Source organism: Anomaloglossus baeobatrachus, chromosome 1 (genome assembly GCF_048569485.1).
Source record: "Anomaloglossus baeobatrachus isolate aAnoBae1 chromosome 1, aAnoBae1.hap1, whole genome shotgun sequence".
NCBI classification, from domain to species: domain Eukaryota; kingdom Metazoa; phylum Chordata; class Amphibia; order Anura; family Aromobatidae; genus Anomaloglossus; species Anomaloglossus baeobatrachus.
Window position 1 is genome coordinate 949457681 of NC_134353.1, and position 72089 is coordinate 949529769.

Consider the following 72089-nt stretch of genomic DNA (forward strand, 5'->3'; position numbering starts at 1 on the left):
CCCAAACTGGGAGGTTATCTGCCCCAAATCTGTCCCAAGTAGCACATTTGCAGGGATCCGATCAGTTACCCCCACCTCTCTCACCCCTCGCACTGCGCCCCAGTCCACATAAATGCCAGCAACAGGCAGCGCCGGGTCAATGCCTCCAATCCCGGAGACAGCGAGGGTTTTTCCAGGGATCAAGTCTTGGGGGGACACCATCTCAGGCCGCACCAGAGTCACCTCCGAGGCGCTGTCTCGCAGTCCTATGGTCACAGACCGGCCGACGGTGACAGGTTGGAAGCTGTCCAGGGACCTACCACCACCCCCACCCACACAATACACCTTGGGCGGCCCTTGGGACGGGGACGGAGCCGGGGCCTTGGGACGCTGAGGGCACATGGCCTTGAAGTGTCCAGGTAGGTTGCACTGGTGGCACCGTCTTGGCTCTGCCACGGGCCTGGAGAGGGGAGTTGAGGGGGACACCCCCTGCAGTCTTGGGGCAGGTGGGGCAGTCGTAGAATTCATCTTACCCCCTCTCCAGGTGCTGCTGGTGGCTGCTCTCCTGGCCTCAGGAGCCCGATTGTTGGTGTAGTCATCGGCCAGGGCAGCTGTAGCCGTGGACCCCTTTGGCTTCTGGTCTCGGATGAACTGGCGGAGATCCTCAGGGCAGTTCCACAAGAGTTGCTCCGTGATGAACAAGTCCAGGATCTCCGGTCCGGTGGAAAGCTGCAGGCCTTGGGTCCAGTGGTCGGCAGCTCGGGCAAGTGCCCGCCGGTGGTCAGCCCAGGAGTCCTTTGGTCCCTTTTGCAGGGTCCGGAACTTCTTGCGGTAGGACTCCGGAGTGAGGTTGTACTGTTGGATCAGGGCCCGCTTGATGGTGCCGTAGCCCTGATCTGCCTCAGCAGGCAAGTCCCCAAGGATATCCAGGGCCTTACCCCTTAGACGGGGGGTCAGATATTTGGCCCACTGATCCTTGTCCAGATGGTGCTGCAGGCAAGTCCGTTCAAAAGCAGTCAGGAAAGAGTCCAAGTCTCCATCCTTCTCCAGCACTGGGAAGTCCTCAACACGGACCTTTGGAAGTTTGGTGTCTTGAAGGTCACGTGTGGCTGATGAGGGCTGGAGCTTGGCTAGATGCAGCTGGTGGTCACGGTCTGCCTGTCACTCTCGCTCTCGCTCTTCACGCGCTGCCTGCCGCTCCGCAGCCTCACGCGCTGCTTGCCGCTCCGCAGCCTCAGCGTCACGCGCTGCCTGTCGCTCACGCTCGGCCATGAGTATCTCGTAGGTATCCCGGTCTCCAGCCATAAGCCTGGCCAAGGCAGCTTGAAGGAGGGCCTCTGCACCTCTCAGGCCGGAGGGATTGGCAAGTGGTGATCTGCGGCACGCTGCAGAGCCAGGTGATTCACTGTCCATTTCAGAGCGGAGGACTGGCATCTGGCTCGTTGAGGACCCTTGGGCGAGCTCCTCCTCATTTTGTCCAGCAGTGCCAGGTTGTGCGATGTCCTCTGCAGAGCTGTTCTCTGGCGTCGGGCTCCTGGAGGACTCGTGGACAACCTCCTCATCGTCTCTGGCCTGAGCATCGGCCATTCCTTTGGCTTTGCTCCTGGTGCTCTCAGCCATTGTTGCAGACTTTGGTCACTGACACAGAACTGACACCTGATGTGCCCACACACCTTACAGTATCTGCACTCTGACACTCTAGTGTTGAGCTAGTCTGAAGACCCCAGCAGCCACAGCTGCTGCAGGCAGTCTTTAGTGTCTGGGAGTATGGGTCTCACACTCACACACACCATTATCTCGATCCCACCGCTATGCCACCAATATGTCACGAACCACCGGGGGGGTCACTCAGAAATCCCCCGCGCTGGCTACCAGTACGTCACAATCGGGGGGTAACAAGTGGGGGTCACCCCTCCTTTATACCTCCCGACCGACAGACAGAGCACGTGACGCGCTCTCTAGCGCCCCTCTTATAGTCAGGCCAATTATGGAATTGCCCGACAATAAGCAAGGAGGCCGCTATACTACTTATGCCGATTATTGAAGGGTCCCCGGTGAGAGTAGGGTATATATTCCCCCGACCTCCGCGGGCGGAATATATAAAACCTCCCCGAATCTCACTGGCCTCCCCACAATAATCCTTGGCACAACTCGCTGCCACCAACCGCTTCACGGTAACTATTAGCCGAACACACAGACGTGGGATTCAAGATCGAGATAACAGAACAGCCCAAGATTAATTATATAATTTAATCAGCCTAAAGCACACTAGAAACTACAATATATACAATAGGGGATCTACAGAATATACATAGGTCAGAGTACAGTTACAGATAAAGCATGGTTTACAAACAGGCATACACAGTTCCAGCAGTTACCTTGTGCGTCTGGCCACAGGGGGGCGCTGTAGACCAGGTTTCCAGGATCTTTCCCACAGATGTTTCCTACACGTGACCCCCAGCGAAAGAACACTGGAAAATGGCCGAAGTAGGGTTATCAACCTGGGCAAATCCAGGTCCCCTCCTACCTTGGTGACCTCAGAGGGAGCACTGCTCCACCCCTGGCTGGAGTTATGGACAATATCCACAACATGGAATATGGGACATAACTTTGCCTGGGAGCGTCGTAGGCGGACGCCAACGCTCTCATTGTGACAGTTATGAATTTAGCTACAGAACGAGAGGACTCATGACTTGTCTACTAGTTCCCCATTGGCTGATATCACGCCTGGGGTACTTCCCAAGCTCCCGCTCCCATAAAAAAGGTGTGCCAGCATCGTCCGCATGCAGAGACACCATTTTTATGGTTGCCATATTTATCGGAAATATGGCTTGCGAGATATGAACCATATTTTACTGGAGTCGTTCTGTCTGGATACTTCCAAGCTTGCTAATTAGATAGCAGCCCCTACCACAGGGTCACGGCAGGGAGTCATCCTGTGTCCATTGTTCCCACATCATCTAATCTCCATATCACAGGAGATGGCCATGGGATGTGTTGCTAGGATGTGACACCTTATAAGATGTTGGACATTGAGAACAAGAAGGGAGGGGGCACGGCCATGGAGTGATGAGAGCGATTATGACTGGAAATCATAATTCCTCTTCATATCCCAGGATTTGCCTCACAGAAGGTTTGAACAAAAGTATCTGATAGAAATTGTAGGAATTGTCACATTTCTTTACAAACACTCCACATTTTAGGAGGTCAAAAGTAATTGGACAAATAAACCAAACCCAAACAAAATATTTTTATTTTCAATATTTTGTTGCGAATCCTTTGGAGGCAATCACTGCCTTAAGTCTGGAACCCATGGACATCACCAAACGCTGGGTTTCCTCCTTCTTAATGCTTTGCCAGGCCTTTACAGCCGCAGCCTTCAGGTCTTGCTTGTTTGTGGGTCTTTCCATCTTAAGTCTGGATTTGAGCAAGTGAAATGCATGCTCAATTGGGTTAAGATCTGGTGATTGACTTGGCCATTGCAGAATGTTCCACTTTTTTTCACTCATGAACTCCTGGGTAGCTTTGGCTGTATGCTTGGGGACATTGAACATCTGTACTATGAAGCGCCGTCCGATCAACTTTGCGGCATTTGGCTGAATCTGGGCTGAAAGTATATCCCGGTACACTTCAGAATTCATCCGGCTACTCTTGTCTGCTGTTATGTCATCAATAAACACAAGTGACCCAGTGCCATTGAAAGCCATGCATGCCCATGCCATCACGTTGCCTCCACCATGTTTTACAGAGGATGTGGTGTGCCTTGGATCATGTGCCATTCCCTTTCTTCTCCAAACTTTTTTCTTCCCATCATTCTGGTACAGGTTGATCTTTGTCTCATCTGTCCATAGAATACTTTTCCAGAACTGAGCTGGCTTCATGAGGTGTTTTTCAGCAAATTTAACTCTGGCCTGTCTATTTTTGGAATTGATGAATGGTTTGCATCTAGATGTGAACCCTTTGTATTTACTTTCATGGAGTCTTCCCTTTACTGTTGACTTAGAGACAGATACACCTACTTCACTGAGAGTGTTCTGGACTTCAGTTGATGTTGTGAACGGGTTCTTCTTCACCAAAGAAAGTATGCGGCGATCATCCACCACTGTTGTCATCCGTGGACGCCCAGGCCTTTTTGAGTTCCCAAGCTCACCAGTCAATTCCTTTTTTCTCAGAATGTACCCGACTGTTGATTTTGCTACTCCAAGCATGTCTGCTATCTCTCTGATGGATTTTTTCTTTTTTTTCAGCCTCAGGATGTTCTGCTTCACCTCAATTGAGAGTTCCTTAGACCGCATGTTGTCTGGTCACAGCAACAGCTTCCAAATGCAAAACCACACACCTGTAATCAACCCCAGACCTTTTAACTACTTCATTGATTACAGGTTAACGAGGGAGACGCCTTCAGAGTTAATTGCAGCCCTTAGAGTCCCTTGTCCAATTACTTTTGGTCCCTTGAAAAAGAGGAGGCTATGCATTACAGAGCTATGATTCCTAAACCCTTTCTCCGATTTGGATGTGAAAACTCTCATATTGCAGCTGGGAGTGTGCACTTTCAGCCCATATTATATATATAATTGTATTTCTGAACATGTTTTTGTAAACAGCTAAAATAACAAAACTTGTGTCACTGTCCAAATATTTCTGGACCTAACTGTATACCATGTTTACATACACTCTGCAGTCAGACTCTCTTCCGGGCCCGCTTATTAAGGTTCATGAATATTCACTGCTTCCCCTGCCCACCCTCTGTGTATAGTAGACTGTGATTGGTTACAGACTGTTATACATGCCCCAAGTCTGTGTCCGCGTCTGTGATCAGTTGCAGACACAAATGTCCTGGAGACTGCAGACAGGTAGCAGAGGTACTTGAAACTGTAGGCAGCCAGGAGATGTCCTGGGGACTGCAGACAGGTAGCAGAGATACTGGAAACCGTAAGCAGCTAGGAGATGTCCTGGAGAACGCAGATAGGTAGCAGTGGTATTGGAAACCATAGGAAGAGAAGAGACGTCCTCAAGACTTAAGCTGCATGAAAAGCCCGACATGGAATACCACAGAATTTAGATCTGATCTAGAATAACTCCATTCTGGGGACGGCTGCTCTTCAGTGTCTTCCAGAGGCCAGCCTCTATCATCCCCCGGGGAAAGAGACCCATTCCTTCTGCTCACTGCCTCACCTTAATGGAGATACACATGGGCCAATTCCATCCCCGCTGGCAGAGAGATTTCCCAGGGACCCACATTAACAGCTCACAGAGGAACTTGCCTGTGGTGGACTACCGCCAGGGACGGGGCCATAATTACGTCTTGATGAACTTTTCCTGCATTTATCGGCTCCACAAGCACTTCTATCCCTTCTACATTTCAGTGGGTACCAATTGGCAGATAGACCACATTCTCCTCCCCATGGGACAACACCACAGGTTCTTTTGTGGGACGTCATATGACTCCTACTGTCCAGTGCACTTGTACACTTTTTTTGAATTCCGCAGACCCGGATCAGGTGTTGGAAGGCGAATTAGGTAGCCTTGTGCGGCGTCATGTGTTTCCAGTAACCAGGGCCTCTTTTAGTAATTAGTATCTGATCTAGTTTCCACAAGATATTCATGCTCAGGACCACAGGCACATCCTCTCTGATAGGCTCCGGGACCAACACAATTTCTTTGATCCCCAATTCTTGACCGCAGATCCGTCAGAACCTTCATTCACATAACCTCCCTAATTGGCATCGCCTGGTGATTGGCAGCAGTTGCATGAATCAGAGTCTTCCATTCAGCCCTGGCCAGGGCCTGGAAGTATTGATTGAAATAAATCTTCCATAGTTGTCATTTGGGACCCAGTGTCAATCAAACAGTCTATGGGGACACCTTCAAAATCAGCAAGCAGGATGGGACTACCTGCTACAAGATGTTCGTTCTCATAAGAGGCGGCCTCTCTTCGGGCTTCCCCCACAGAGCGCTGCACTACTTTGGGGGTTGGCAGTTTAATGGTGGCTATTGTTCAGCTGAGGGTCCCTTCCGGCATTGTTGGGCTCAGTGACCCCATCCTCCACACCTCCGACAGACGTAGTCTTCATTGCTCTAGGCCCTGTTTTGGTTGTGGGTTGTGGTTTCCACAGGTGGTTGCTAAGATCTATAGGACCACAGGGGGCTTGATTGGTATGGCCCCATGGCTAGAGGTGGTGGGTAGGTCTGATAGGGGATAGTGTGGAATCAGGTAAGGGACTTAATGCGCAGAGTGATTCTTCTTTTCCAGTTTCATCCGAGTCAATTTCGCTTGCATGTTATTCAGGGAATTCTGCAGATTTTCTCTGCTTGAGCAAGAACCGTCTCTGGCACAGCGCCCACCACTAGGACTCACTGTCCGGATGCATAGGTTTCCTCTTTACTGCGAGTCACCTCCTCTGCCAGGATCTTCCATTACGAGAGGGTCAGATCCACCAACACACGCTCCAACGAAGCCCTTTGTAATGAGGTATTGTACAGCCCAAAGATATCCTGTTCCTAGAGTAGTATCCGGTTATCAATTATTAATATCAGCCAGCAGCCGCCCGGAATTGCCGCATCCATTAGATGCGACAGTCCCGGGACTCTACCCGGCTCATCCCGAATTGCCCTGGTGCAGTGGCAATCGGGGTAATAAGGAGTTAATGGCAGCAACCCATAGCTAACAGTCAACAGAAGAAACTTCCGCACCAACCTCCTCACGTTTGCAGGCATATAACGCTGCTTCAGGATAGGGACAGGGATCTGCCACGGAGCTGGTTGTGGGGTGCTCGTCCTAGCAGTTTAAAGTTCAATAGTTGAATCCATAGAAGAAAGAGGGCGGCACTCACCAGGATCCAGTGAAATCTTTTATTAAAAAGGTGCATTAAAAGTGGCAGGAGTAGAGCTCTCAGCAGGCCCCCTCACGGACGACGGCCGTTTCGCTTATGGATACGCTTCCTCGGGTTTTTCTCTTGCGTCAATTGACGTGGAGAGTTTGTACACCCAGATTCCGCAGACCATGGGGATTGAGGCTGTGGGGAAGGTTGACTGTTTGATACGAACTTTTTTCTTCACCTGCCTTGCACACCTGTGTATCTCACCTGATGTGGAATTTGCAGCTGCAGCTTCAGTGATACTATGGACACGTTGGACAGCATGGATGAAACCACACCATCTATTTCTGGTGTATTGGCTGATACAGCGGACGCAGGCTCCTTTTTTGAAGAATGCAATACAAAAAAGGACACAGAGGTATTGGGGGTAAAGACCCTAGAATTTAAGATTCACTACTTATCAGAAAGAGAAATTCGTCTATTCTGGATAATAAAATCCTTGCACTCATATGTGGACTGCAACAGAGTTCCCAGGGGGCTACGGATCATAAAAACATTTTCAGGATGATGCCTCTTTTATTCAGCAATGGGAGCAAATCCAATTGGACTGTTATATGCGATTATTACAACTTGTCCTAAAGAAAAATGAGGAGGACTATAAAGTGTTAAGTGCTGAATTGGATGCTTTAAAAACGGAGACCCGGTCCAGGTTTACTGTTGATTGTTGGCTCTCCTTTGTCCAGAAATTAGACAAAAAATTGATCGAGGTACAGACCGAGATTAAAAATAAAAAAAGGGAGACATTCCTGCGTGACAAAAGGGATTATGATACACAACAAGTTTTCTGCTGGACAAAGGAGAGATCTAATAATAAGGCTATGTGCGCACTTTGCGTCGTCCTACTTGCGTTTCAAAACGTAAGTTTTAGAACAATAATGTTTTTGCCTTTTTGGCTTTTTGCCACAACATGCATCCTAAACGCATCAGTTTGCCTAACGTTTCCGAAGCTCAGAACTTACGTTTACCAAGCGTTTATATATGTACTATCCTGCGTTTCCGAACCTAAAATCTTGCTGCGTTTGTCACATCTTAACTATTGGCAATAAAGTTGATTGTTGTTTTGGGTCTATTTAGAATAAAAAAAAGCCAAAATAGAGATCTACTGATGTCATTTCCGACTTTGATCATAAAGTCTGCTTCTCTGCTATTTTACTTCGTTTGGAATATGCCAAATACTTTACAGAATTTTCGTTTAAGGAGGTCGCAAAGGCATCGCTTATTACTAATTTTGATGCTATTAAATCGTAGACGAAGCCTACAGGTATTTGTTTTAATTTATTAAAATAATTTTTACCTAAATTCTAAAATATAACCCATAATATATTTATTTTAGTACCAACAGCAGCAGACGACAAGAGGAATGTGGGTACATCCCCTGTTACAGGATCGTGATGTCAAAGGGCATTTTGCTCTCTTATATGCGGATTTACGAAAGTATATTTTCATTTTTTTTTTTTTTTTTTTTAATATTTTTTTTTTTTTTTACTCTTAAATTTTTAACATAATTAGAACAGTAAAATTAATTAATATTTCATATACCTTATTATACTCAGATTTGATGACAAATTCATAGCATTTTGCCGGCTCCCTCAACAAGGTTTTGATGAATTACTGACATTATTAAGACCGAAAATTACCCACGCTGACACATATATGCGTCAAGCAATATCTGCAGAACAGAGACTTCTTGTTACTTTGAGGTATATATTTTTGCTAAAAATTTGATTTGATAACAATATTAAATCACATATTTATCTCGCAAAAAATAAAATATTATTATTTGACATTACAGATTCCTGGCTACAGGTGAAAATTTCTCTTCACTACATTTACAATTCCGACTTGGCAAAAGCACAATTTCTGGAATAATTAAAGAAACATGTCAAGCAATATGGGAAACCCTACAACCTATTGTAATGCCTACCCCTACAGAAGAAAGTTTAATCCAGATTGCTGATGATTTTTCTAATATAGCAAATTTTCCAAATTGTATTGGAGCAATTGATGGCAAGCACATCAGAATCCAGCAGCCTCCACGTTCTGGCTCTAATTTTTTTAATTATAAAAAATTTTTTTCGATAAATTTAATGGCAGTTGCTGATTCAAAATATAATTTTATAGCAATTGATGTGGGTGCCCATGGAAGTACAGGTGATTCACGTGTACTGCGAAATTCGCAAATCGGAATACAATTAATTTATAACTCTGAAATCATACCTGCCCCTGCACCAATACCAGGCTCAGAAATTACTTTCCCTTATGTTTTTGTGGCAGATGAAGCTTTTCCACTTTTACCAAATCTCCTACGTCCATTTCCAAGACGAGGATTAGATGTTCCCCGCCGCATATTCAATTACAGATTGAGCCGGGCAAGGAGATATGTAGAATGCACATTTGGAATAATGAGTAGCCAATGGCGAATTCTACATACCCCAATCCAATTAAATGTATCAACAGTTGATTTTGTTATTAAAAGTTGTTGTGTTCTACATAATTTTTTGCGAAAATACAGATTTGAAATTAACGAGGAAGAAATACCATTAAACTTTCATCCTTGTCCTTCAATATCTGGTCGATTAAATAATTTAGGAGTATCAGTGAGAGATCAATTCACAGATTATTTCATGAGTGATGTTGGTGCCTTAACTTGGCAATACCGTGCAGTTGGTGCTGAACCGCAAAATAACAATTAAATGTTTCAAAAGTTTTTTGGTTTAAAGGGATGACATTTATTTTTTCAATATCATCAAACAAATGCACGAAAAAGCAAAGCCAACAAAGAGTATACTTTTTTTCCATTGTTGTATTAATAATAAGTATGGTTTATGTATTTTTGTTTGCAAAATACTAAACCAAAATCATCCTATCTTTAATTCAAATGAAAATGCTTTAACATCATAATTAAATTTACATTTTGCACATGCAATTTTTTTTTTTTAATTTTTGTTTTGAGAAAAAAACCTTTTTGCAAAAAAATAAAAACAAAAATGACTAAATCATGGCTGTGAAAATAATTCATTTGTGTAAAAACCAGACATTTGTTCGTTTGGTCTATTTCTCACAATATTAGTTGTGTGATAATTCTCACTAATAGATTGAGAATATTCTTTGCTTTGTTTCATAGGGTTATAAGGTTGTATATTTTGGGCAGAATATGTATCCGGACATTCAGAATACAAACCAACTCTTTGTTTGTTTGTTTGGAAATGTGGTTGTGACTGAGTTAGAACTAATGGGTTGTTTTTCTGTTCAAATGTTTTTTCACAAAGATGAACTATTTCACCACCTGTTGGAAATTTACCTTCATCCTCAAAACAGGCCAATAAACCACAGATAGCAGTCATACATGCAGAGGTTTTTTTTTTTTCAGGTAATTTTCTTAAACGAAAAGCGACACTAATGGCAAAATTGTCAAACTCATCATCTTGGGTTGCTGATTTTAATATTTCAATAGTTTGATTTGTTAATTGATCTTGGTTTATTTCTTTATTGCTTGGAATATTTTTTTTTTTTCCTTTTGCTTTCTGATAACTCACAGGTTGGGGATCTTGATTTGTATTGGAAACAGATGGTTCCAATGATCTGGTTTCAACATCAGACTCCAGATGTGTTTGTTCGGTATTAATTTCTTCCTCAATGGCTGGTTGTATTTGTGCAGGATTGATATTATCTTGTGATCTATCCATGTTCTTTTTCGGAGCGATATTTCCGTCGGTCCTTTATTTTGTATTAAAAAATAAAAATAATATTTTTTTTAAATTAGTGCATTTTACTAAAAAATGTATTTTCATAATTTTTGTTTTTGTTCTTCATTTAATATATATAAAATTTTGAAAAAAATTAACACTTACGGTCTTAAAACGCGGCCAGAACTTAAGAATTTCAAATCATTATAATAAATAAAATTTGGTTTAACTGGCGAGGATCCACTTTTACCAGGTTCAAATCTGATTTTATTGAATCTGTCACGGACTGATCTCCATCGCTTCCGTACATCATTTTCTATGTATTTAAAGAAAATTTAATTTAAAACTTTTTTTCTAAAATGTAACATATTTAATGAAGATTAGGATTCAAATTGCAATTAAACACATACCAATCTTAGTTTGGAGGCTTTTATTTGCCTCATGCCATTGGGGATATAATTCTTGACAGATCAATAACCAGCTTTCGTCACGTTTGTTTTTTTGCATGTACTCAGGCGACGTGGGATCCCATAAACATGGCATTGATTCAACCTTAAGTTAGCGAAAAAATTTAAAAATAAATATAATATTATTCTATTTGATATTTTAAAAATAAATATAATATCGTGTATATTATCAAAATCTTCCAATTTTAGGAGATTACACATTTAATATCATAAATAAATAAAACAACTTACCAGACTAATAAGTTTGGAGACATCCAATCTCAAGCGCTTATACCAAGTCATGTTGTATATTATAGTCTGCTTTGATGGAGCAACCACACAATGTTTCTGATCTGTGCAGCAAACTTGTTTGCACATGGATCAATTTATTGTTAAGCGGATGTGACGCAAAATTAACTATTTGGGTGGTCATTGGTGAATTTACATAGTTGTGTTCATGATTTTCAAAACGCAATTCATATGACTATGAAACGCATATGAGACGGATGAAATTTTGACAAAAGTTCATTTAGTACGTTTCTCATTGACTTCAATGTGATGAAAACGTAACTAAAAAGGCAAAAACAATTGACAGGGTCCTTTTCTGAACGCATGGTTTTTGACCAAACTTATGCAAATTTTGACATGCGTTTGTAAACGCAAAGTGTGTACAAGAATTCAAGATTTCTCATTGACTTTAATGGAAAATCAAAACGCATGCATTTGGGCACAAAAACGCTGCAGTTCAAAACTGACTCTAAAAGCAGCGGAAACGCAGGTGAAAACGCAAAGTGTGAACATAGCCTTACAAACAAAAACCGTATATGAAAAACAGACGCCCGGGGGGAGCTGGGAGAGGGTACTGGACTACAGCCTCGGAATCCAGCGGGTCGGAGGACGTGTCCATGCCCTCTACCAGTTCTACTCACCCACCACCGGCCCCTTTAGGAAACATATCAGACGGGGCGGTCGGAAGAGGAAGAAAAATGGGGGGCGCAAAAGAAAGTTTGTTTCATGGAAGAATAAAGCCTGCTTTACACGTTACGATTAAGCATACGATATCGTATGCGATCGTAACCACCCCCATCGTATGTGCGGCACGTTCAATTTGTTGAACGTGTCACACAAATGATTATTTACTGTCACACGTACTTACCCTTCCATACGACCTCGATGTGGGCGGCGAACATCCACTTCCTGGAGTGGGAGGGACTTTCGGCGTCACATCGACGTCACGCGGCAGCCGGCCAATAGAAGCGGAGGAGCGGAGATGAGTGGGACATAAACATCCCGCCCACCTCCTTCCTTCCGCATTGTCGGCGGGAGCCGCGGGACGCAGGTAAGCTGCTGTTCATCGTTCCAGGGGTGTCACACACTGCGATGTCTGCTACCTCGGGAACATTGAACAACCTCACGTTCAATTTTTAGCAATTGAACGACGTGCATGCGATGAACGTTTTAACGTTCAATCGCAATCACACGTAGCTGTCACACGTTACAATATAACTTACGAAGCTGGATGTGCGTCACTTACGACGTGACCCCGCCGACACATCGCAAGATATATTGTAGTGTGTAAAGCCCGCTTTAGATTCTTCTGCGGTCCTTGAAGGTAATGCATGCACTGTGATTAATTTGACCAATCATGTACTAACGCCTGATATGAATGTGGTACTTTCCAAGGGGTTAAAATTTTGTTTTCCAGAAAAATTCGACTTTACAATCTTCAGGGTTGACCTGTATTGACCATTCGAAAAATACATTTGTACAAGCACTTTAAAACGAAATCTGTCTCTTCTGGTTCTGTCCCTGAGGGTCTTGTACCTGCAGGTACGGACTGTGATATTGTTGATTGTACGGAAGCTTTTGGAATGGATACGGTCAGTGACGGTAAGCTTTTACTAAGTTTAACAGATCAAGATCCTGTTGCAAGTGATCTAGCAACTCCCTTGAGGTGCTTCCTTTTTCTAAGGGGTTGAAGTTCAACTTTTGCCCCCCCACTGCTCATGGCAATTTAATAGATGTCTTCCAGGACGCTGTTCTGAAAGACATCCATGCCCTAATTTATCCGTAGCTTCCCCATAATTTGAGCCATACTGAATGGGCTGCTGTTTGCACCATGAAACTATGGGAAGATACTGTTTTCCGTGAAGCGGATAAGGGGGGCAACGTTGTCCTTTTAACACGTGCGTATTACATTGAGGAGGCCCACCGGCACGGACACCGCTACGTATGCCCCCCTTGTCTCTGACCCCACTACAAGTTATAAGAAACAACTCAAACGTTTGTTAGACAAATACTTATGTCGCGGGCGGAGGAGGGGATGCCGCGCTCTCCCACTGCTGCTCGGGTCCGGCTGCCACGGCTGCTGCGGCCTGCTGCTGCTCGGTGGCTCGAGCGATGGGCCGGATCCCAGGGACTCTAGCGGCGCTCCTCGCCCGTGAGTGAAAGGGGGTTTTTGGGTGTGGGGATTGGTGATTGTCTGTGACGCCACCCACGGTTGTGGTGATTTGTTGATACCACCGCTGCTCTGTATGGGGATCCCGGGAAGGATGGTATGGAGCAGCCAGTTGTTGTGTTGCCCCTCCGTGGGTAGGGGTTGGTGATCCCGGGGCCCAGTGATGAGGTGGGTGATGCAGGGCTTGGTGGGGTGCGGGGACGCGGGGGCAGCGCTGTGCCTTGCGGCACTGTGGTACTCACTCAGCCTGAGACGTTGACACAGTTTTCGGTAAAACACACGGCTGGAAAGACGGTTCCCACGGACGGCTGCACTTGCTTTCCCCAGTAGGTGACGGTGATGTCCCTTTTCCTGCACCTAATGTTTCTGTGTTGGTAGTGATGGGTTCCCACTGGTAACCCATCTTGGATATGGGCCGGAGGAGCCCTACTTTGCCCGCAGGCGCTGGCCCTGAGAAACTGGTGCCCTGGCGGTGGCGATGTCTCTCCTCAATGGTTGGACTGTTGCCTTCAATCGGGACTTGGTTGTTTGGAGACAGACGTCCCCTTCACTGACGGATTTGGCAAATTCACGGCGACTCCTAGCCTTGCCAGGGTCCGAGAGGCCCCTGCCCTGGTGCTGACTGTTCTTCGTATACTGCTCCAGACCGCCGGGCCACTACCCGTCCGCGGTCCTTCCAGCAACCTGCGAGCAGTCACCCCTGCGGACTGTCACCGCCGTCTGCTGACCTTGCTGACACTGTCCTGGCACACAGCCGGACCAACTTCAGGCTTTACTACTCTCACTTTTACTCCTTTTCTGTTACTTTAGCTTTTCTCTTTAGCTCCACTACTACTTCCTTCTACTTCACTCCCCTAAACTGACTCTGTTCTCAAGCTCTTCCCTGAGCTGACTGCCTGGTTCCTCCTGCCTCCAGGGCTGTGAACTCCTCGGTGGGCGGAGCCAACCGCCTGGCCCACCCCCTGGTGTGAACATCAGCTCCTGGAGGAAGGCAACAAGGATTTTGGTAGCCTTGGTGTTCCTAACTGGGGTGTAGGGTGTGGTGGTGTAATGACCTGTGACCCCTGGCTTGCCCAGGGCATCACACTTACAAGCTGTTTTTTTTGACTCCCAATTTGGCAGAAAACTTTTTCCAATCTTCCCCACCAAGCCTCATTGGTATTTCATCCCAAGGTCCATAAGAATAAGGAGAGACCTCCTGGCCGTCCCATAGTGGCTGGCATAGGCTCACTCACTGAGCCTTTGTCCCACTATGTGGATTGGTTGTTACGGCCAGTTCTGGGTACTATTCCATCTTATGTAAAAGATACAGGGGAATTAATTTCCCTATTAAAAGATATCACTTGGCAAAAAAGTTTTTCTCTTGCGTCAATTGACGTGGAGAATTTGTACACCCGAATCCCGCAGACCATTGGGATTGAGGTTGTGGGGAAGGTTTTGAGGAAGTGCGTTAAGAGCGATTTGTTCTGCCAATTTGTGGAGGAAGCTTTAGGCTTTATCCTCAGCAAGAACACTTTTATGTTCCTTGATAAGTGGTATGTACAATGCGGGGGCACTGCGATGGGTACTCCCGTCGCATGTGCCCTCGCAAACATTTTTCTGGGGATTTTTGAGAGTCAATACATTTTTTCGACATCCAAACCTTTTTTGCGCTATGTAAAGTATTTTTTAAGATACGTGGATGACATTTTCATCGTGTGGGATGGGTCCTCTACACAGCTCTCTGAGTTTGTGGCCCATCTGAACACACAAAATAGGATGAATATGTTGTTCGCGCATGTATTTGGGGATCAGTCCTTAGATTTTTTGGATGTGACAGTAACAATTGTAGAGGGGAGTATACATACCAAAGTGTTCCGAAAACCAACTGCATCAAACACCCTATTGCACTTTGACAGTGCCCACCCGATTCACACTAGAAATGCACTGCCATATGTTCAATTTTTGCGACTTAGACGCATTAACAGTGATGACAGGGTGTTTTTTCAACAAGCCGAAGATTTAAAATTTAGATTGAAAAAGAGGGGGCACCCTGATCAGGTGATAGAATCCTCTTTTGAAAAATGTATGGATAAATATACCCAGGAGGGGAACCGGAGTCACTAGCCGTCCCAAAAAAAGGATACAACCCCGAAGGTTTATTTTTAGTTTTAAGTTTGGCCCCTTGGAAGCAAAAATTAAAAATATTTTGAATAACAATTGGCACATCTTAGAACAAGATGATGACCTTAAGGAGATCACCGCTTCCAAACCGCTAGTTACCTACCGGAGGTGCAATAATTTGAAGGATGTTTTAGTTAAAAACAGAATTGTTCATCCCAGTACTTGGTTAGAAAAAAGCAGTCCGGTTGGTAACTTTAGATGTGGAAGCTGCCGATTTTGCAATCTACACTTCACAGGCAATCCTATAAAAATTGGTCCCTTTTCACACTGTGTGAGACATTTTGTGTCCTGCAGAACCAAATTTGTCGTGTACATAGTGTTCTGCGGTTGTGGTCATTTTTATATTGGCAAGACCATTTGTCCGCTGTACGCAAGGTTTAAAGAGCACTATAATTCAGTCACATCAGGAAAAGGGTCTCCCCGTCTAATCGATCATGTTTGTAATGTTCACGGTGGTGATCCGAATGCTTTGCGTTTTGCAGGATTGGAGAGGGTATCCCTGCCTCCACAAGGGGGGGATTTACACAAATTGCTCCTCCAAACCGAAGTCAGGCTAATTATCAAGTATAAAGCCCAGGGAGCTCTAGGATTAAATGATAAGTTGGACATGTCAGTGTTTCTATAAAAAATATACATATTATATACCTCTGTATACCCTATTGGTTTTTATGTAAAACATTTGTTATGCATGATGGAATTTTAATCTGGATATCACACATTTACGGTAGTATTCTATGTTTTTTTAAAATTTGCGTTCTTCACCTGTTTTTAATTCGACAGTGACGTAGACCCCACACAGCCCTCTCATAAAGCGACGGTCTATGCCTGGATGGACCCGAGGAAACGGCCGTCGTCCATGAGGGGGCCTGCTGAGAGCTCTACTCCTGCCGCTTTTAATGCACCTTTAAAATAAAAGATTTCACTGGATCCTGGTGAGTGCCGCCCTCTTTCTTCTATGGATTGCAGCCCATAGCTGCCACTAAATCCTAGGTTAATCATGGCAGGCGTCTATGAGATACCCACAATGAATAACCTGTAAGTAAAAGTAAAGAAACACATACACCGGAAAAAATACTTTATTAGGAATAAAAGATAAAAGAAACACCCTCTTTCACCACTTTATTAATCCCCAAATACCCCTCCAGGTCCGGCGTATTACACACGAGGTCCCGCGACTCTTTCAGCTCTACTACCTGAAGCTGACAAGCGCGGCCATAAAACACCACCGCTCATGTGAGCTCCATGCAGCAACTGAAGTGAGTCGCGCTGTCAGCAGAGACGTCACTGAGGTAGTGTGTGCAGTGATGATGGGAGCGGTAGTGTCGGGGTGTGTGCGGTGATGAGTGCGGTAGTGTCTGCATGTGTGCGGTGATGATGGTGGGGGCGGTAGTGCCTGCGTGTGTGCGGTGATAATGGGGTCGGTAATGCCGGGGTGTGTGCAGTGAAGATGGGGGCGGTTGTGCTGGGGTGTGCGGTGATGACGATGAGTGCGGTAGTGCCAGGGTGTGCGGTGATGATGGGGGCTCTCTCTTTCGGCTTAATGCAACGCGTTATTTCACAGGAATCCGTTGCCTTTATATCACACTATTTACAATGCCTCCGTCACATGCGTCACACAATGCATTGTGACGGATACCGTTCAACGCAAGTGTGAAAGTAACCTAATACTTCTCTGCTCACTCCTCCCTCGTGGTCTCCGCTTCCCTGGTTACCACTTAACTACTTGCACCTGTTCCTGCTTTATCCTAGCAAACTCACTACTACTGACACCCCACTTCTGCACACTTGCTCGCTACTTACAGTACACTAAAACATCCTATCTTACCGTTAACCCTTTATCTACTGTGCCCCTGGCTTTGCACACTGTCTCCCACCTGACACAGCATGAGGGACCAGCAATCTACATTAAACATCTATATATAAGAGCCGTTGTGATTATTCGTGGTTACTTGCTAATCCCGCCCCCGCCGTTACCACGTGGCTCCACGCCCCCACACATTACACACACGCGGCTCCGCCACCCCCGCGCATTACACACACGCAGCTCCGCCACCTCCGCGCATTACACACATGCGGCTCCGCCACCTCCGCGCATTACACACACGTGGCTCCGCCCCCCGCACATTACACACACAGCTCTGCTACATCCACACTCTAATTCCCTCCTGACCCCGCACATAAACTTCACCTCATCCAGCACAATGACAACCAGCACAGCACAGAGTCCTGCATACACTGAGGAGCTGATCATGTGACCCCCTGACTCCTCCCCTCCAGGTGACATCATCACAGGTCCTGTAAGCACAGAGACAAATCCTGTTTTGTACATTGCACACTCACATCTCAAGATGAGCTGATTCAGCCAATGACAGACAAAGGGCACGTACTGCAAAATTGAAACTCCCAGGATTTTTCACGTCACGTTTTCGTTCCACTGTGACCATTATTACAATGTCTTGCTTTCCAAGTGTGACGCCCTGGCGAAACCAGGTAGTCACAGATGACAGTACCCCCTCCAGGGTGCAGGAATCACCTTCTCCTTGGGATTCAACCAACACAACACCACACATAGGTAACACCAGCCACAAAAGCCTAGTCATCCCCCCATGGCAATAGGGACACACCAGTGGACAGGACCAGGCAGATGGGAACGCCCACCTAGGGGTTCTGAGGTGTCAGGGGAGGGAACACAATAGTTAAGTAGCAGAGGAGGAGGAAAGAGGAGTCTGAGTTGAAGTGGAGTTAAGCTGAGAGAGTTGAAGTGGTAGTCAGTGGTCAGATCCCCTGGACTACGGGACTACCTTAGTGGACTAGGTGGTAGACGGCAGAGCAGGGCCACAGGTGATGGAGATCCGGTCACAGGAGACCTAAAGTGGACTGGGGCAGGGTTATAGCCCGCCGGTGCCGACAGCGGGAATGCGGTCCGGAGGCCGTGCACAGTCAGTCAGGGTACCTGGACCCCAGGGCAAGGACCGCTGCAAGCACCTTACCGATTAGGCAGCAGGGGACAAGGTTCCAGATCTTATCCCACAAGTAGCCCAGAGAGCGAAACGGAAGCCCAACGCGGGGGATAGGGTGTCCGCCAGAAGTGCAGGAGGAAGGCCCCTATCCTGTCAGCCCATGTGCGGGACCAAGCACATCCCTCCAGAGGCTCCCGGCATCCGGCCTTGGTGTGATTTATTACCACAGTGAGTACACCAGTATCATCCGGTCCATTTCTAAAGACTGCTCCCTTCTACCCTGCATCATCCTACAGGCCCCGGGACTACACCTCCCCTACCCATGTAGGGGATTCCATCTTGCAGCCCCACTCCATCAGTCCCGGGTGTCCCATACCAAGGCAGCGGTGATGCCACCACCACCAACCATCACCGCGACCCACGGGTGGCATCACTGACAAACTTTTCCCCTGTAAATACCCCCTTTTTATTATTGTTGTGGGCAGCGGGCCGCTGCTCGAGCCCCGCATCCAGCTGCCACTCGAGTCCCAGCCGCAATCCCGGATCCAAGTGTCTCGAGTAGCCCCTTGGTGTGGTCTGCGCCCCCGCCCCTGACACATGTATAATTGGCATTCATGTTGCCAGTCGACAATTATCAATTTCCTTTCCACGTAATTCAACCACTTCAACTATGGTAAACGTACATTTAGGGGTACTTTACACACTGCGACATCGCTAGCATTTGCTAGCGATGTTGAGTGCGATTGCACCCGCCCCCGTCGCACGGCCGATATGTGGTGATTGCAAACATTATCGCTACGGCAGCGTCACATGCACATACTTGCTCTGCGACGTCTCTGTGACCGGCGAACCGCCTCCTTTCTAAGGGGGCGGTTCGTACAGCGACGTCACAGCAGCGTCACTGAACCGCCGCCCAATAGAAAAGGAGGGGAGGAGATGAGCGGCCAGAACATGCCGCCCACCTCCTTCCTTCCTCCTTTTCCGGTGGACGGAGGTAAGGAGATGTTTGTCGTTCCAGCGGCGTCACACATAGTGATGTGTGCTGCCGCATGAACGACAAACAACATCGAACCTACAGCAGCACCGAAATTATGGAAATGAACGACGTGTCAACGAGCAACGATTTTGCACGTTTTTGCGCTCGTTGACTGTCGCTCATTTGTGTTACACGCTGCGATGCCGCTACCGGCGCCGGATGTGCGTCACTAATGACGTGACCCCGACGATATATCGGCAGCGATGTTGCAGTGTGTAAAGTACCCCTTAATTGCATCCGCATTCTCCCAAATAAAATGACGATTACAAAATCGCAAGGACAAGCATTCGATAAAATTGGTGTTCTTCTGCCTGATCCTGTATTCACACATGGTCAATTATACACTGCATTCTCTAAAGTAACAAGAGGTAATGGTCTTTCAGTTCAAATTGTACCAGATAGAAGTCAAGGAAAGATCTTTGAAAATGACAAAAACAACTATACTTTTAATTGCGTTTCCAGACAAATTTTAACTTAAATTTCATAACCAAACATACATTTTTTAGATGCTGGAATTAATAAAAACGCACATCTTATTGAATCCAGTTTGATTTGGATTTTACACTGTGAATAAAAGGTATCATTAGTATTATTCAGATTATTGATGATTATTATTGTTATTAACTTCATTTTAATTTAATTTACCACCTGCGTAAGCGCTACTGAATGTTGTCATTATTAACTTTAGTTTAATTAATCACCAGCAGCGTTAATTAGATAGGAATGGGAGTGCCGAGTGTTAGCTGGTTGGGAACAGCTAGTTACACAGTATTTACAGTACTCTAAAACATTCAGATGAGTCGCCCACCACAGTGCTGCAGCGGTCGCCTCCGGGACACTGCGGGGACTTCTCTTTAGGGACCCTTCTGGCAACAGGTATGTCAGGTTCACTTTCATAGGAGTCGTGACGCCACTCTTGGTTTGCAGTCAGGGCAGTGACCGTCACTGCAGTTTAACGAGCGTCTGGGGCTGATGGTGTCTGCAGTCTGGTGGTATGGCCTCCCGAGAGTGAGGCTGGACCCAGGGGCTCGGGTGTATGTGCATAGAACTACAGGTCACAGAATAACTCAGTCTCAGTCCAGAGTGTCTTTCAACTTGTTTAGTCACTTTTAGTTGGTTGGTGAGATACCCGGGCGATGCTGAGATTATACCAGGTGGAACCAGGAATTCCTGCAGGCCGTTCTGAGGGTAGCTTAACTCGCCTTCCTTGCACTTCTTTTGTTTCAGATAACCCCTGACTTGCAGTATTGTGGGATTCATTTAGGGAAGTCGCTACTGCCTTTGCTCCCCTTTCTAGCCCGTTTGCCGTCAGCGTGGACCAGGTGAGATGGCTTCTGGCTCTATCTCCTTATGGGTCCCCCTGTTGCTGCTAAGGCTCAAACTCTGTATCTTTGGCGAGGAATCTAGTCCCATCACCGACAGGTTTAGCAGATCAGTAACTGGATGTCTGGCTCTAGGGACCTGTTCCCTGTGCGTGTCCAATTACCAGCAGTCCCCGTACTCGACTGCCTCTCTTCAGGTGTCTTTCAGACTGACTTTCTGGTCACTGTACTCCCCCGCTAACAGCTACCACATATGCAGGCTCTGACTAGCGTGGTTGTATGTCTGCTTCCTTCAGCAACTTCTGTACTCTGCTCCAGACTGGCTTGCTCCTCGTACTTTCCTTACAGCCTCTGCAACATAGCTTCTAGCTTCTCCACTGCACCACTAGCTGAGAATTGAAAGCTAACCTCTTCAGAGGCTACCCAAGGGTGCCATCTAAAGGTGTGGTAGACCTGGTTGCTATGTGTCTGTGCGTACACACCTCTTTCTGGCCTTTTGGAATTACCTGGAAGCACTGTCCCAGCATGGGTGCAGTACTCTGTGGTGCCTGACCAGGCCAGTGGCACCACACATACAATCAAATACATGTCCTTACTATAAAATATATAATACCTGTGGCCACTAGGTGGAATCGAACGCCGCCCCGGTTCAGCTCTGCTACATCCTACATTATATACTATACATTCTTACATACATTTTATCTATAATACAATAACACTTACGTAGAAGTGGGCGCTATTCATCCCTCTCCTACACAGAAGCGATGAACAAGCAACCACCGCAGTGCAGAGCAAGTCACGGAATCATACGAGTCGATGGGTAAAATAGGGGAAATATTTATTCAAAAGGGGGTTACAAATGCAAGCTGCCGGGCAGCTGGGGCCAAGGGTTAAAGATGGGAAACAACTCACCATACTCCAATGAACTCCTTAGCTGAGGCGACTTAAGATCGCCACAACTATAACAACATCAGAAGAGATATACAGTAATATTTATATATATATATATATATATATATATATATAAATATATATCTATATACACACATAAATACAACAAACAGACGATAGACTACAGTGAACAACTCTACTCTGTCCACTAACCTGACTGGCCTCCCTTAGAGGGAATTGTGCGGACACCGCACTCTGCCTACTGAGGCCTATACTGTTCCCTAAACGCTGCACCCAAGTGCACATGTGTGACGCCCTGGGCAAGCCAGGGGTCACAGGTCATCACACCACCACACCCTACACCCCAGTTAGGAACACCCAAGCTACCAAAATCCTTGTTGCCTTCCTCCAGGGGCTGAGGTTCACACCAGGGGGTGGGCCAGGCGGTTGGCTCCGCCCACCGAGGAGTTCACAGCCCTGGAGGCGGGAGGAACCAGGCAGTCAAGTGAGGGAAGTGAAAGTGAGAGGAAGCAAGATAGAGTTTGGAGGAGGAAGTGGAAGGAGTGGAAGTCAGCTCAGGGGGAGCTTGAGTGAGGAGCTAAGTGAAGGAGTAAACAGTGAAGTGTAAAGAGAGTGAAAAGTGACAGAAGTAAAGCCTGAAGTTGGTCCGGCTGTGTGCCAGGACAGTGTCAGCAAGGTCAGCAGACGGCGGTGATTGTCTGGAGGGGTGACTGCTCGGAGGTTGCTGGAAGGACCGCGTACGGGTAGTGGCCCGGCGGTCTGGAGCAGTATACAAAGGACAGTCAGCACCAGGGCAGGGGCCTTTCGGATCCCGGCAAGGCTAGGAGTCGCCATAATTTGCCAAATCCGTCAGTGAAGGGGACGTCTGTCTCCCAACAACCAAGTCCCGATAGAAGGCAACAGTCCAACCGTAACGGAGAGACACCGCCACCGCCAGGGCACCAGTTTCTCAGGGCCAGCGCCTGTGGGCAAAGTAGGGCTTCTCCGGCCCATATCCAAGCCGGTGAGCGGGTTACCGGTGGGAACCCATCGCTACCAACACAGGAACATTAGGTGCAGGAAAAGGGACCGTCACCGTCACCTACTGGGGAAAGCAAGTGCAGCCGTCCATGGGAACCGTCTTTCCAGCCGTGTGTTTTACCGAGAACTGTGTCAACGTCTCAGGCTGAGTGAGTACCACAGTGCCGCAAGGCACAGCGCTGCCCCCGCGTCCCTGCGCCCACCAAGCCCTGCATCACCCACCTAACCACTGGGCCCCGGGATCACCAACCCCTACCCACGGAGGGGCAACACAACAACTGGCTGCTCCATACCATCCTTCCCAGGATCCCCATACAGAGCAGCGGTGGTGTCAACCAAATCACCACAACCGTGGGTGGCGTCACGGACAATAAACAATCCCCACACCCAAAAACCCCCTTTCACTCACGGGCGAGGAGCGCCGCTAGAGTCCCCGGGATCCGGCCCATCGCTCGAGCCACCGAGCAGCAGCAGGCCGCAGCAGCCGCGGCAGCCGGACCCGAGCAGCAGTGGGAGAGCGCGGCGTCCCCTCCTAAGCCCGCGACAACTTGGCGTCACGAACAGGATCTTACCGCTCTGCCGTTGGGTAGAGGTGCGCCTTGTAACCGCCGGAGGTATCCGGCTGAAAAATTTCAGAAGTCGCCATCTTTGGCGCGAAAAGTTCCCGCTCGAGCGTCTTCTCGAGTAGCAGAGGCGCGAAGCCCAAGACCCCGCCCCGATAGAGGAGGGGCCGGAAAGAAGCTAAACGGGACGCGATGGCGGCTGGCTGCATGTGAGAGCTATAAAAGCAGGGATGCCAGGACTCTGCAGTCACCCTGTTCCTGGAAGAAGTCACCATGTGGATGCCGTCCCGCAACACCGTAGCCCCCGCGCCTGGAACCGCGGCGTGGGTGGAGATCCAGACCGCGCAGCTCTACCAACGGCTGCAGGTTAAGATGCAGCTCCTCATGGAGGAGTGGGAGACCGACATGGCGGACGTTATAGCAACCGTGCGGAGACGCGAGGAGGAAGCGGAGAAAGGGAGGGTGAGTGACCCATGCCCCGATGCCCTTGAAGGGTCGGTCATCGCGGCTGCGGGACCCGGTCCAAGCCCTCTCCCCCCGCTGCCCCCCTCGCCACCCGTCTCGGAGGCCGTGACCCCGCCACTAGGCCTGCTACCACCGCAACCGGTAGCACTACCCAGCATGCCCGCCCAGGCGGGCCGACCTGCAGCCGGAGTCAACGTCTCAGGCTGAGTGAGTACCACAGTGCCGCAAGGCACAGCGCTGCCCCCGCGTCCCTGCGCCCACCAAGCCCTGCATCGCCCACCTAACCACTGGGCCCCGGGATCACCAACCCCTACCCACGGAGAGGCAACACAACAACTGACTGCTCCATACCATCCTTCCCGGGATCCCCATACAGAGCAGCGGTGGTGTCAACCAAATCACCACAACCGTGGGTGGCGTCACGGACAATAAACAATCCCCACACCCAAAAACCCCCTTTCACTCACGGGCGAGGAGCGCCGCTAGAGTCCCCGGGATCCGGCCCATCGCTCGAGCCACCGAGCAGCAGCAGGCCGCAGCAGCCGCGGCAGCCGGACCCGAGCAGCAGTGGGAGAGCGCGGCGTCCCCTCCTCCGCCCGCGACACATGCACGGAACCATTCACAGGAGCGGTCCTATCTCACTCTGCGGTGCTTTGGTGCACACTTCTCTCAGGACGGGGGGTGAAGGACTTCTCTTCTTTCCTTAAAGGGAACCTGTCACCAGAATTTTCGCTATTAAACTAAAAGAATCCCCTTCTGCAGCTCCTGGGCTGCATTCTAGAAAGGTTCATCTTGCTACTAGCCCCCCTTTCAGACCTACCGTATTTTTCGGACCATAAGACGCACTTTTTTTCCCCCAAATGTTGGGGGAAAGTTGGGGGTGCGTCTTATGGTCTGACTGTGGCTGCGGGGAATGAGGGTGCTGCGGTGGAGCGGGTCATCGTGGGCACGAGCAGGCTACTATAGCAGCCTGCCGTGACCACGTGTGCCCGCTCATTACATATGCACGCCCATACTCCCGCCCATTTCTCAGCGCAGAAGCCGGCGCTGACAGGTGGGCGGGAGGACGAGCGGGGACGCGCGCATAGTAAAGAGCCGGTCCACATGATCACCCCTGGCAATTACAGCCTGGAGTGATCATGTGCGGCTGTATTCACTGCCCCCCGCACATCATTATCAGCGCGGGGTGCAGTGAATCAGTACACTCACCCGTCCCCGTGTGTGGAGCCGTTCCCCCGCAGCACGCGATGTCTTCCTGTCTGTGCCGGTCAGCTGATCTGTGCTGATCAGCTGATCGGCACAGACAGGAAGACATCGCGTGCTGCAGGGGAACGGCTCCACACACGCAGGTCAGCGGCGCAGAGAGGAAGATGATCGGTGCTGGAGGGAGTGAGGAAAAGGTGAGTATAAACGTTTGTTTTTTTTTCTCTGTGCTATAGGATACAAGCCATATACCAGGATGGTATATGAGCACGATGGGGGCATATATCAGGATGGGAGTATATGAGCAGGAGGGATGGGGGGTATATGAACAGGATGGAAGTATATGAACAGGATGGGGGTATATGAACAGGATGGATGGGGGGTATATGAACAGGATGGAAGTATATGAACAGGATGGATGGGGGGTATATGAACAGGATGGGGGTATATGAACAGGATGGGGGTATATGAACAGGATGGGAGTATATGAGCAGGATGGATGGGGGGTATATGAACAGGATGGGGGTATATGAACAGGATGGGGGTATATGAACAGGATGGGAGTATATGAGCAGGACGGATGGGGGGTATATGAACAGGATGGGAGGTATATGAACAGGATGGGGGGTATATGAACAGGATGGGGGCTATATGAACAGGATGGGGGGTATATGAACAGGATGGGGGTATATGAACAGGATGGGGGCTATATGAACAGGATGGATGGGGGCTATATGAACAGGATGGGGGTATATGAACAAGATGGGGGTATATGAACAGGATGGGGGTATATGAACAGGATGGGGTATATGAATAGGATGGGGGAATATGAGCAGGATGCTGGTATATAAGCAGGATGGGGGTTTATAGCAGGATCATATACAAGGCAGGAGGATCATTAAAAAGATGGGGTACCTTAGTAGAGAATTTGGGGACATTACCCCCATAACAGTGTCAGCAGCAGATCCTCGCCCCATAACAGTGTGTCATGACCACATTTTTTTGCTTAAAGTTTTATTTTCCTATTTTCCTCCTCTAAAACCAGGGTGCGTCTTATAGTCCGGTGCATCTTATAGTCCGAAAAATACGGTAATTAACAACTTTATAAAATATTACCTTTTGCTATGGTAATGAGGTTTGCTGGCCCCGTGGGCGGGCTGTATTTCATCCGTTATCCCCCCTCCTGCTGCTCTTCGCCGTCCCTCAGTGTTCATTTACATAGATGAGGCCGCCGCCCTCACGCTCCGCAGTGCTCCTGAAGTCTCGCGAATGCGCAGTGGCACTATCGCGGGACTGAGCACTGTTTTCAAATCGCGAGCGCCGGTGATGTTATTGCGCAGGAGCGAGATTATGGGACGGCGCTGTGAATATCACGGTAGAGGCAAAGGTAAAAGCGCAGGCACGAGATTATGGGCAGGTACTTGGATGATGCTGGTGATCACATTCACAGCGCCGCCCATAATCTCGCGCCTGCGCAATAACATCACCGGCGCTTGGGATTTGAAAACAGTGCTCAGTCCCGCGATAGTGCCACTGCGCATGCGCAAGACTTCAGGAGCACTGTGGAACATGAGGGCGGCGGCCTCATCTATGTAAATGAACAGTGGGGACGGCAAAGAGCAGCAGGAGGGGGGATAACGGACGAAATACAGCCCACTCCCGTGGCCAGCAAACCTCATTACCATAGCAAAAGGTAATAATTTATAAAGTTGTTATTTAGGTCTGAAAGGGGGGTCAGTATCAAGATGAACCTGTGCCGCCCCCGCGACAGCAGACGGGCTGCTCGGATCCGGATCCGCAGTGGCTCGAGGGGTCTCCGGACCCGAGGTGGGGTCGCGCGGCAGCTCGAAACGAAAAAGGGGGAAAGGAAGGTATTTACAAAAGGGTGAGGATTGGATAATGTTCGTGACGCCACCCATGGGTCGTGGTAAAAGTGGGATACCACCGCTGCTGCGTTTGGGAGGGAGCGCCCGGGAGCGATGGGATGGCAGCTTGAGATGTTAACCCCTCCGTGGGCAGGGGGAAGGTGTCCCGGGGCTCGGTGATGGTAGAGTGGGGACCCGTTGGAAGCAAAGGGGCACAAAGTACTCACACAGTCCAGAGATGCTGACACTGACACCGGGTAAACCAAAGTCTTGAACGCCCTGCAGCTTTAGTTCGAAGACGCTGGGGCCGTGCCCTTTTGGTGTTGCTGGTTGGTCTGAAGCCTTGTCCCTTGGCACTGTGTTTACACTTGGTGGATCCATTTTGCATAAAACTACTCGGGTCCTGCTCACCTGCATGGCTAGCAGGGTGAGCCTGCTCTCAGGGTTCACGCTTGGGATTTTCTGGACGGTTTTGGGAAGTCCTATCCCTCTCGGTGCGCTAGTAACCCAATTTTGGAGCGGGTGGAGAGCGGGTCATGAAGATTCCGTCCTCGTCGGGTGAATTACTGGGCTGCATAAAGCTACTTCCCAGCCTAGGGTATGCGTACCCCGTCGTGCCCTGGCCACTGCCCGGTTGTAGCACAAGGCCGCCGAACTGCCCTCCGTGGCAGTACCGTGCCCCTTGCCACTAACCTCTGCGACCGGGGTTCCAGCTCCTTCAAGGCCAGGCCAACGTCCGGCACCTGGGAGGGGTACAGGAGTCCAGCTCTGCAGCGTGACCTCTTCCTGTCACTGCTTACTGGCACACACTATGACTACAACTGACACTTCTGGCCCTCCTTCTACCATCTCTCCATCTGGGCGGCCCTATAGCCCTCAGGCTGCCCAATAAGTGTTTAGTGGGTGTGGTGCAGAATGTTCCTCAGGATTTGTGTATACCTGTTCTTAGCAACACCAAACGGACAGGACCCGTAACCAAGGAGGAGCGGGTACCATGCAGAAGGGCAGATTGCATGGCACCCTTGTGACGACCTGATAGGCCAGGGCGTCACATTCCCCCTTGGTTAAACATAGCTCGTCCGCAAGCTACAGGACACCAAGCATTTATTAAACTATAAAGAGAAAAGGTTAACATTAATACCATTTATTAACAGATTCTTCCCTAATGAGGGAGGCACTTTTACTTTAACGTTGCAACATTTTTTTTTAGTTCATCTGTCAACAGGGGGACGCCACTGGTTGTGATGGCAGCGGGGACCCAACCTACCCTGTTGCGGTTCCTTCCTGCGACAGTCCAGTCCCAACGTCCCGGATCCCAATAACCCCCCCACCCAAACAACCTGTTCCTCCTGGAAACCTGAGGTGGGTCCTTGACCGGGTTAAGGTCCCAGGATGTGTCAGACGACTCTTGTGGCACAGGAGGTGCAATTATGTACAAGACACAAGTTTGTGTTGGTCACGCCAGTCCTCTGACCGTGGTCCATATTTACTTAGCTATCTAAAACAACAAAGTTCTTGAAAAATTGGCAAAGTCCATGTACCAGTGTACACTTGTAGCAAATCTAGAGGAATATCAGGTTACTTTCCCATTTAAATTAAAACCATTTCATTAAAGCACTCATTTTCTAGCAGTTTCTATATGAAAAATAACAAACTGTGAAAAACAACAGAAGAAAGCACCGATACCTAACAATTCTATGGCATCGTTAACTTTTCAGTATTAACATTTTTAATAGTAGATGGTCGGGTTTCGTAGCCATGATTCTTTGCGGCTGCGTGCTACCTCTGCCGACACATACCCTTCTTCAAACATCACATGCTTTGTCACCTCCAGAGCATAGCAGCCCTGTTCCCCACAGTGCCGGGTGTAAGTGACCATTTCTTCAGGCTCCAAATTACATGCGGGGTGCTTCCAGGGAAGGTGCGGGGATACGTCCCACCGGGACACAAACACCCCGGCTGTGAGGCCTGCTTCACGGATAAAACCCCATCCTTGCTCGGGGTCAAAACGATCCACAAGACCACGGCACTGTGGCCCTCTGATTCGTGAAGCAGCGCTCCTCACCTGCTCCTTCTCTGCTCTGTAGTGGGCGGCAAGCTCCCGTCGTCGCCGATCTCTGGTTACGATCTCCTGTTGTAGTTCTTGGCTGTGTCGCTCCCAGTAGGGGGCATCGGCGTCCGGCCTCAGCTCCCTAGCTAGCTCTGGCTTGAACTGGACTCGTGCGGCCCCAACAGCCGTTGGGATGCCGCGCGGTAGTGGAACCGGTGGACTGGAAGGTCCCACTCCCACTCCGCAGTCGGTGTTGCAGGGCCCGGGTGCTTCACCTCTGAGGACGGACCCGGTGATGCTGCCGGGTCTGGTCTGGCCGGAGTCCAGGTGACCGCTGACGTGATTGGGATGACGGTAGACATCAGGGCTGCTGCTGGAGCTTCACATAAAAATACTGCAGGTTCCGCTGCCGGGATGGGTGATGGCAGCTCGGCGTCCGCCGAAGACAGGGTAGGTGACAGTGAAGTGGTTGCCGCAAGTGGAGGCGGACAAGATCCCTCAGCCGCCATGGCCGGATTAAGGTAATCATCAGGGACTGGGTAACCGCTTACCCTCTCTTCACGTGGGATTTCGATCTCACGGGCTCGCACTGGCACCGCCAGACTCCTCATCTCTTCCCTCCAGTGATTCAATATGAACAGGAACTGCGTCCGCATTCTCCTGCACAGCTGCTCGGTTTCTTCTTTAATCCAAGTTGCGGTCCCGGGAACAGCACGTTCCGGTGACCAGCTTCGCTCCGCCATTTTGCCTCTGCGTTGTACAGGAACAGTATGGCAGAGTCCTGGCGTCCCTGCTTCTCTTCTGCTTTCGCTACATTCAGGCACGCCCCCTCGGTTTCCTCCCAGCACTCTTTCGTGCGCTGTGGCTCTCTGGGAACTTTCGGTTCCTGCTTCAGGCTGGGGACGAAGGGCGGGGATTCGGCTTCGCGCTCTTTCTGAGGAAATGGCGTTTTGGCCGTGAAAAACAGTGAAAAAAATGGCGGACATCAGGGGAAAAAGGATTTGAGCTCCCGAACTTCACTTCTCAAGGCGCACGTCACCCAGGTTAGTGGGTCCTGCTCGCATCCTGTTCATGACACCAAGATTTTCGAGGGTGTGCCGCCTCCGCGACAGCCGACGGGCTGCTCGGATCCGGATCCACAGTGGCTAGAGGGCTCTCCGGACCCGAGGCGGGGTCGCGCGGCAGCTCGAAATGAAAAAGGGGGAAAGGAAGGTATTTACAAAAGGGGGTGGATTGGATAATGTTTGTGACGCCATCCACGGGTCGTGATAAAAGTGGGATAAAACCGCTGCTGCGTTTGGGAGGGAGCGCCCGGGAGCGATGGGATGGCAGCTTGTGATGTTAACCTCTCCGTGGGCAGTGGGAAGGTGTCCCGGGGCTCAGTGATGGTAGAGTGGGGACCCGTTGGAAGCAAAGGGGCACAACATACTCACACAGTCCAGACATGCTGACACCGACACCGGGTAAACCAAAGTCTTGAACGCCCTGCAGCTTTAGTTCGAACACGCTAGGTCCGTGCCCTCTTGGCGTTGCTGGTTGATCTGAAGCCTTGTCCCTTGGTACTGTGTTTACACTTGGTGGATCCATTTCGCCTAAAACTACTTGGGTCCCGCTCACCTGCGTGGCTAGCAGGGTGAGCCTGCTCTCAGGGTTCACGCTTGGGATTTTCTGGATGGTTTTGGGAAGTCCTATCCCTCTCGGTGCACTAGTACCCCGATTTTGGAGTGGGTGGAGAGCAGTTCATGAAGATTCCGTCCTCGTCGGATGAAATACTGGGCTGCATAAAGCTACTTCCCAGCCTAGGGTCTCCATACCCTGTCGTGCCCTGGCCCCTGCCCAGTTGTAGCACAAGGCCGCTGAACTGCCCTCCGTGGCAGTACCTGCCCCTTACCACTACCCCCTGCGACTGGAGTTCCAGCCTTTTCCAGGCCAGGCCAATGTCCAGCACCTGGGACGGGTACAGGAGCCCAGCTCTGCAGCGTGACCTCTTCCTGTCACTGCTCACTGACACTCTCTGACTACTACTGACACTTCTGGCCCTCCTTCTACCATCCCTCCATCTGGGCAACCCTATTCCCCTCAGGCTGCCCAATGGGTGTTTGGTGGGTGTGGTGCAGAGTGTTCCTCAGGATTTCTGTATACCTGTTCTTAGCAACACCAAAGGGACAGGACCCGTAACCAAGGAGGAGCGGGTACCATGAAGAAGGGCAGATTGCACGGCACCCTTGGGACGACCTGATAGACCAGGGCATCACAAACCTTTACAGAATGCAGCCCAGGAGCTGCAGAAGGGGATTCTTTTAGTTTAATTGCGAAAATTCTGGTGACAGGTTCCCTTTAAAGATCTGTATCAAAGTCTTTCCTATGGACACACACACACACACACACACACAAAACACACACACACACACACACACAAAACACACACACACACACACACAACCCACTGCTCCATCCTCCCACCCAGCAGAGTCCTGCACACACTGAGCAGAACCCCCTGGAGCAACCCCTACACCACTATGTAATCACCAGGATAAGCACTGCTGCTGTGTAACCATTACACGCACTGCCCACTCCCCCTGCACAACAAACACACAGCTCTGCTCCATCCTGCTGCACAGCAGAGTCCTGCACACACTGAGTAGAGCCTCCTGGAGCAGCCCCTGATCATGTGACTGATCACATGACGGTGACATCACACAGGTCCTGTGAGCACAGGCTGTGTCGGCTCTGAGGTGCAGGTGAGTGCATATTCTCTGAGCTCCAGACGTCTCCTCACCCCGCACTACACATGAGGGGGAGAGAGCGACAGACCCCGCACTACACATGAGGGAGAGAGAGCGACAGACCCTGCACTACACATGAGGGAGAGAGAGCGACAGACCCCGCACTACACATGAGGGAGAGAGAGAGCGACAGACCCCGCACTACACATGAGGGAGAGAGAGCGACAGACCCCGCACTACACATGAGGGAGAGAGCGACAGACCCCGCACTACACATGAGGGAGAGAGAGCGACAGACCCCGCACTACACATGAGGGAGAGAGCGACAGACCCCACACTACACATGAGGGAGAGAGAGCGACAGACCCCGCACTACACATGAGGGAGAGAGAGCGACAGACCCCGCACTACACATGAGGGAGAGAGAGCGACAGACCCCGCACTACACATGAGGGAGAGAGAGAGCGACAGACCCCGCACTACACATGGAGGAGAGAGAGAGCGACAGACCCCGCACTACACATGAGGGAGAGAGAGCGACAGACCCCGCACTACACATGAGGGAGAGAGAGCGACAGACCCCGCACTACACATGAGGGAGAGAGAGCGACAGACCCCGCACTACACATGAGGGAGAGAGAGCGACAGACCCCGCACTACACATGAGGGAGAGAGAGCGACAGACCCCGCACTACACATGAGGGAGAGAGAGCGACAGACCCCGCACTACACATGAGGGAGAGAGCGACAGACCCCGCACTACACATGAGGGAGAGAGAGCGACAGACCCCGCACTACACATGGGGGAGAGAGAGCGACAGACCTCGCACTACACATGAGGGAGAGAGAGCGACAGCGACAGACCCCGCACTACACATGAGGGAGAGAGAGAGCGACAGACCCCGCACTACACATGGGGGAGAGAGAGCGACAGACCCCGCACTACACATGAGGGAGAGAGAGCGACAGACCCCGCACTACACATGGGGGAGAGAGAGCGACAGACCCCGCACTACACATGAGGGAGAGAGAGAGCGACAGACCCCGCACTACACATGAGGGAGAGAGAGCGACAGACCCCGCACTACACATGAGGGAGAGAGAGCGACAGACCCCGCACTACACATGAGGGAGAGAGAGCGACAGACCCCGCACTACACATGAGGGAGAGAGAGCGACAGACCCCGCACTACACATGAGGGAGAGAGAGCGACAGACCCCGCACTACACATGAGGGAGAGAGAGCGACAGACCCCGCACTACACATGAGGGAGAGAGAGCGACAGACCCCGCACTACACATGAGGGAGAGAGAGCGACAGACCCCGCACTACACATGAGGGAGAGAGAGCGACAGACCCCGCACTACACATGAGGGAGAGAGAGCGACAGACCCCGCACTACACATGAGGGAGAGAGAGCGACAGACCCCGCTCTACACATGAGGGAGAGAGAGCGACAGACCTCGCACTACACATGAGGGAGAGAGAGCGACAGCGACAGACCCCGCACTACACATGAGGGAGAGAGAGAGCGACAGACCCCGCACTACACATGGGGGAGAGAGAGCGACAGACCCCGCACTACACATGAGGGAGAGAGAGCGACAGACCCCGCACTACACATGGGGGAGAGAGAGCGACAGACCCCGCACTACACATGAGGGAGAGAGAGAGCGACAGACCCCGCACTACACATGAGGGAGAGAGCGACAGACCCCGCACTACACATTAAGGAAAAAGAGAGAGCGACAGACCCTGCACTACACACGAGGGAGAGTGCGACAGACCCCGCACTACACATGAGGGAGAGAGAGCGACAGACCCCGCACTACACATGGGGGAGAGAGAGCGACAGACCCCGCACTTCACATGAGGGAGAGAGAGCGACAGACCCCGCACTACACATGAGGGAGAGAGAGCGACATACCCCGCACTACACATGAGGGAGAGAGCGACAGACCCCGCACTACACATGGTGGAAAGAGAGCGACAGACCCCGCACTACACATGAGGGAGAGAGCGACAGACCCCGCACTACACATGGTGGAGAGAGAGCGACAGACCCCGCACTACACATGAGGGAGAGAGCGACAGACCCCGCACTACACATGAGGGAGAGAGAGCGACATACCCCGCACTACACATGAGGGAGAGAGCGACAGACCCCGCACTACACATGAGGGAGAGAGAGCGACAGACCCGCACTACACATGGAGGAGAGAGCGACAGACCACGCACTACACATGGGGGAGAGAGCGACAGACCCCGCACTACACATGAGGGAGAGAGCGACAGACCCCGCACTACACATGGGGGAGAGAGAGCGACAGACCCCACACTACACATGAGGGAGAGAGTGCGACAGACCCCACACTACACATGAGGGAGAGAGCGACAGACCCCGCACTGCACATGAGGGAGAGAGCGACAGACCCCGCACTGCACATGAGGGGGAGAGAGCGACAGACCCCGCACTACACATGAGGGAGAGAGAGAGACAGACCCCGCACTACACATGAGGGGGAGAGAGAAGACAGACCCCGCACTACACATGAAGGAGAGAGCGACAGACCCCACACTACACATGGAGGAGATAGAGAGCGACAGACCCAGCACTACACATGAGGGGGGGAGAGAGCGACAGACCCAGCACTACACATGAGGGGGGGAGAGAGCGACAGACCCAGCACTACACATGAGGGGGGGAGCGACAGACCCCGCACTACACATGAGGGAGAGAGAGCGACAGACCCCGCACTACACATGAAGGAGAGAGAGCGACAGACCCCACACTACACATGAGGGAAAGAGAGCGACAGACCCCGCACTACACATGAGGGAGAGAGAGCGACAGACCCCGAACTACACATGAGGGAGAGAGAGCGACAGACCCCGAACTACACATGAGGGAGAGAGAGCGACAGACCCCGCACTACACATGAGGGAGAGAGAGCGACAGACCCCGCACTACACATGGGAGAGAGAAAGAGCGACAGACCCCGAACTACACATGGAGGAGAGCAGGACAGACCCCGCACTACACATGAAAGAGAGAGTGACAGACCCTGCACTACACATGGGGGAGAAAGAGTGACAGACCCCGCACTACGCATGAGGGAGAGAGAGAGCGACAGACCTCGCACTACACATGGAGGAGAGAGCAACAGACCCCGCACTACACATGAGGGAGAGAGAGCGACAGACCCCGCACTACACATGAGAGAGAGAGCGACAGACCCGCACTACACATGGGGGAGAGAGAGCGACAGACCCCGCACTACACATGAGGGAGAGAGAGCGACAGACCCCGCACTACACATGAGGGAGAGAGAGCGACAGACCCCGCACTACACATGAGGGAGAGAGAGCGACAGACCCCGCACTACACATGAGGAAGAGAGAGCGACAGACCCCGCTCTACACATGAGGGAGAGAGAGCGACAGACCTCGCACTACACATGAGGGAGAGAGAGCGACAGACCCCGCACTACACATGAGGGAGAGAGAGAGCGACAGACCCCGCACTACACATGGGGGAGAGAGAGCGACAGACCCCGCACTACACATGAGGGAGAGAGAGCGACAGACCCCGCACTACACATGGGGGAGAGAGAGCGACAGACCCCGCACTACACATGAGGGAGAGAGAGAGCGACAGACCCCGCACTACACATGAGGGAGAGAGCGACAGACCCCGCACTACACATTAAGGAAAAAGAGAGAGCGACAGACCCTGCACTACACACGAGGGAGAGAGCGACAGACCCCGCACTACACATGGTGGAGAGAGAGCGACAGACCCCGCACTACACATGAGGGAGAGAGCGACAGACCCCGCACTACACATGGTGGAGAGAGAGCGACAGACCCCGCACTACACATGAGGGAGAGAGCGACAGACTCCGCACTACACATGAGGGAGAGAGAGCGACATACCCCGCACTACACATGAGGGAGAGAGCGACAGACCCCGCACTACACATGAGGGAGAGAGAGCGACAGACCCCGCACTACACATGGAGGAGAGAGCGACAGACCCCGCACTACACATGGGGGAGAGAGCGACAGACCCCGCACTACACATGAGGGAGAGAGCGACAGACCCCGCACTACACATGGGGGAGAGAGAGCGACAGACCCCACACTACACATGAGGGAGAGAGTGCGACAGACCCCGCACTACACATGAGGGAGAGAGCGACAGACCCCGCACTGCACATGAGGGAGAGAGCGACAGACCCCGCACTACACATGAGGGAGAGAGCGACAGACCCCGCACTGCACATGAGGAGAGAGAGCGACAGACCCCGCACTGCACATGGAGGAGAGAGCGACAGACCCCGCACTACACATGGAGGAGAGAGCGACAGACCCCGCACTACACATGAGAGATAGAGAGCGACAGACCCCGCACTACACATGAGGGAGAGAGCGACAGACCCCGCACTGCACATGAGGAGAGAGAGCGACAGACCCCGCACTACACATGGAGAAGAGAGCGACAGACCCCGCACTACACATGAAAGATAGAGAGCGACAGACCCTGCACTACACATGAGGGAGAGCGCGACAGACCCCGCACTACACATGAGGGAGAGAGCGACAGACCCCGCACTACACATGAGGGAGAGAGAGAGACAGACCCCGCACTACACATGAGGGGGAGAGAGCGACAGACCCCGCACTACACATGAAGGAGAGAGCGACAGACCCCACACTACACATGGAGTAGATAGAGAGCGACAGACCCAGCACTACACATGAGGGGGGGAGAGAGCGACAGACCCAGCACTACACATGAGGGGGGGAGAGAGCGACAGACCCAGCACTACACATGAGGGGGGGAGCGACAGACCCCGCACTACACATGAGGGAGAGAGAGCGACAGACCCCGCACTACACATGAAGGAGAGAGAGCGACAGACCCCACACTACACATGAGGGAAAGAGAGCGACAGACCCCACACTACACATGAGGGAGAGAGAGCGACAGACCCCGAACTACACATGAGGGAGAGAGAGCGACAGACCCCGCACTACACATTAGGGAGAGAGAGCGACAGACCCCGCACTACACATGGGAGAGAGAAAGAGCGACAGACTCCGAACTACACATGGAGGAGAGCAGGACAGACCCCGCACTACACATGAAAGAGAGAGTGACAGACCCTGCACTACACATGGGGGAGAGAGAGTGACAGACCCCGCACTACGCATGAGGGAGAGAGAGAGCGACAGACCCCGCACTACACATGGGGGAGAGAGAGCGACAGACCCCGCACTACACATGGAGGAGAGAGCAACAGACCCCGCACTACACATGGGGGAGAGAGAGCGACAGACCCCGCACTACACATGAGAGAGAGAGCGACAGACCCGCACTACACATGGGGGAGAGAGAGCGACAGACCCCGCACTACACATGAGAGAGAGAGCGACAGACCCCGCACTACACATGGGGGAGAGAGAGCGACAGACCCCGCACTACACATGGGGGAGAGAGCGACAGACCCCGCACTACACATGGGGGAGAGAGAGTGACAGACCCTGCACTACACATGGGGGAGAGAGAGTGACAGACCCCGCACTACACATGAAGGAGAGAGTGACAGACCCTGCACTACACATGGAGAAGAGAGAGAGCAACAGACCCCTCACTACACATGAGGGGGAGAGAGAGCGACAGACCCCACACTACACATGAGGGAGAGAGCGACAGACCCCGCACTACACATAGGGGAGAGAGTGACAGACCCTGCACTACAGATGGGGGAGAGAGAGCGACAGACCCCGCACTACACATGAGGGAGAGAGAGCGACAGACCCCGCACTACACATGAGGGAGAGAGAGCGACAGACCCCGCACTACACATGGGTGAGAGAGAGCGACAGACCCTGCACTACACATGAGGGAGAGAGAGAGCAACAGACCCCGCACTACACATGGGGGAGAGAGAGAGCGACTGACCCCGCACTACACATGGGGGAGAGAGAGCGACAGACCCTACACTACACATGGGGGAGAGAGAGAGCGACAGACCCCACACTACACATGAGAGAGAGAGCGACAGACCCCGCACTACACATGGGGGAGAGAGAGCGTCAGACCCCGCACTACATATGGAGGAGAGAGAGCGACAGACCCCGCACTACACATGGAGGAGAGAGAGCGACAGACCCCGCACTACACATGAGGGAGAGAGAGCGACAGACCCCGCACTACACATGAGGGAGAGAGAGCGACAGACCCCGCACTACACATTAGGGAGAGAGAGCGACAGACCCCGCACTACACATGGGAGAGAGAAAGAGCGACAGACTCCGAACTACACATGGAGGAGAGCAGGACAGACCCCGCACTACACATGAAAGAGAGAGTGACAGACCCTGCACTACACATGGGGGAGAGAGAGTGACAGACCCCGCACTACGCATGAGGGAGAGAGAGAGCGACAGACCCCGCACTACACATGGGGGAGAGAGAGCGACAGACCCCGCACTACACATGGAGGAGAGAGCAACAGACCCCGCACTACACATGGGGGAGAGAGAGCGACAGACCCCGCACTACACATGAGAGAGAGAGCGACAGACCCGCACTACACATGGGGGAGAGAGAGCGACAGACCCCGCACTACACATGAGAGAGAGAGCGACAGACCCCGCACTACACATGGGGGAGAGAGAGCGACAGACCCCGCACTACACATGGGGGAGAGAGCGACAGACCCCGCACTACACATGGGGGAGAGAGAGTGACAGACCCTGCACTACACATGGGGGAGAGAGAGTGACAGACCCCGCACTACACATGAAGGAGAGAGTGACAGACCCTGCACTACACATGGAGAAGAGAGAGAGCAACAGACCCCTCACTACACATGAGGGGGAGAGAGAGCGACAGACCCCACACTACACATGAGGGAGAGAGCGACAGACCCCGCACTACACATAGGGGAGAGAGTGACAGACCCTGCACTACAGATGGGGGAGAGAGAGCGACAGACCCCGCACTACACATGAGGGAGAGAGAGCGACAGACCCCGCACTACACATGAGGGAGAGAGAGCGACAGACCCCGCACTACACATGGGTGAGAGAGAGCGACAGACCCTGCACTACACATGAGGGAGAGAGAGAGCAACAGACCCCGCACTACACATGGGGGAGAGAGAGAGCGACTGACCCCGCACTACACATGGGGGAGAGAGAGCGACAGACCCTACACTACACATGGGGGAGAGAGAGAGCGACAGACCCCACACTACACATGAGAGAGAGAGCGACAGACCCCGCACTACACATGGGGGAGAGAGAGCGTCAGACCCCGCACTACATATGGAGGAGAGAGAGCGACAGACCCCGCACTACACATGGAGGAGAGAGAGCGACAGACCCCGCACTACACATGAGGGAGAGAGAGCGACAGACCCCGCACTACACATGAGGGAGAGAGAGCGACAGACCCCGCACTACACATGGGGGAGAGAGAGCGACAGACCCCGCACTACACATGGGGGAGAGAGAGCGACAGACCCCGCACTACACATGGGGGAGAGAGAGCGACAGACCCCGCACTACACATGGGGGAGAGAGAGCGACAGACCCCGCACTACACATGAGGGAGAGAGAGCGACAGACCCCGCACTACACATGGGGGAGAGAGAGCGACAGACCCCGCACTACACATGGGGGAGAGAGAGCGACAGACCCCGCACTACACATGGAGGGTTCAGATAATGACACAATGCATAAAAGTCTTCTCGCCGGAACAAGGTGTACTCCTATCGGGAAGGTCCTAACCTCTGCTATTTCTGTTTGTACATAGTACAAGAAACTACAGCAAAGCCAGAGAAATGAGCCGGCGCATAAGCTGGTATACATGCAATGTGTAGGAGTACCTTCACTCTGTGACCATTTAATAGATAAAACCTAAGATAAAGGTAAATTAAGCAAATTCAATGCAGGATGTAATTAAATAGTAATAGTACATGTTAATAACATGGGGTAGTACTTGATCGCCGCTGATGAAGCCCATGTGAAACGTGCTCTGGGGCTGTAGGTGCACTGTCCACACATGGATTAATGGAGTTGCATTGTTATTTGGGACATTGATTGTTTATTGAACCCTGTGCCACTTACTTTGTCAGCTCAGTATCTTTCTCTATTTCTGCGGTGGTGTTTTCCTGGATTTCCCTGGCATACGCCCGTTTATACTTGTATACTAAGATATACATACAGTGGCATGCCCAAAATTACTGTTATTGTGAACAGTTAAGCAAGTTGAAGATGAAATGATTAGAGTTGACCGAGTGCATAACTATTTGCAATCGCAATACTCTTAAGGAATACTGTCTAATACTCGCGTATTCGTTTCGAATAGTGTGCGCAATGCAAGGTATTGAGGAATAACTCGCTATGTAATGAGTACCCGAATTCCGCACTATTCGCTACTCGCAAAAATAGTAGAGCATTCAGGTTACTCGTTACTTTGTGAGTTTTTTCCCATTTACTTGCATTGTACGCTCTATTCGGAATGAATACGCGAGTATTAGACAGTACTCGTTACGAGTATAGCGAGTACAAATAGTTAGGCACTCGCTCATCTCTAGAAATTATCTCTAAAAGGCATAAAAGTAAAGATGACACATTTCCTTTGCATTTTGGGTCCAAAATAACACGTATATAATTTCATCTTTTACATTTTAAAAATTACAAAAAGGAAAATGGGCCGATGCAAACATTTGTGCTCTTTTGGAAATTTGTGTGCTTAGATAACTTTGACCAAGGTTTCAGACCTTACTTATCCTGTTTGGTTATGGCTTGTTTGCTATCATCATTAGGTCGGTGATGAAAATTTCACAGCTTTATAACACCCCAACCTCCTCTAACCTTGTGTCAGTCAAATAACAGCAGCCATGGGTTCTTCTAAACAGCTACCTAACACTTTGAAAATGAAAGGAGAAGGCCCACAAAGCAGGAGAAGGATATAAGAAGATATTTAAGGGTTTTCAAGTTGCCCTTTCCTCATTTCGAAATATAATTAAACAATGGCCATTACCAGGAACAGTGGAGGTCAAGATAAGATCTGGAAGACCAAGAGAAAATTCTGTGAGAGCTACTGGTAGGATTGCTATGGAGGCAGATCAGAACCTCCTGCTTGACTGCAAAAGACCTTCAGGAAGATTCAGCAGCCTCTGGAGTTGTGATACATTGTTCTACTGTTCACAGACACCTGCACAAATATGGCCTTCATGGAAGAGTCAGCAGAAGAAATCCTCTCCTGTGTCCTCAAGACAAAATTCAGTGTCAGAAGTCTGCATAAGAATATCTAAACAAAACTGATGCATTGTGGAAACAAGTCCTGTGGACCGATGAGGATAAAATAGAACTCTTGACGCAATGATCACGGTATGTGTGGAGAAAAAAGGGCACAGAAATTCAGGAAAAGATCATCTTGACAACCATTAAGCATGGAGGGGATCAATCGTACTTTGGGGTTGAATTGCAGCCGATGGCATGGAGAACATTTCACAGGTAGAGAGAGGAATGGATTCAATGACATTTCAACAAATTCTTGATGCACACATAAAACCATCTGTAAAAAAAAACAAGAGGAGAAAAGAGGAGGATAGAGATTTTCTACAAATGGATAATAAATTTTAAACACACAACAAATTCCACAATAGACCTCAAAAGGCACAAGCTGAAGGTTTTACATTGGCCATCACTGTCCCCTGATCTGATGATCCTTGGAAATCTGTGGCTAGACCTCAAAAGAGCAGAGCATGTAAGACAACCCAGGAATCTCACAGAACTGGAAGACGTCTTCAAGGAAGAGCAGTGCATGCAAGACGAGCCAGGAATCTCACAGAAATGGAAGACATCTCCAATGAAGAGCAGTGAATGCAAGACAAGCCAGGAATCTCACAGAGCTGGAAGATGAGACTGGAATCTCACAGCACTGGAAGACAGCACCAAGGAAGAGCAATACATGCAAGACAAGCCAGGAATCTCACAGAACTGGATCACGTCCCCAAGGAAGACCAGTGTGTGCAAGACAAGCCAGGAATCTCACTGAACTGGAAGACATCTCCAAGGAAGAGTAGTGCATGCAAGATGAGCCAGGAATCTCACAGAACTGGAAAAGAAGAATGAATGAAAATCCTTCAAAAAAGAAAGAAGTGAAAGACTCTTGGCTGCTACAAAAAGCGTTTACAAGCGGTGATACCTGCCAAAAGGGGCACTACCAGGTACTAACCATGCAGGGTGACCAAACTTTTCCATTGGCCCATTTTTTTCTATTAATTTTAAAATGTAAACAATGAGGTTATTTATTTTTTTGCCTAAAATACAAAGTTAATGTATCATCTTTTAGTTTAATGCTTTTTAGAGATCATTTTATCTTCAACTTAAGCGGGCTTTACACGCTGCGACATCGCAAGCATTTGCTGGCGATGTCGAGCACGATAGCACCCGCTCCCATCGTACGGCCGATATGTGGTGATCGCTGCCGTAGCGAACATTATCGCTACGGCAGCGTCACACGCACATACCTGCTCTGCGACGTCGCTCTGGCCGGCGACCCGCCTCCTTTCTAAAGGGGCGGTTTGTTCGGCGTCACAGCGACGTCACACGGCAAGCGTCCAATAGAAGCGGAGGGGCAGAGATGAGCGGGATGTAACATCCCACCCACCTCCTTCCTTCCGCATTGCCGGTGGAGGCAGGTAAGGAGATGTTCGTCTCTCCTGCGGTGTCACACACAGCGATGTGTGCTGCCGCAGGAACGAGGAACAACATCGCTAATAAGCAGAAAACTTTTTTTTTTTCAGGACGACCTCTCCGCGGCAAAGGATTTTGACCGCTTTTGCGATCATTTAAGGTCGCTCATAAGTGTCACACGCTGCGATCTCGTTAATGAAGCCGGATGTGCGTCACTAACGACGTGACCCTGACGATAATTCATTAACGATATTGTAGCATGTAAAGCCCGCTTTACTCCTCTTTGTCATTGTCATACATACAATTAGTCCTCACTTTTCACCTTTAATTTTATTGCATTTTTGCACATTGTCTTATTGTTATATTTAAAAAAAGAACTTTCCAACATCCCATCAACAGTTTCCCATTATTATCTCCAATTAATTTTTATCTTTTCACATTTTTTAACAATGTCTCAATCTATTTAGAATAAAGGATCTTCTGTTGATCTTTTCCAAATAGGAGATTTTTCCTGATTCACCCAACAATGATGAATAAGGTCAGAGAAAAGATGGCAGAGAGGATCCTACACCTCACCCTGGAGATAATCTTCCATCTTACTGGAGAGGTAAGAGGTTCTGATGTCATCACATTACATCATTATCTATGGGAATCACAGAGGATATGACCGGGGAGGTGAGAGGTTCTGATGTCACCACATTACATCATTATCTATGGGAATAACAGAGGATATGACCGGGGAGGTGAGAGGCTCTGATGTCATCACATTACATCATTATCTATGGGGATAACAGAGGATATGACCGGGGAGGTGAGAGGTTCTGATGTCATCACATTACATCATTATCTATGGGGATAACAGAGGATATGACCGGGGAGGTGAGAGGTTCTGATGTCATCACATTACATCATTATCTATGGGGATAACAGAGGATATGACCGGGGAGGTGATGGACCCTGGAAATGTGTGTAGTAATATTATTAATGTCTCCACACTCAGGATTACACAGTAGTGAAGACCTCTAGTGATCGCTGTCAGGCCCCTGTGTCTGAAGAACGGGGAGGAACCCAAAGCCCAATCCTGGGGCCTCCGCCTCACCCCCGGATACATGAGGACATCAATGACCAGAAGATTCTAGAACTCACCAACAAGATGCTTGAGCTGCTGACTGGAGAGGTGACACTGCTGGGAATGCTGGGACATTATACAGGACGGCACTGGAGGATTCTGGGTGATGACGGTATCATTGTGTTGTCAGGTTCCTATAAGGTGTCAGGACGTCACCGTCTATTTCTCCATGGAGGAGTGGGAGTATCTAGAAGGACACATGGACCGGTACAAGGAGGTGATGATGGAGGAGCCCCAGCACCGCACATCACCAGGTAATAGACAGGACTGAATACACCCGGCCTATAATTATCTGTATGTAATAATGATGTCCGTCCTGTCTGTGTCTCCTGCAGGTCTCTCCAGTACGAGGACGACCCCAGAGAGATGTCCCGCTCCTCCTCCTCCTCCACAGGATCCTCAGGTAGATGGAGATCTCCCCTATGAGGTGTAGACGGCTGTGACCTCCTTGTGGTCAGTCTTGTTTTCTCCTCCAGTATTAGATGTTTTATACTTGTGTAATGAGAGTGGTGGAGACGGCAGGATCACAGCTGACCACAGACCTCACATGTCCGGATCTTATCTCCATTATTCCCGGGGACTTTTACAATATTTTGTTTTGCAGCTTTTGGATCTGGATAAAGATCTGAACAATATTAATTCTCCAGAGAGAAATGTGAGGGGCGATCAGCGGAGTAACGAGGAGATTCCTACAGATCACCGCCCCGGTGAGTACAGACCACCCAATAACACACACAAGTCACACATTCCTATTTTCCGCTCTTTGCTGTGTCAGTTTCTCCAACGGTATATTAACCCTTCATGTAAAATACACATGAAATGTGAATAAATCTGTGATCCCGGTGCAGGTGATAACACGGGATGTGACGTTATGTTATAGAGGAGAAATAAAGCTGGACATGAATTCTGTCGATGTGAGCGAGGACAAGCTCCAGCTCTTTCCTATTATCCGCTGTCAGGGCTGATGAGGGGTTTCTCCAGTTTAGGGACTAAAGGGGGCTTTACACGGTACGACCGATTGTGCAATTTCACAATCGATCGTACCCGCCCCCGTCCTTTTTGCGTCACGGGCAAATCGCTGCCCGTGGCGCACAAAGTCGGTAACCCCCGTCACACATACTTACCTCTCGTGCGACCACGCTGTGGGCGGCGAACGTCCACTTTTTGGAGTGGGAGGGACGTTCGGCATCACAGCGACGTCACACGGCCTCCGGCCAATAGAGGCGGAGGGGCGGAGATGAGCAGGATGTAAACATCTCGCCCACCTCCTTCCTTCCACATAGAGCCGGCGGCGGCGGTGGGAGGTAGGTGAGCTGCTCATCGTTCCCGTGGTGTCACACAGAGCGGCGTGTGCTACCACGGAAACGATGATCAACTAAATTAAACGATATTATGGAACCTAGCGAGCAGTACACGACTCACGATTTGTGAGCAATACTGCGTCGCTAGGCGGTGTCACACAGGCCGGCATCGCCAGCGATGCCGGATGTGCGTCACAAAAACCGTGACCCCGACGATCTATCGCACGATAGATTGCCTGGTGTAAAGCAGCCTTTAGAATCTATTATCTCCTATTACACTCATGTCAGTGTGTGAGAGATACAGAACATGGAGACATAAATCCAAATAACAGGAGTGGATGGAGATTACTGCTCTGAGGGTCGGTAATGCTGCTCACCAGGGAGGAGGAAGAGACAGAGATGGCAGAGCGTTATCACATAACAAATATCCTGGTTACATGAAAGACGTGCGTCACCTCTTATATATAACCCATTGTGTCCTGATAGGATGTCCGGGGTCCGGCAATTTATTCCTGTTATTTGGGGGGGGGATTCTTGAGCGATTCTTCTACTGACGTCATTTCATCAGTGAGACGAGTTTAATAATAGGAAAAAGGATAAAGTATTTCTAGATTCTGATTTTCTTCTAGGAGAGAAAATGTTCAGATTTATTTTCTTTTTAATGACAAGATGCTGAAATGTAACAAATCTCTCCTTGGTCGCTCATTTCTGTTGTTGACTCTTCCATCTTATAGAGGATTTATGGAAGGAAAGGGGCTGCAGAGCGGTATTCTGTAAAGGCCCCGTCACACGCAGCAACGTATCTAACGATATATTGCCGGGGTCACGGATTCTGTGACGCACATCCGGCATCGTTAGCGACGTCATTGCGTGTGACACCAACGAGCGGCCGTTAACGATCTAAAATACTCACCATATCGTCCATCGTTGACACGTCGTTCATTTTCCAAAATTGTTGATTGTTGAGGACGCAGGTTGTTCGTCGCTCCCGAGGCAGCACACATCGCTATGCGTGACACCTCGGGAACAACGAACTACAGATTACCTGCGGCCGCCGACAGTGAGGAAGGAAGGAGGTGGGCGGGATGTTACGGCTGCTCATCTCCGCCCCTCTGCTTCTATTGGGTGGCCGCTTAGTGACGCCGCTGTGACACCGCACGAACGGCCCCCTTAGAAAGGAGGCGGTTCGGCTGCAACAGCAACGTCGCTAGGCAGGTAAGTCCGTGTGACGGCTCCTAATGATATTGTGCACCACGGGCAGCAATTTGCTCGTGACGCACAAACGACGGGGTCGGGTACGCTCGCTATCGATATCGCTAGCGATATCGCTGCGTGTAACGGGGCCTTAAGAATTGATTGTTCCTGCACTGGCTCGCCTCCTCTTTTTGCATTGCCCACATCATCCCGCTCTGCAGCCCCTTTCCTTCCATGATCCGCTCCCTGGCTTGGGTGGTCGGAGCCGGTGGTCGGTGCAGCAGCTTCTGGAGGATTTTCCTGGGCTGTTACAGTGTTGTACCTGCTAGAACAACTTGTGGGGTGAGCGCTGTAGACAATATTTTGGTTGCTGTGCTCAGCCGATTCACACATTGAACGCTGTCCTCTGTCCTTTTCTTTTTTTTTGAGTATTTAGATATTCCGTTTTATTGCATAAAGTATAATTCATCTTATATAAGCAGTCATGGACACTGACTTATTACTTCATTTTCTATGTGATTTCTTTTTGGAATTGGAGAAGAGTCTTCTTTGTAATAAAACCATCACCATCTGGGCAGCGCAATGATACAGCAGTCAGGGGACTGACTTTACTAGCGAAAACTAAGTTTTAACCCCTTCACCCTGGGTGGAAGTTTCCATTTTTCATTTTCATTTTTTCCTTCTCTTCTTCCGAGAGCCATCTTTTTTTTCATTTTTTTTTTTTAAAGTTTTCCGTCAATATATTCATATAAGGGCTTGTTTTTTGTGGGATGAGTTGTACTTTTAAATGACACCATTCATTCTGCCAAATATTGTACTGGAAAATGGGGTAAAAAATTCTAAATGAAGTGGTGGCGCAGAACAGTGCGATCATCATCACCATGTCGGTTTACATGACACTGTCAGTTTTACAGCACAGTCTAAGGGGCTAACAGGCACGGGTGGATCTCTGATGTTATCTCGCCTGTTAGTGTGACGCCCTCGCCGGGCCAGGTAGTCACAAATAGGCCCCTGCACTACACCTTTCCCTCACAGGTGACATTAGCCAACCTTAAAACCTTAGTCATCCCCCGCAGGGCTAGATGGACACACCAGGGGGCGGAACCAGGCGGTTGGAAGACGCCCACCAAGGAGTCTAGACAGCCCGGGGGCGGAAAAGTAGCAGTTCAGTTCAGTGCAGATCTGTTTAGAGTTCAAGTTGGAGAGGAGTGGGGACTGGAGCTTTGTGCAACTCCAGCAGAGGCGAATACCCCAAATTGAACGGCGTCAGGGTAGGATCCCTGGTGCCATTGGCTAGGAGGCAGATGGCAGTCTCCGTCTGCAGGAGCCGGGAAGACGGCTCGGTGGAACCGAGGTGGACCGGGACAGGGTAGTGGCCCGCCGGTACCGACCCGGGGAACCGACTCGGAAACCGGAGCACACAGGGGGGTACTCGGACCCTGAAGCCAAGTCCAGAAGCTACTGGAACTGGTTAATTCACCAATTGAGGCCAGGACTAGAGGTCCTGTCCCACCCAAAGTCCCGATAGAAGACAACAGCCCACCGAGGAGGTTAGAAGGCCACCGCCAGGGCTCAGAGATCCCAAGGGCCAGCGTCTGCGGGCAAGGGCTTCTTGGGCCACATCCAGCTGGGAGCGGACTCCTGAAGTTGCAAGCACAGGCAGTCCACCATTTCACAAAGGTTCAGGAGAAAGATAGAGACCACCAGCCGGGTGGGGGACCAGAACGCAGCCGGCTGCGGGCACCGACCACCATCACCTTGGTTTACCAGAGACTCGTGTGTTTCCTTCAATAGTGAGTACACCAGCACCCTGCGGTCGCCCATCTCCCTGCACCAAAAATCCCCAACGGGTGCCGGGGCCACCACCCCTGCCCACGGAGGAGTTAACAACTTGCTGCATAACATCTCCCCCGGGTTCCCTGTCACAGCAGCGGTGGTGTCCAACCTCACCACATACCGTGGGTGGCATCACGAACTTAATACAGCTCAGCCCGTACATACTATATACGTCCTACATCCACCATTACAAACCCCCTTTTTGATCGAAGTGACCGTGAGACTCCCGGGTCCGGAGACCCTCGAGCCACCCACAGAAGGTCCGGATCCGAACAGCTCGGCTGCTGCGAGCGGGGTGGCACATTAGCGGCACACCTCTGGTGATCAGATCATTAGACCTGTGTGGGAGATGAGGTGGGCTTCCTGTGCGAGTCCACATTGAAGTGGGGGACGCAAACAATGATGTGTGGTGGGGATATGTCATTATTATTATTTATTTATAGAGCACCATTAATTCTATGTTGCTGTACATTAGAAGGGGTTACATACAGAATATATATACAAGTTACAGTAGACAGACTAGTACAGAGGGAAGAGGGCCCTGCCCTTGCGGGCTTACATTCTATAGGATTTTGGGGAGGAGACAGTAGGTGGGGTGTAGGTTGGGCGGCAGCTCCGCATGGTGGTGAGGCGGCAATTCCGCACGGTGGTGAGGCAGCAGCTCTGCACGGTGGTGAAGCAGTGAGGTCATTGTAGATTATAGGCATTTCTGAACAGATGAGTTTTCAGGTTCAGTTTGAAGCTTGCAAGGGTAGCAGATAGTCTCATGTGTTGAGGCAGCGAGTTCCAGAAGACTGGGGATGCTCGGGAGAAGTCTTGGAGTTGGTTGCATGAGGAGCGAATGAGAGAGGAGGAGAGAAGGAGATCTTGGGAGGACCGGAGGTGACGTGTTGGAGTGTAGTGGGAGATTAGTTCAGAAATATACAGAGGAGAGAAATTATGGATGGCTTTGTAGGTCAGTGTTAGTAGTGGAGGGACTTGCAGAGAGGAGGGGGGCAAGCGTGTTAGCAGGGAGGCCACAGAGGAGGATGTTACAGTAATCGAGGCATTAATCGAGGGGTTAATGTTAGTGTTTAAAATTTACAATATCTATTTTAATTTTTGAACAGAAGCTTGTGGTATTACACAGAATACATCAGAAGAGCATGTCGGGATCCCAGATCAACCTTCAGCCCTTCACACCCAAAATCTGTCATCTGATGTTTCTAAACAATCTCCTGATTCTCTACAAAATATTCAGCAAAATAAAAGCCACCAGAGGGATAATCAACAACAAAGAACTTACACAGGGGAGAAGCCGTATTCATGTCCAGAATGTGGGAAATATTTTATTCAGAAATCACAGCTTGATATGCATATAACAACTCACACAGGGGAGAAACCATTTTCATGTCCAGAATGTGGGAAATGTTTTAGTTGGAAATCACATCTTGAAAGGCATATAAAAACTCACATGGGGGAGAAGTCATTTTCATGTCCAGAATGTGGGAAATGTTTTATTTGGAAATCACAGCTCGACAAGCATATAAAAATTCACACGGGGGAGAAGCCATATTCTTGTTCAGAATGTGGGAAATGTTTTATTCAGAAATCACAGCTTGACAAGCATATAAAAACTCACACGGGGGAGAAGCCATTTTCGTGTTCAGAATGCAGGAAATGTTTTATTTGGAAATTACAGCTTGACGCGCATATAAAAACGCACACGGGAGAGAAGCCATTTTTATGTCCAGAATGTGGGAAGTGTTTTATTCAAAAATCACAGCTTGACATGCATCTAAAAATTCACACGAGGGAGAAGCCATTTTCTTGTTTAGAATGTGGGAAATGTTATATTTGGAAATCACATCTTGATAGGCATATAAAAACTCACACGGGGGAGAAGCCATTTTCATGTCCAGAATGTGGGAAATGTTTTATTTGGAAATCACAGCTCGATAAGCATATAAAAATTCACACGGGGGAGAAGCCATATTCTTGTTCAGAATGCGGGAAATGTTTTATTCAGAAATCACAGCTTGATAAGCATATACAAACTCACACAGGGGAGAAGCCATTTTCTTGTTCAGAATGCGGGAAATGTTTTATTTGGAAATTACAGCTTGACGCACATATAAAAACGCACACGGGAGAGAAGCCATTTTCATGTCCAGAATGTGGGAAATGTTTTATTCAAAAATCACAGCTTGACATGCATATAAAAACTCACACAGGGGAGAAGCCATTTTCTTGTTCAGATTGTGGGAAATGTTTTATTCAAAAATCACAGCTTGATAGCCATATAAAAACTCACACAGGGGAGAAGCCATTCTGTTCAGAATGTGGGAAATGTTTTATTCACAAATCACAGCTTGCTAGGCATATAAATACTCACACAGGAGAGAAGCCATTTTCTTGTTCAGAATGCGGGAAATGTTTTATTCGGAAATTACACCTTGATCTGCATATAAAAACTCACACGGGAGAGAAGCCATTTTCATGTCCAGAATGTGGGCAATGTTTTATTCAGAAATCGCAGCTTGGTGTACATATAAAAAATCACACGGGGGAGAAGCCATTTTCTTGTTCAGAATGTGGGAAATGTTTTACTTTTAAATCACAGCTTGTTGCACATTTAATAACTCATACAGGGGAGAAGTCGTTTTTTTGTTCTGAATGTGGGAAATGCTTTGGTCACAAATCCGCCTTTGTTAAACACATCAGAATTCACACAAGTTAGAAGCCATTTTTTGTTTAGAATCTAGGAAATGTTATAGCACTAAATCAACTCTTGCTGAACATCTAAGAACTCACACAGGTGAGAAGCCGTATTCATGTTCTCTATGTGGAAAGTGTCATCAGAAAAGTAATTTTTTTAATGCACATCTTAGAACTTGCACAGGGGAGAAGCCGTATTCTTGTTCAGAATACGGGAAATGGTTTACCCGGAAATTAGCTTGTGTCAGACATCAAAGAATTCACATGAGGGAGAAGCCATTTTCATGTTCTCTATGTGGAAAGTTTTATTAGCAATCACTTCTGATTGCACATCAAAAAAGTCACACAGAAAAAAACATATTCATAACTTAAATCTTTTTAGACACCTTATAATTTACACACAAGACATTTTTTGAATTGTTTCAGTCAAATTCCTCGAAGGACGACATCTACAAGGGGTTTGTATGTTCTGCCTGTGTTTGCTGTGGTTTTCTCCCACATGCCAAAGAGTGATAAGGAATGTATATTGTAATACCCAATGGGATCAGTGGTGATACTGTCTGTAAAGGTGTGAAATTAATAGCCCTATATAAGTGAGTAAAATAAATAAAGAAACAGTACAAGAAATATGATAGTAGTTACTTTTCAGATAAAGTCACACATAATACAAAAGAGTTGACGGTTCTGTATGCAGTTTTCAATAAACATTACTATTAGCAGATAGAATCCAGATGTTATGGCAATCAACCAAGAGCCACGTGCCAGGGAATTGAGTCGACGGAGGGAAGAAAGAGGCCGCTCTGACAATGCAAAGAGGTCATATTTATTGAAAGTTTTAACATACCAGTCAATTCGCTCCAACAGTATTGGTTACTTTTCAATCCTCAAATAATTTTTGGTTACAAACTTGTCTGATGTTATGCTTGTGGGGGGGACGGGACAGGCAGTGGTAGTCGTGTATACAGGGGTTGCCAGGCCGCAGCGCAACCATTCGGTAACCTCTTGCCTCCTGGTCGCCACTCAACTGCACGCTTCCATTGAGTCAATAAATCAGACACAGATATACTTTCTTTAAACAGCGGAACTTTACTTTATCACGTTACAGGGAAACCTTCATCTCACATGACACGGGCACCGATTCTGACAACAATGGGGTTCCCTCCAGTCTTCATTCCATAATTAAATTTGTCGACTGCTTTCCTGGCACCTGATTCCCCTGTCGACCCATATTCCCCTGTCACACTGCACTAGCCGATTCAAAAAGTCCTTTAGCCTCTACGTCCCACCCACAGGGATTTAGCTGATGCTATTGCTTATTACAACAGCACTCCTCCGCCCGTGCTTCTGGCCAGGACCTACTCTTCTCCTTTAAGAATGCACTGACTCTTGCTGTACATCTAAGAACTCACACAGGGGAGAAGCCGTAATCATGTTCTCTATGTGGAAAGTGTTATCAGAAAAAGTAATTTCTTAATGTACATCTTAGAACTCACACAGGGGAGAAGCCATATTTTAGTTCAGAATGTGGGAAATCTTTTACCCGGAAGTGAGCTTGTGAAATAACGCTATATAAGTGAGTAAAATAAATAAATATAGAAACAGTACACGAAATATGATAGTAGTTAATTTCAAGATAAAGTCACACATAATACAAAAGAGATGACGGTTCTGTTTGCAGTTGTCAATAAATATCACTATCAGCAGATAGAATCCAGATGTGATGGCAATCATCCAAGAGCCATGTGCCAGGGAATTGCGTCGACAGAGGGAAGAAGGAGGCCGCTCTGACAGTCTTTTGAATCCCCACTGAGTAATGCTCGGAGGTCATATTTATTGAAACGTTTTAACATGCAAGTCAATTCACTCCATTATTGGTTACTTTTTAATCCTCACATAATTATTGGTTACACCCTTGTCTGATGTTATGCTTGTGGGGGGGACAGGGCAGGCAGTGGTAGTCGTGTGGAGGGGTTGCCAGGTCGCAGCGCAGCCGTTCGGTAACCCCTTGCCTCCCAGTTGCCACACTACTGCAGGGATGCTTTCGCACAGTCCCCGCTTCCACTGAGTAAAAAAATTAGACACATATACTTTCTTTAAACAGCGAAACTTTACTTGATCACGTAACAAGGAAACTTTCATCTCGTATGACACGAGCACCAATTCTGACACCAATGGGGTTCCCGCCAGTCTTCGTTCCATAATTAAATTTACCGGCCGACTGCTTTCCTGGCACCTGAGCTCCTTTGGATACTGCTAGGCCCCTCATTCCCCTGTCTGATGTCTCACTGTACTAGCCGATTTAAAAAGTCCTTTAGCCTCTCCGTCCAACTATAGGGATTTAGCTGATGCTATTGAACGGGCTCATTACAACAGCACTCCTCCGCCCATGCTTCTGGCCAGGACCTACTCTTCTCCTTTAAGAGCCCACTGACCTTCAGTCTTGCAGGGAAATTCGTTGGGTTTTCAATCCAGGAAAGACGGACGCCACCCCGACCAACTGTACTTAACTGGGGATGCAGTTCCAATAGTCCTCTAAAGAGCAGAACCCCGCATGTCCAGTGTCAAGGGATGACCCTTAAGATCTTCAATTCTCAAATGTTTGGGCTAGTTATCCCTTTCTCCTACTGGGGACTCTCCTCCCCTCCTTCTACATTCTGTCCTATTTCTACACTATACCCCTCCTTTCACTTAATCCTTTTCCTACCTAACTAGGTGCCACGACAGCCGTCACTAAGCCACATTGTCACCTGGTGGCCATTTACCAAAATACACAATACCAATTAATACATATCATACCCTTTCTGTGTGCTGGCCACTTCTGCAAGGGTGGCGTAGCCTTGAACCCCCTACATGCTGATTGGTTTTTTAGAGTATCACATAAATCTGAAGCCACATGTAACAAATGGATACCAATATAATATTATTGGCATGGTGTATGTCCCTTAAGGTCTTTATCTTATTCTGATTTAGGTTTACAGGCTTCTTAGCACCTTACACTTAGCACCATCTACACTTACACCTTATGTAAGTGTAGAACCTGCAGAGTCATGTTTTGGGAATCAAACGCTACTTTAGATGCGTTATCTATTCGGTAACGTCTTTATATTTATTGCAAAGTGGCAACACCATGAAACGACATGAATATATCATTCTATGATATGGGTATATTACAACACACACAAGATGGTGCTGCACATAAATCAGACTGTAAGGTGTATCATTATAACAAATCCAAACAATAATAATATCCAGATTAACCCCTTAAGGACAATTTCAATTCTGTCCCTGATGCCGTGGCCAAATTTTACAAATCTGACCAGTGTCACTTTATGAGGTTATAACTCTGCAGCTTCATCGGATCCCGGTGATTCTGAGAATGTTTTTTCATGACATATTGGACTTCATGATAGTGGTAAATTTAGGACAATATTTTTTTGCTTTTATTTGTGAAAAAGAAACATTTTGTTTTTCATTTTTTCCCTCACCTAGCTTTAATGACATTTTCTTTATTGCTGGCCCAAAAAAAACGCATCAAAATCCGCACCAAAACCACATCCAGTGTTTGATGCATTTTTTTGTCCTAACAAATCTGCAGCGTGTGTACATAGCCTTAAGGGTACTTTACACGCTACGATATCGGTAACGATATCGCTAGCGAGCGTACCCGCCCCCGTCGGTTGTGCGTCACGGGCAAATTGCTGCCCGTGGCGCACAACATCGCTAACACCCGTCAGACGGACTTACCTTTCCTGCAACGTCGCTCTGGTTGGCGATCCGCCTCCTTTCTAAGGGGGCGGTTCGTGCGGCATCACAGCGACGTCACACGGCAGCCATCCAATAGCAGAGGAGGGGCGGAGATGAGCAGCCGGTTCATGCTGCCCACCTCCTTCCTTCCGCATTGCCGGTGGACGCAGGTAAGAGATGTTCGTCGTTCCTGCGGTGTCACACACAGCGATGTGTGCTGCCGCAGAAACGACGAACAACATCGTACCTGCAGCAGCAACTATATTTGGAAAAGAAGCAACGTGTCAACGAGCAATGATTTTTCACCTTTTTGTGCTCGTTGATCGTCGCTCCTTGGTGTTACACGCAGCGATGTCGCTATCAGTGATGGATGTGCATCACTAACGATATATTGTTAGCGATGTCGCAGCGTGTAAAGCACCCTTTAGAGTGATGAGACAAAACACTTCTCCTCAGGAAGTCCCGAAGCACCTCTACCATTAAAAGTTCCAAATTGCAGATGAAAACCAAATGGAGCAAACAATGGTGGCTTGCCAGTAGACTCCTGGTGATGATTGTTGATAGCTAATTCGCTAATTCAGCCACTAAGATACCCAATTCTCATAGTTCTCGGTGCAAAACACCTCAGGTAAGTTTCAAACTTTGATTTATGCTCTCCGTCTGCCCAATCGAATGAGGGTGGAAGGCAGAAGAAAAATACAACTGCACCTCCAGTCGAGTACAAAATGTTTTCCAAAATTTGGAAACAAACTGGGATCCCCAATCTGAGACCACATCGGAGGGAACCTGATGAAGCTTTATGAACTCATTGATGAACAACTGAGTTCAAAGTCTTGGCATTCGGAAGTCCCAGTAACGCAATGAAGTGTACCATTTTACCGAACCTATCCACAAACACTAAGACCACAATTTTACCTGCAGAGAAAGATATGTAAGTAATCAAATCCATGGATAAATATGTCCATGGTCTACTATGGATAGCCAAAGGCAGGAGAAAACCAAACGGCCTAGTGTGCGTAACCTTGGAAGGTGCACAAATTCAAACGGATGCATAGTCAACCACATCCTGAGGTTGCTTTACTACCTGGATTACCCGCAAGTACAAATTGTGATGTTCCCCAATTAGCTCATGGCACAACTTGGATGGCACAAACAAACAACAACACAAACAACTTGATCTGTGATTACCATAATGGGATGAACTGCATTCTCCATTCAATGGCGAAACTCCTCGAAAACCAACTTAATCGCCAAGAGTTCTCTATTGCCAATATTATAGTTTCTTTCGGCTGAAGACAATTGCTTGGAAAAGTAAGTGCAAGGACGCAATATACCTGGGGTCAGACCTTGTGACAACACAGTCCCCACCCCCAATCAAATGCATCAACCTCTGCAATAAATGGTTGTAAAACATCAGGCTAAGGCCTGTTTCACACGTCAGTGATTCTGGTACGTTTGTGTTTTTTCTTCTACGTACCAGAATCACTGACATACGCAGACCCATTATAATCAATAAGTCTGCTCACACATTAGTGATTTTTCACTGACCTTGTCTCCGTGCGGCGTACCCGCGTGTCTGTGATTGCCGCATGGAGACATGTCTATTTTTTTCTGGCATCACTGATGTCCCACGGACCACGCAGTGGTGTGATCTGTGAGACACGTGCCAGAAAAAACGTGCATATAAAATAAAAATAATTTTTACTCACCCGACTTCAGCGGCGCTCTCTGCAGCCTGTTCTGCCTGCTGCTTCTGAGCCGGCTCATTACTGTCGTGCATATTCATGATGCATGACAAAGCCGACCCGGACGTAGCTGCTGCGGGGGTCAGCGCCGGCCGGATGCTACACCGCGGGAGCGTTCAGCACCATGGAGAGCAGGAGCGGGCACAGGTGAGTTGATCTCTATGTGCAATCACGGACCATGGAGAACGGAGCCCGGATTGCACTTAGACAACCCACGTGTGCCGTGAATCACACGTGAATCATGTGCGTCTTTGACACGTCAGTGAAGAACGTCTGTGTTTTTCACTGACGTGTGAAACGGGCCTAACTGAGTATAGCTGCTGTGGAAAACATCTCTTTAAAGAGAAAATAGCCTGCTGGCCGGAGTCCGACCATTTAGAGAAATCTGACCTCTTTATTTGTCAGGTCAGTGAGAGGCTTTACAATTACCGAAAAATTCTGAATAAATCTCTGGTAAAAGTTGTAAATCTTAAGCCCGCTACACACGCTTCAATATATCTCACAATCCGTCGTTGGGGTCAAGTTGTAAGTGACGCACATCCGGCATCGTTTGTGAGGTATCTGCGTGTGACAGCTACATGCGATCAGGATTGAACGCAAAACCGTTGATCGCAAACACATCGTATCATTCTCTAGAATTGAGCGTTTTGTTGCACGAACCTAGTCAATTGTAACGTGTGACATCCCTCATACGATTTTGGTGTCTGATGCTATGTGCGCAGGTGTGCGCTCTGCACCGCAGCTTCAAAAAGGTCTGCTTCAGAGCGCAGCTAAAAAGCTGCGTTCTGAAGCGCCTCACAATGTCTGTCATGCACTAATCTCTGTCAGTCCGTCACTATCTCTGTCCCTCACTCTCAGTCCATGTCAGTCTATCCCCCTCTCTCATATACTCACCGATCCCCGATCCCTGGCGCTGCACGGCATTCACACTGCTCCGGCGGCTTTTACTGTTTTGAAAAAGCCGGCCGCCCATTAAACAATCTCGTATTCCCTGCTTTCCCCGCCCACCGGCGCCTATGATTGGTTACAGTGAGACACGCCCCCACTCTGAGTGACAGGTGTCACACTGCACCCAATCACAGCAGCCGGTGGGCGTGTCTATACTGTGTAGTGAAATAAATAATTAAATAATTAAAAAAAACGGCGTGCGGTTCCCCCCATTTTTAAAACCAGCCAGATAAAGCCATACGGCTGAAGGCTGGTATTCTCAGGATGGGGAGCTCCACGTTATGGGGAGCCCCCCACCCTAACAATATCAGCCAACAGCCGCCCAGAATTGCCGCATACATTAGATGCGACAGTTCTGGGACTGTACCCGGCTCTTCCCGATTTACCCTGGTGCGTTGGCAAATCGGGGTAATAAGGAGTTATTGGCAGCCCATAGCTGCCAATAAGTCCTAGATTAATCATGTCAGGCGTCTATGAGACACCCTCCATGATTAATCTGTAAGTTACAGTAAATAAACACACACACCAGAAAAAATCCTTTATTAGAAATAAAAACACACACATATACCCTGGTTCACCACTTTAATCAGCCCCAAAAAGCCCTCCTTGTCCGGCGTAATCCAGGATGATCCAGCGTCGCATCCAGCGCTGCTGCATGGAGGTGACCGGAGCCGCAGCAGACACAGCCGCTCCGGTCACCTCCATGCAGCAAATGAAGACAGCCGTGCGATCAGCTGCTGTCACTGAGGTTACCCGCGGCCACCGGTGGATGCAGCGGTGGCCGCGGGTAACCTCAGTGACAGCAGCTGATCGCGCGGCTGTGTTCATTAGCTGTGTGGAGGTGACCGGAGCGGCTGTGTCTGCTGCGGCTCCGGTCACCTCCATGCAGCAGCGCTGGATGCGACGCTGGACCATCCTGGATTACGCCGGACAAGGAGGGCTTTTTGGGGCTGATTAAAGTGGTGAACCAGGGTATATGTGTGTGTTTTTATTTCTAATAAAGGATTTTTTTCTGGTGTGTGTGTTTATTTACTGTAACTTACAGATTAATCATGGAGGGTGTCTCATAGACGCCTGACATGATTAATCTAGGACTTATTGGCAGCTATGGGCTGCCAATAACTCCTTATTACCCCGATTTGCCAACGCACCAGGGTAAATCGGGAAGAGCCGGGTACAGTCCCAGAACTGTCGCATCTAATGTATGCGGCAATTCTGGGCGGCTGTTGGCTGATATTGTTAGGGTGGGGGGCTCCCCATAACGTGGAGCTCCCCATCCTGAGAATACCAGCCTTCAGCCGTATGGCTTTATCTGGCTGGTTTTAAAAATGGGGGGAACCGCACGCCGTTTTTTTTAATTATTTAATTATTTATTTCACTACACAGTATAGACACGCCCACCGGCTGCTGTGATTGGGTGCAGTGTGACACCTGTCACTCAGAGTGGGGGCGTGTCTCACTGTAACCAATCATAGGCGCCGGTGGGCGGGGAAAGCAGGGAATACGAGATTGTTTAATGGGCGGCCGGCTTTTTCAAAACAGTAAAAGCCGCCGGAGCAGTGTGAATGCCGTGCAACGCGGCGCCGGGGATCGGTGAGTATATGAGAGAGGGCTGCTAACTTCAGTTACTCAGGGGATTAGTGGTCACCGGTGAGTCCTTCACTGGTGACCGCTAATCAGGACGCGACACAGACAGAGCCGCAGCATGACAATGAAGTCGGGTGAAGTTCACCCGAGTTCATTCTGACAGTGCGGCTCTGTCTGTGTCTGCTGTCATCTGCCATTCAGCTCTGCTACATGGCTGTCTGTGTCTGCTGTTAGCGGCCATGTAGCAGAGCTGAATGGCAGATGACATAGTAAAAACGCATCCCACATTACACACGCTTGTCAAGTCAATAAATAAAAAAAAAAAAAGGTGCTCAATGCATACGTCACAGATCACATGATCTAAAGGATCGCACACAAAATTGACCAATTTAACATAGACTACTAACGCTCGTGTGACAGCAAATGAACGACCAACGTGCAATCTCATAAGATCCCGTATGCAACCTGGGCGTGTCACATCGCAAATGCGATTGTACAACTAATTGCAACGTGTAAAGTGGGCTTTAGAAAGCACTGCAATGCTTTCAGGTTTTCTGGACCAAGCAAAAACCCTGAATATGACAACAGGTACCCCTAAAATTGCACCTCTTGGACAGCGAAAACACACTTCTCCAGTTTGGCATACATTTTGTTACACTGCAATGCTTTCAGGTTTTCTGGACCAAGCAAAAACCCTGAATATGACAACAGGTACCCCTAAAATTGCACCTCTTGGACAGTGAAAACACACTTCTCCAGTTTGGCATACAGTTTGTTACACTGCAATGGTATCAGGTTTTCTGGACCAAGCAAAAACCCTGAATATGACAACAGGTACCCCTAAAATTGCACCTCTTGGACAGCGAAAACACACTTCTCCAGTTTGGCATACATTTTGTTATCTGTTAGAATCTGTAATACCTGCTTTACATGTATCTGATGTGTTTCCATATTGGGTGAGTAGATCAAGATATCATCCAAATAAACCACCACAAACTTGCCCACCAAATGGTAGTGACAGTACAGAGACCTTTCCAAAGATCTTTTTACACCTAGGCCTGCGACTGGAACACGGGGGCATCCGCTACGTCTTGAGGAAAGAAGGTTTAATCATAATCACAGACGAGGATTCTTTACTGTACGAGCAGTGAGACTATGGAACTCTCTGCCGCATGATGTTGTAATGAGTGATTCTCTACTAACATTTAAGCAGAGCCTGGACGCCTTTCTTGAAAAATTTAATATTACCAGTTATGTATATTAGATTTTATGACAGGGTATTGATCCAGGGAACTAGTCTGATTGCCGGATGTGGAGTCAGGAAGGAAATTTTTTCCGCATTGGAACTTGTTTGCCACATTGGGTTTTTTTTTGCCTTCCTCTGGATCAACATGTTAGGCTACGGGTTGAACTAGATGGACTTAGGCGGGCTTTGCACACTGCGACATCGCAGCCCGATGCTGCGATGCCGAGTGCGATAGTGCCCGCCCCCCGTCGCAGCAGCGATATGTGGTGATAGCTGGCGTAGCGAAAATTATCGCTACGCCAGCTTCACACACACACTCACCTGCCGTGCGACGTCCCTGTGGCCGGTGACCCGCCTCCTTGTTAAGGGGGCGGGTCGTGCGGCGTCACTGCGACGTCACACGGCAGGCGGCCAATCAGAGCGGAGGGGCGGAGATGAGCAGGATGTCAACATCCTGCCCACCTCCTTCCTTCCGCATATCCTACGGAAGCCGCAGTGAGGCCGGTAGGAGACGTTCCTCGCTCCTGCGACTTCACACACAGCGATGTGTGCAGCCGCAGGAGCGAGGAACAACATCGGACCGTCGCGTCAGCGTAATCATGGATTACGCCGACGCTGCACCGATGATACGATTACGACGCTTTTGCGCTCGTTAATCGTATCATCCAGCCTTTACACACTGCGATGTCGCATGCGATGCCGGAAGTGCGTCATTTTCAATTTGACCCCACCGACATCGCACCTGCGATGTCGCAGTGTGCAAAGTGCCCCTTAGAGTCTCCCTTCAACCTTAAAAACTATGATACTATGATGAATGGTGAAAAATATAATTCACAAAATGCTGGAAAACGGCGGGGGTATTAGTGAGACCAAATGGCATGACCAGACATTCACAATGTCCCTCAGGTGTATTGAAAGCTGTTTTCATTTTACCTCCTTCTCTGATTCTAACAAGATTGTAGGCCCCCATAAAGTAAAACTTGGAGAACCACTAAAGCCAGCTTTACACCTTACAATTAGGTGTGCGATCTCGTATGCGATGTGACACGCCCAGGTCGCATATGCGATTGAATGAGATTGCACGTAGGTCGTTCATTTGCTGTCACACGTGCGTTAGTAGACTATGTTAAATTGATCAATTTTGTGTGCGATCCTTTAGATCATGTGTTCTGTGACGTATGCATTGGGCACCCTTTTTTTTTTTTTTTTATTTATTGACTTGCCAAGCGTGTGTAATGTGTAGGGATGCGTTTTTACTATGTCATCTGCCATTCAGCTCTGCTACATGGCCGCTGACAGCAGACACAGACAGCCATGCAGCAGAGCTGAATGGCAGATGACAGCAGACACAGACAGAGCCGCACTGTCAGAATGAACTCGGGTGAACCTCACCCGACTTCATTGTCATGCTGCGGCTCTGTCTGTGTCGCGTCCTGATTAGCGGTCACCTGTGAAGGACCCACCGGTGACCGCTAAACTCCTGAGTAAGTGAATTGAGCAGCCCTCTCTCATACTCACCGAACCCCGATCCCCGGCGCTGCACGGCATTCACACTGCTCCGGTGACTTTTACTGTTTTGAAAAAGCCGGCCGCCCATTAAACAATCTCGTATTCCCTGCTTTCCCTGCCCACCAGCGCCTATGATTGGTTACAGTGAGACACGCCCCCACGCTGAGTGACAGGTGTCACACTGCACCCAATCACAGCAGCCGGTGGGCGTGTCTATACTGTGCAGTGAAATAAATAATTAAATAATTAAAAAAAACGGCGTGCGGTCCCCCCCAATTTTAAAACCAGCCAGATAAAGCCATATGGCTGAAGGCTGGTATTCTCAGGATGGGGAGCTCCACGTTATGGGGAGCCCCCCAGCCTAACAATATCAGTCAGCAGCCGCCCAGGAGTGCCGCATACATTAGATGCGACAGTTCTGGGACTGTACCCGGCTCTTCCCGATTTGCCCTGGTGCGTTGGCAAATCGGGGTAATAAGGAGTTATTGGCAGCCCATAGCTGCCAATAAGTCCTAGATTAATCATGTCAGGCGTCTATGAGACACCTTCCATGATTAATCTGTAAGTGACAGTAAATAAACACACACACCCGAAAAAATCCTTTATTATAAATAAAAAACACAAACATATACCCTGGTTAACCACTTTAATCAGCCCCAAAAAGCCCTCCTTGTCCGGCGTACTCCAGGATGATGCAGCGTCGCTTCCAGCGCTGCTGCATGGAGGTGACCGGAGCTGCAGCAGACACAGCCGCTCCTGTCACCTCCACACAGCTAATGAAGACAGCCGCGCGATCAGCTGAGCTGTCACTGAGGTTACCCGCTGTCACTGGATCCAGCGGTGGATGCAGCGGTGGCCGCGTGTAACCTCAGTGACAGCTCAGCTGATCGCGCTACTCACCGCTGCTCCTCTCACCTCCACGCAGCAACTGAGGTGAGTAGCGCGATCAGCTGAGCTGTCACTTAGGTTACCTGCGGCCACTGCTGCATCCACCGCTGGATCCAGTGACAGCGGGTAACCTCAGTGACAGCTCAGCTAGACACACACAGCAAATTAAGACAGCTCAGCTCGCGCGGCTGTCTTAATTTGCTGTGTGGAGGTGACCGGAGCGGCTGTGTCTGCTGCAGCTCCGGTCACCTCCATGCAGCAGCGCTGGAAGCGACGCTGCATCATCCTGGATGACGCCGGACATGGAGGGCTTTTTGGGGCTGATTAAAGTGGTTAACCAGGGTATATGTTTGTGTTTTTTATTTATAATAAAGGATTTTTTCGGGCGTGTGTGTGTTTATTTACTGTAATTTACAGATTAATCATGGAAGGTGTCTCATAGACGCCTGACATGATTAATCTAGGACTTATTGGCAGCTATGGGCTGCCAATAACTCCTTATTACCCCGATTTGCCAACGCACCAGGGCAAATCGGGAAGAGCCGGGTACAGTCCCAGAACTGTCGCATCTAATGTATGCGGCAATTCTGGGCGGCTGCTGGCTGATATTGTTAGGCTGGGGGGCTCCCCATAACGTGGAGCTCCCCATCCTGAGAATACCAGCCTTCAGCCGTATGGCTTTATCTGGCTGGTTTTAAAATTGGGGGGGACCGCACGCCGTTTTTTTTAATTATTTAATTATTTATTTCACTGCACAGTATAGACACGCCCACCGGCTGCTGTGATTGGGTGCAGTGTGACACCTGTCACTCAGCGTGGGGGCGTGTCTCACTGTAACCAATCATAGGCGCCGGTGGGCGGGGAAAGCAGGGAATACGATATTGTTTAATGGGCGGCCGGCTTTTTCAAAACAGTAAAAGCCGCCGGAGCAGTGTGAATGCCGTGCAGAGCCGGGCCGGGGATCGGAGAGTATGAGAGAGGGGGTAAGAGGGATAGACTGACATGGACAGGGAGAGAGGGACAGAGATAGTGACGGACTGACAGAGATTAGTGAATGACAGACATTGTGAGGCGCTTCAGAACGCAGCTTTTCAGCTGCGCTCTGAAGCGGACCTTTTTTAAGCTGCGGTGCAGAGCGCACACCTGCGCACATAGCATCAGACACCAAAATCGTATGAGGGATGTCACACGTTACAATTGACTAGGTTCATACAACAAAACGTCCAATGTATGAGGAATAAACGACGTGTATGCGATCACCGTATTTTCGTTCAATCTTGATTGCACGTAGGTGTCACACGCAAATACGTCACGAACGATGCAGGATATGCGTCGCTTACAACTTGACCCTGACGACGGATTGAAAGATTTATTGAAGCGTGTAAAGCAGGCTTTAGTTCCCACAATCTGGTTGAATAAAGGCTGCTTTACACGCTACGATTTCATATGCGATCTTGTATGCGATGCGTCCCGCCCAGGTCGTATATACGGTCTGAAGAGATTGTACATAGGTCGTCTCTGAGCCATCACACGTGCATATTCTATACGATGTGCAACATCGATCAATATTTCGTTAGATCTAGGAGATCGTGTTAACGATGACACCAGCATATTACTCACCGTTTCCGGGAATGAAAGAGGCAGAAACCGGACCGCAGACAGGGATAAATGATTAAAATTACACGAGTTGCGTACGCCTTATAAAGCACGAAGGACAATTCGGTACGCAGCTGGTACCACCAATCATAGCGGTGGGCGTAAGGCATGGCATGTAGAGACACGCCCGCGTCGCATATGACGTACATAAGAACGATGAGGCTCGTCGTTGGTAGGGGGGTACACGTATCAATATGCCGGTTTCGTTCAACAAAACGAACAATATTTAGAAAATGAACGACGTGTATGCGATCAACGTTTTTTCGCACAATCAGGGTCGCACGTAGGTGTCAAACGCAACGGCGTCACTAACGATGCCGGATGTGCGTCACTTACGACGTGACCCCGCCGACATCTCGTAAGATATATTGTAGCGTGTAAATTCCGCTTAAATCCAGAATCAGAGGGAGAGGATAAGGGTCTCAGAGGGTGATCTGATTCATTTCTCGAAAATCCAAACAATGGCGGAGACCCCCATCTTTCTTAGTAAGTATGAATAACCCTGCTGCCATGGGCAAGGAGGAGGGTCTGATATGTCCCTTCAGGCACGCTCACACAAGCGTGGAAAAACGGACGAGTGCAATTCGAGAAAATCTCGCATTGCACTCTGACCAATGTTAGTCAATGAGGGAGAGCAGGTGGTCCGATTCTGGATGCGAGAAAAGTCGCAACATGCTGCGATTTTCTGCGAGAGCCGTATCCCTCGCACCCATTCAAGTGAATGGGTGTGAGAGAAACATCGGACTGCACTAGGATGTTTTCTCAGTGCAGTGCGATATACGCACAGTATGACAATGGAGGAGATGGGGGGATTAACCCCTCCCACTCCTCCGCAGCGCCCGTCCTCAGCTTCACAGCTGTGACACGATTGCAAGATCCGGTCACAGTCGCATGACACTCGGCTCACGCTCGCAGCAGAGCCTGAGCCGGGGGACATTAGCATATCGCATCCGATGCTGTCACATCACATGCCAAACGTTAATGTGACTCCAGCCTTCTCCAGCCTCTCAGCAAATGTAATCTTTCATGGCTCATCTCTCTGGACCAGAGAGTTTATACAGTCTGGACTTGGGTAGTTTTGCTCCACAACGCAGATTAATGGGACTGTCATATGCACGATGGGGAGGCAAATCCTGGCCCTGCTACATCCTCCCACACAGCAAACTCCTGCACACACTAAGCAGCAGCCCTGACCATGTGACTGATCACATGACGGAAACATCACACAGATCCTGTGAGCACAGGAAGTGCCGACTCTGAGGCGGAGGTGAGTGCATGTTCTCCGAGCTCCAGACATCTCCTCACCCCGCACTACAGGAGAGAGCGACAGACCCCGCACTACACATGAGGGAGAGAGAGAGCGACAGACCCCGCACTACACATGAGGGAAAGAGAGCGACAGACCCCGCACTACACATGAGGGAGAGAGAGCGACAGACCCCGCACTACACATGAGGGAGAGAGAGCGACAGACCCCATACTACACATGGGGGAGAGAGAGTGACAGAGCCCGCACTACACATGAGGGAGAGAGAGCGACAGACCACGCACTACACATGAGGGAGAGAGAGAGCGACAGACCCCGCACTACACATGAGGGAAAGAGAGCGACAGACCCCGCACTACACATGAGGGAGAGAGAGCGACAGACCCCGCACTACACATGAGGGAGAGAGAGCGACAGACCCTGCACTACACATGAGGGAGAGAGAGAGCGACAGACCCCGCACTACACATGAGGGAAAGAGAGCGACAGACCCCGCACTACACATGAGGGAGAGAGAGCGACAGACCCCGCACTACACATGAGGGAGAGAGAGCGACAGACCCTGCACTACACATGAGGGAGAGAGAGCGACAGACCCCGCACTACACATGAGGGAGAGAGAGCGACAGACCCCGCACTACACATGAGGGAGAGAGAGCGACAGACCCCGCACTACACATGAGGGAGAGAGAGCGACAGACCCCGCACTACACATGAGGGAGAGAGAGCGACAGACCCCGCACTACACATGAGGGAGAGAGCGACAGACCCCGCACTACACATGAGGGAGAGAGCGACAGACCCCGCACTACACATGAGGGAGAGAGAGCGACAGACCCCGCACTACAAATGAGGGAGAGAGAGCGACAGACCCCGCACTACACATGAGGGAGAGAGAGCGACAGACCCCGCACTACACATGAGGGAGAGAGAGCGACAGACCCCGCACTACACATGAGGGAGAGAGAGCGACAGACCCCGCACTACACATGAGGGAGAGAGAGCGACAGACCCCGCACTACACATGAGGGAGAGAGAGCGACAGACCCCGCACTACACATGAGGGAGAGAGAGCGACAGACCCCGCACTACACATGAGGGAGAGAGAGCGACAGACCCCGCACTACACATGAGGGAGAGAGAGCGACAGACCCCGCACTACACATGAGGGAGAGAGAGCGACAGACCCCGCACTACACATGAGGGAGAGAGAGCGACAGACCCCGCACTACACATGAGGGAGAGAGAGCGACAGACCCCGCACTACACATGAGGGAGAGAGCGACAGACCCCGCACTACACATGAGGGAGAGAGAGCGACAGACCCCGCACTACACATGAGGGAGAGAGAGAGCGACAGACCCCGCACTACACATGAGGGAGAGAGAGCGACAGACCCCGCACTACACATGAGGGAGAGAGAGAGCGACAGACCCCGCACTACACATGAGGGAGAGAGAAAGCGACAGACCCCACACTACACATGAGGAGAGAGCGACAGACCCCGCAGTACACATGAGGGAGAGAGAGAGCGACAGACCCTGCACTACACATGAGGGAGAGAGAGCGACAGACCCCGCACTACACATGGAGGAGAGAGAGTGACAGACCCCGCACTACACATGAGGGAGAGAGAGCGACAGACCCCGCACTATACATGGGGGAGAGTGAAAGCGACAGACCCCGCACTACACATGGAGGAGAGAGAGTGACAGACCCCGCACTACACATGAGGGAGAGAGAGCGACAGACCCCGCACTACACATGAGGGGGAGAGAGCAACAGACCCCGCACTACACATGAGGGGGAGAGAGAGCGACAGACCCCGCACTACACATGAAGGAGAGAGAGAGCGACAGACCCCGCACTACACATGAGGGAGAGAGAGAGCGACAGACCCCGCACTATACATGGGGGAGAGAGAGACAGACCCCGCACTACACATGAGGGAGAGAGAGCGACAGACCCCGCACTACACATGAGGGAGAGAGAGTGACAGACCCCGCACTACACATGAGGGAGAGAGAGCGACAGACCCCACACTACACATGAGGGAGAGAGAGCGACAGGCCCCGCACTACACATGAGGGAGAGAGAGCGACAGACCCCGCACTACACATGGGGGAGAGAGAGTGACAGACCCCGCACTATACATGAGGGAGAGAGAGCGACAGACCCCGCACTACACATGAGGGAGAGAGCGACAGACCCCGCACTACACATGAGGGAGAGAGAGCGACAGACCCCGCACTACACATGAGGGAGAGAGAGCGACAGACCCCGCACTACACATGAGGGAGAGAGAGCGACAGACCCCCGCACTACACATGAGGGAGAGAGCGACAGACCCCGCACTACACATGAGGGAGAGAGAGCGACAGACCCCGCACTACACATGAGGGAGAGAGAGAGCGACAGACCCCGCACTACACATGAGGGAGAGAGAGCGACAGACCTCGCACTACACATGAGGGAGAGAGAGCGACAGACCCCGCACTACACATGAGGGAGAGAGAGAGCGACAGACCCCGCACTACACATGAGGGAGAGAGAAAGCGACAGACCCCACACTACACATGAGGAGAGAGCGACAGACCCCGCAGTACACATGAGGGAGAGAGAGAGCGACAGACCCTGCACTACACATGAGGGAGAGAGAGCGACAGACCCCGCACTACACATGGAGGAGAGAGAGTGACAGACCCCGCACTACACATGAGGGAGAGAGAGCGACAGACCCCGCACTATACATGGGGGAGAGAGAGAGCGACAGACCCCGCACTACACATGAGGGAGAGAGAGAGCGACAGACCCCGCACTACACATGAGGAGAGAGCGACAGACCCCGCACTACACATGAGGGAGAGAGAGCGACAGACCCCGCACTACACATGAGGGAGAGAGAGCGACAGACCCCGCACTATACATGGGGGAGAGAGAGAGCGACAGACCCCGCACTACACATGAGGGAGAGAGAGAGCGACAGACCCCGCACTACACATGAGGAGAGAGCGACAGACCCCGCACTACACATGAGGGAGAGAGAGCGACAGACCCCGCACTACACATGAGGGAGAGAGAGCGACAGACCCCGCACTACACATGGAGGAGAGAGAGTGACAGACCCCGCACTACACATGAGGGAGAGAGAGCGACAGACCCCGCACTACACATGAGGGGGAGAGAGCGACAGACCCCGCACTACACATGAGGGGGAGAGAGAGCGACAGACCCCGCACTACACATGAGGGAGAGAGAGAGCGACAGACCCCGCACTATACATGGGGGAGAGAGAGACAGACCCCGCACTACACATGAGGGAGAGAGAGCGACAGACCCCGCACTACACATGAGGGAGAGAGAGTGACAGACCCCGCACTACACATGAGGGAGAGAGAGCGACAGACCCCACACTACACATGAGTTAGAGAGAGCGACAGGCCCCGCACTACACATGAGGGAGAGAGAGCGACAGACCCCGCACTACACATGGGGGAGAGAGAGTGACAGACCCCGCACTACACATGAGGGAGAGAGAGCGACAGACCCCGCACTACACATGAGGGAGAGAGAGCGACAGGCCCCGCACCTTACATGAGGGAGAGAGAGCGACAGACCCCGCACTACACATGGAGGAGAGAGAGAGCGACAGACCCCGCACTACACATGAGGGAGAGCGGCAGACCCCGCACTACACATGAGGGAGAGAGCGACAGACCCCGCACTACACATGAGGGAGAGAGAGCGACAGACCCAGCACTACACATGAGGGAGAGAGAGAGCGACAGACCCCTCACTACACATGAGGGAGAGAGAGAGCGACAGACCCCGCACTACACATGAGGGAGAGAGAGAGCGACAGACCCCTCACTACACATGAGGGAGAGAGAGAGCGACAGACACCGCACTGCACATGGAGAAGAGAGAGCGACAGACCCCGCACAACACATGGAGAAGAGAGAGCGACAGACCCCGCACAACACATGGGGGAGAGAGCGCGACAGACCCCGCACTACACATGAGGGAGAGAGAGCGACAGACCCCGCACTACACATGAGGGAGAGAGAGCGACAGACCCAGCACTACACATGAGGGAGAGAGAGCGACAGACCCCGCACTACACATGAGGGAGAGAGAGAGCGACAGACCCCGCAATATACATGGGGGAGAGAGAGACAGACCCCGCACTACACATGAGGGAGAGAGAGCGACAGACCCCGCACTATACATGAGGGAGAGAGAGCGACAGACCCCGCACTACACATGAGGGAGAGAGAGCGACAGACCCCGCACTACACATGGAGAGACAGTGACAGACCCAACACTACACATGAAGGAGAGAGAGGGACAGACCCCGCACTACACATGGGGGAGAGAGAGCGACAGGCCCCGCACTACACATGAGGGAGAGAGAGCGACAGACCCCGCACTACACATAGAGAGAGAGTGACAGACCCCGCACTACACATGAGGGAGAGAGAGCGACAGACCCCGCACTACACATGGGGGAGAGAGAGCGACAGGCCCCGCACTACACATGAGGGAGAGAGAGCGACAGACCCCGCACTACACATGGAGGAGAGAGAGAGCGACAGACCCCGCACTACACATGAGGGAGAGAGAGAGCGACAGACCCAGCACTACACATGAGGGAGAGAGAGAGCGACAGACCCCTCACTACACATGAGGGAGAGAGCGACAGACCCCGCACTACACATGAGGGAGAGAGAGCGACAGACCCAGCACTACACATGAGGGAGAGAGAGAGAGCGACAGACCCCGCACTACACATGAGGGAGGGAGAGCGACAGACCCCGCACTACACATGAGGGAGAGAGAGCGCGACAGACCCAGCACTACACATGAGGGAGAGAGAGAGCGACAGACCCAGCACTACACATGAGGGAGAGAGAGCGACAGACCCCGCACTACACATGAGGGAGAGAGAGCGACAGACCCCGCACTACACATGGGGGAGAGAAAGTGACAGACCCCGCACTACACATGAGGGAGAGAGAGCAAGAGACCCCGCACTACACATGAGGGAGAGAGAGAGCGACAGACCTAGCACTACACATGAGGGAGGGAGAGAGAGCGACAGACCCAGCACTACACATGAGGGAGAGAGAGCGACAGACCCCGCACTACACATGAGGGAGAGAGAACGACAGACTCCGCACTACACATGGGGGAGAGAGAGTGACAGACCCCGCACTACACATGAGGGAGAGAGAGCCACAGACACCGCACTACACATGAGGGAGAGAGAGCGACCGACCCCGCACTACACATGAGGGAGAGAGTGACAGACCCCGCACGACACATGAGGGAGAGAGCGACAGACCCCGCACTACACATGAGGGAGAGAGAGAGCGACAGACCCAGCACTACACATGAGGAAGAGAGAGCGACAGACCCCGCACTACACATGAGGGAGAGAGAGCGACAGACCCCGCACTACACATGGGGGAGAGAAAGTGACAGACCCCGCACTACACATGAGGGAGAGAGAGTGAGAGACCCCGCACTACACATGAAGGAGAGAGAGCGACCGACCCCGCACTACACATGAGGGAGAGAGAGCGACAGACCCCGCACTACACATGGGGGAGAGAGAGTGACAGACCCCGCATTACACATGGGGGAGAGAGAGTGACAGACCCCGCACTACACATGAGGGAGAGAGAGCGAGAGACCCCGCACTACACATGGGGGAGAGAGAGTGACAGACCCCGCACTACACATGAGGGAGAGAGAGCGACCGACCCCGCACTACACATGAGGGAGAGAGTGACAGACCCCGCACTACACATGAGGGAGAGAGAGAGCGACAGACCCAGCACTACACATGAGGGAGAGAGAGCGACAGACCCCGCACTACACATGAGGGAGAGAGAGCGACAGACCCCGCACTACACATGGGGGAGAGAGAGTGACAGACCCCGCACTACACATGGGGGAGAGAGAGTGACAGACCCCGCACTACACATGGGGGAGAGAGAGTGACAGACCCCGCACTACACATGGGGGAGAGAGAGCGACAGACCCCGCACTACACATGGGGGAGAAAGAGCGACGGACCCCGCACTACACATGAGGGAGAGAGAGAGAGACAGACCCCGCACTACACATGAGGGAGAGAGAGAGAGACAGACCCCGCACTACATATGGGGGAGAGAGAGAGCGACAAACCCAGCACTATACATGAGGGGGAGAGAGATAGCGACACATGGGGAGAGAGAGCGACAGACCTCGCACTACACATGGGGAGAGAGAGCGACAGACCCAGCACTACACATGGGGGAGAGAGAGAGCGACAGATCCCGCACTACACATGAGGGAGAGAGAGAGCGACAGACCCCGCACTACACATGAAGGGGAGAGAGCGACAGACCCCGCACTACACATGAAGGGGAGAGAGCGACAGACCCCGCACTACACATGGGGAGAGAGAGCGACAGACCCCACAATACACATGGGGAGAGAGAGCGACAGACCCCGCACTACACATGGGGAGAGAGAGCGACAGACCCCGCACTACACATGAGGGGGAGAGAGAGCGACAGATCCCGCACTACACATGAGGGAGAGAGCGACAGACCCCGCACTACACATGGGGGAGAGAGAGCGACAGACCCCGCACTACACATGAGGAGAGAGAGCGACAGACCCCGCACTACACATGGGGAGAGAGAGAGCGACAGACCCCGCACTACACATGGGGGAGAGAGCGACAGACCCCACAATACACATGGGGAGAGAGAGCGACAGACCCCGCACTACACATGGGGAGAGAGAGCGACAGACCCCGCACTACACATGGGGAGAGAGAGCGACAGACCCCACAATACACATGGGGAGAGAGAGCGACAGACCCCGCACTACAC

The 72089-nt window shown here is 50.2% G+C and overlaps 2 protein-coding genes across 2 annotated transcripts; one reads left to right on the plus strand and one right to left on the minus strand.

The window, feature by feature from the left end:
• Window positions 1-9853: 9853 nt before the first annotated feature.
• LOC142258932 (uncharacterized) lies at window positions 9854-11292 on the minus strand. The gene is made up of 4 exons (XM_075331511.1): window positions 11242-11292; window positions 10954-11095; window positions 10709-10859; window positions 9854-10574 (listed from the first exon to the last, which is right to left on the minus strand). Exons 1-4 carry the CDS (start codon window positions 11290-11292, stop codon window positions 9854-9856), a joined length of 1065 nt encoding a protein of 354 aa, XP_075187626.1.
• A 20412-nt stretch (window positions 11293-31704) lies between these two features.
• On the plus strand, window positions 31705-51203 carry LOC142257077 (uncharacterized). Its single transcript, XM_075329148.1, has 8 exons — window positions 31705-31747; window positions 39562-39676; window positions 42957-43062; window positions 43456-43632; window positions 43715-43838; window positions 43920-43987; window positions 44189-44291; window positions 49025-51203. Exons 3-8 carry the CDS (start codon window positions 42982-42984, stop codon window positions 50632-50634), a joined length of 2163 nt encoding a protein of 720 aa, XP_075185263.1. The 5' UTR covers window positions 31705-31747; window positions 39562-39676; window positions 42957-42981; the 3' UTR covers window positions 50635-51203.
• The last annotated feature ends 20886 nt before the right edge of the window (window positions 51204-72089 follow it).

Coding starts and splice junctions, on each gene's coding strand:
- LOC142258932 (XM_075331511.1), bottom strand. CDS start 11,292: ATGACTTGGTATAAGCGCTTGAGATTGGATGTCTCCAAACTTATTAGT. Junction 11,096..11,241: donor TCTCCAAACTTATTAGTCTG/GTAAGTTGTTTT, acceptor CGCTAACTTAAG/GTTGAATCAATGCCATGTTT. Junction 10,860..10,953: donor AAGCCTCCAAACTAAGATTG/GTATGTGTTTAA, acceptor TTAAATACATAG/AAAATGATGTACGGAAGCGA.
- LOC142257077 (XM_075329148.1), top strand. CDS start 42,982: ATGATGAATAAGGTCAGAGAAAAGATGGCAGAGAGGATCCTACACCTC. Junction 43,063..43,455: donor TCTTCCATCTTACTGGAGAG/GTAAGAGGTTCT, acceptor CTCCACACTCAG/GATTACACAGTAGTGAAGAC. Junction 43,839..43,919: donor CCAGCACCGCACATCACCAG/GTAATAGACAGG, acceptor TGTCTCCTGCAG/GTCTCTCCAGTACGAGGACG.